This window comes from Corvus moneduloides, chromosome 1, assembly GCF_009650955.1.
Source record: "Corvus moneduloides isolate bCorMon1 chromosome 1, bCorMon1.pri, whole genome shotgun sequence".
NCBI lineage: Eukaryota > Metazoa > Chordata > Aves > Passeriformes > Corvidae > Corvus > Corvus moneduloides.
Genome location: NC_045476.1, coordinates 130,436,859 through 130,508,947, shown reverse-complemented (window position 1 = coordinate 130,508,947; position 72,089 = coordinate 130,436,859). Strand labels below are relative to the sequence as shown.

At 39.4% G+C, this 72,089-nt stretch overlaps 1 long non-coding RNA gene across 1 annotated transcript; it reads left to right on the top strand.

The window, feature by feature from the left end:
• The first annotated feature begins 34,981 nt into the window (after nt 1-34,981).
• LOC116452756 lies at nt 34,982-62,396 on the top strand. Its single transcript, XR_004243593.1, has 3 exons — nt 34,982-35,258; nt 54,939-55,108; nt 56,537-62,396. It is a non-coding gene; the product is annotated as an uncharacterized LOC116452756 (long non-coding RNA).
• The last annotated feature ends 9,693 nt before the right edge of the window (nt 62,397-72,089 follow it).

The following is a 72,089-nucleotide window of genomic DNA, read 5'->3' as shown; positions in this document are numbered from 1 at the left end:
ATAAGGGAGTTTTGTTTATTTTTCCAGAAGAGATAAAAGCATCGTCCACTTATCTGAATAAATACAGCAATGCACCAATTATTCCTGAGGAACTCATAAAACATGTATTAATGACTCTAGAGTGAAAATGGAATCCTAGTTCCAGCATGCATATTTTCTGATGTAAAAGCCTGTTTTTAATGTCTAAAATCCTAACTTACAAAATAGCCTTTAAATAAAGACTGAATAACTGGGAAAGAGCTTACTGTTGAATTTTGAAACAAAGCAATTCTACACATCTAGGCTTGTGGACTTTTTCCTCCTAGACTTTAAGAAAAGTTAAAACCTCTAATAAGAGAGGCTGAAGAAAATAAAAATGAACTTAAGTGAATCACAGAATGGCTGGTGTTGGAAGGTACCTCTGGAGAGGATCCGGCCCAACCCCCCTGCTAAAATAGATTCACCCGGAACAGGTTGCACGCCAGCTTTTTAATATCTCCAGAGAAGGAGACCCCACAACCACTAGATAGCTTGTTCCAGTACTCTGTCACTCTCAGAGGAACAAAGGTTTTCCTCATACTGAGGTAGAACTTCCTACTCTTTAGTTTGGGCCTGTTGCCCCTTGTCCTGGCCCTGGACACCACTGAAGAGTCTGGCCATTAAGAGAAATATTTGTATGCATTGATAAGATCCCCTCTCAGTCCTTTCTCCAGGCTAAACAGGACCAGCTCCCTCAGCCTGTCTTCATGAGAGAGATGTTCCAGCCCCCTAACAATCTTTGTAACTCTGTTGGACCCTCTCCAGTAGTTCCTTGTCTTTCTTGTGCTGGGGAGCCCAGAGCTTGACACAGTACTCCAGGTGCAGCCTGAATGCCACACCAATGTGATCCAACTTGAGCTCTCATCCATCACAGACAACCTGCTCTGAGCCCTGCCCCATGCCTTCCAGGTCCATCTGTTTACCTGCACCCCAAGGGAGTGGGATATGTTGTTGCTCTGCTGTGTTACTCAAATGGAACTGATAGCCTTAGAGTAGTTTACTTCAAATACTCCATTTTTTAGTTATAAGCGGTGTTTTTTGTGGTGAGTGTTCCCTACTTTCCTGCCACCTTTACCCTTCACATTGCCTAGGAATTCAGGAAATACTTGAAGGTCTTTCTGATTGCAGGTGGCAATCCTGGTCCCTGCCATGGGACACACACCAGTACGTGCACCTTAGTTAAGGTATGGCATTCCCAGACTGAAAAAACTTTAGAAGTACTGGAGAAATTCATGTAAACCTTCCACCAAATTATGCCAGATTTCAGAGCATGTGCGGGATGTCTGAATACACCCAGAAGAGAACTACCTCTGACATTTTGCCCTGTGCTACACAATCCCCCATCAAGACTATTCTAATATGAAGAAGCAGCAAACCTGTACTTCTATAAATGCATGAGTAGAATATATGGTCCCTTGCTGCTCAAAATACATCAAGTTGCTGTTCACTGCCACTACCTCCATACTAGCACAGCACTTGCCTCTCGGCTTCTATCAGCAAGATCAGGTCATCCAGTGCAAGCAGAAGTCATGGGGAGGTGAAACACAAGCAGTGCTGCACCGGGCACCCCCCAGACCTCCCATCTCCATTTGTGGGGTGCACTTAACAACCAGCAGCCAGGAAAACCAAACAACAGGTGCTGCAGTGTGAGTTATATATTCCAGGACAAAAATAACCTCCCAAAGCAGAGGTGGCCCAGGTGACCATCCTAATCAATTAGAATCTTCTAATCTTCTGTAGAAACTGAGCTTCTGCTGTTTGGCTTTCGCTGGTTCAGTGGAATGTGCTCTTCCTGTGATGCAGCCTCAGGATGTTTATAAGAATATGTATTACTGTGGTATTGTTATAAAAATAAGAAGATATTTTTCAAGATCACCTTCTATACCAGAACCAGCAAGGCAAGGCACTGACTGGCAAGACATGTGTAGCAGGTGTCACAAGTACTGTAATGTGTGTGGTCTTTCCCAAATTGAAGCCATATGATGTTTCATGAGAGGCTTTCAGGGTTGCAGAGCCTTGTCGATGCCCTTTCTGTGATGTCACATGTTGCCAACACTTGTAGCACAGTTTGCAACCATGGAAGTGAAGGGATGGTGTAGCTGCCTCAAACCCACCAGTGATTCTTCGTTTCCCCACTCATATTTTGCTGTTAGGCTAACTAATAACTGCAGAGAAGTGACAGCATAATAATGACCATGGCAACAAGTGCCACAGATCATTGAAAATGAAGTTCCATTTTTACTTCAGAGAGCTTGAAGTCAGCTTCCAGATGGGGCTCAATGTGGGCAGCAACCTGAAGATGATTCAAGCGCAGTCAATAAAATGGGTCCATTAAAGGAAAGCAAGTCCCAATGGAGAAGGAGACAAGAATAGAAAATACTAGCCTATTCCTCATCATTCCTAAATTAATTCAGTTGTCATTGCAGACTAAGTTTTGCCTTAATTTCTTTCTCTGTTATTCTGACCCTGGCCAAGGATCCAGGTTGTCCAAAGTTTCTCTTGTCCCTGAAAAGAGCAGTGACACCCATCACAGAGCCTTGCTCTGCTCACAGGGAGCTTCAGACACTAATGTTCACCCACAGAAGGTTAAGGCACGGAATCCAATTTACCCTTTGTGCAGGTGCAACAAGGCTGGGTAAAGTAATCAGCTGATCGTGGACTGAGCAGGTAACTGGGTTGTCAGGCCTCTTCCCACACTGCTGCATCAGCCTGTCACATCCTGGAGAGTCCTCACTAACTGTAGAAACTGACCCTTAATAAATGTGTAAATTTATTTTCCCTTTTGTAATTTATCCTGATCACAGATTTGCCTGCTGGAGTTGTGCCTGACCTAGCCAAACACAAGCTGTCTGTAGCCAGATCCCCCCACCCACAACAGCTTGGTGTGGTAATCTCTGGGAGAGGTTAAAACCAATTTAATTATTTCTCCATTGCTGTGGCTGACAACTGTAACCATTTTTTATTTCCTAGCAGTGACAGAATTTGTGTTTGTTATTTTTTTTCCTCTTTTCCATAAAAAAAACTTTGGTCTCTTTATATAAAGATTTCACCAAATGCAATAAAACCCACACATACCACTAACCCTGGGATGCTCTTCTCCCCATCTCAACGTTTGGTAGGAATGTAAATTGGGTATCTGATAGACAAGACAGTAGGATTAGACTCTTATTTCCTGTGTTTTGGTTAATCGGGATACATAGGTTGTATATTTGGCTATAACAAGTGACAATTTAACAGCCTGAACGATGCCTCTCTGTACAGCCTGAGGAAGGTGGCATTGCTCAGTTTGTGCTCCCCTCCTCGAAAAAATGAGTGAAGATCTGAAGATAGGGCACAAGGCCAGCTCTCTGGAGTTCTGTCTTAAGCCTTTGCTGCTCCAGCCAATGTTTTAGCATGATTGTATCAGGAAACCAGATAGAGAAAACTCTTTTGTTCTTCCTGCCAGCTCTCAGTTAACCTCCGAGCCCTTTGGATTAGCAATATAGTGAGGATGTGTGCCTTGTGCATTTTTTGCTGACTTCCAAGTTGCTCTGTAATGCTTCTTTCTGGGAAAGTGAGCAGCAAGGACTGACTTTAGGGGAATCGTGGTTTGATGGATGTGGGAGGTTTACGTGTTTGCAAAGAAATGTCCTAATTTTTTTCTGATTACTTTTTGTATACATGCCCAGAGATGTGGCTATGGGCCTACTTAGAGCTAATGAAAAAAATACATTTGAGGCTTTGGGTGTTTTTAAGGCAAATTTAACCTACTCAAATATCCACTACAGAGTTGTAGCACCATGAGGTTTGCTAGACACACTTTTTATAGCAAAAGCAGCATGGAAGAGCTGGAGTTTTGCCCTCTTCATTACCAGCTCCAAGTCCTGTCCCTGACATTCATGTTAGATTCAGAGGAGAGTGTCAGCACTAGCAAACCAGCTGCCAGGAGCCCATCAGTGGCTCTGCCTGGCATTCCTCTGGGCAACGCTCACGTGCCGCCGGACATCAGCCCTGCTCCCCCCTCTCCCCCTGCCCTGAAGGACACTGTCCTGAGGTGTGACACCCTGCCCTCTTCTGTCTTCATCAGAGAGCCCAGGGAGTGATTAAAATGTTGTTATAAATCATAGTTATTAGCCAAGTGACTCATCTTACAGCACTGAGAAGGAATCTCCAATCTCATGAGTGCTGGGTGTTTGTTACAGAGAGCACTGGGGTGTTGATGAGCCTTTATGGTATCCTTATCTTGCATTTCCAACAGCAAAATCCAACCTGTGTTTAGTCGTGCTGTTTATATATATATCTAATCAAAGTGCATCAGGAAACGTGGAAGACAGCACCAGGGCTGCCTGAGAAACATAATATTTGTCAGAGAGCATTAACTCAGCCTCCCTCTTTCAGGGAATGATAGATGAAGTGTGCCTGAAACTCTGTTTAGATTATGTGAAGTAATGCACTGGTGGTTACATTCATCCTAAGCAAATCATTTTCACTCACTTGAGCTGCCTCACAGAATTTTCCAATAACACTTTAAGCAGCCTTAAACAAAATGAAGTCCTCACGGGTCACTCACATGGGAGTTCCTCCTGGAGCCCACTTGCACACAGACAGGTTCAGAGGGCTCTATACCTAAAATAGAAGTGGGTCCCAGGCTAGAGCCTGCATTAGCATCGGAACCAAAGTTTCAGAGCTGCCAGGTCTGGCGTCCATGTCCACTGCCTAGTATTAATCTGGTTCAAACAACAGAAAGACTGACATAAAGAAACCACAGCAGCTCTTTATGAAAGGATAGGGTGACTTTCATGAAGGCTCTGAAAACTTTCTGAATCCCCATGGTCACCCATGTCAGGGTAGTCACCCTCTCTCTGCTGGGAGCTGTTCCTCCCCTGAGTGGCAACATCCTCAGGTAATGTTCAGTGTGGGGGCATTTCCTGGGCCCCTCTATTCAGTAACCATGTCTTCATGTGGCCCTGCCAGTCTTCCAGCTCCATGAGCTCTTGGGCAAGAGGAACAAGCCAACGTGATGGGCCTTTTCTTCTCCAGGCATGCTCAGCTCAGTAATAGCACAGGCAGCCCATGCCAGGTCACAGCCCAGCAAAACGGGCTCTGTAAGGACTAGAGCCAGCTTCGAGACCCATTCCTGCTGCTCCACTAGAGCAAGTGAAAGGGTTGCTCTAAAACTCAGAGCATCCCTTACTGAAGCCCAGGGAATCTTACTAGAGATAATTATGGCTTGCTCAATTTAATAATTACCCAGGGGTATATTTCATTTGCACTCAGTGCCAGTTCTAAGATGAAGTGAATATATTTGCTAAAGTTTAGTATTTTTTAGGGAGGAGTGCTATAATTTTCAGGGAAGGAATGCAATTAGATGAAGCCTAACAATGTTTCTTCTAGCCTACATATTTTTAAAGTGTTTTGCTTTCATCTTTTTTTAAAAGCAGCCTTTGTCAATATCAGCTCCTGCTTTCATATGTGCTGTGGCCTCTGCAATTAAGAGTTCTGGGGATTAACTAAAAAGTCCCATTTAAGACTTTTCAGAAAATACTTTGAACGAGAGGGGGAAACCACTTAAGTCACCTGCTTCTGTGCATGTCTTTCTGTGCTATGAAATATGACTTCAAAGAACACCCTTCTGTTTCCATTTCAAGGTCTTTTTGTAAAGCAAGAAAGATAGGCAACGAGCTCTGGAATGCTGCCGCTGGGAGATTTTATTGAAAGTCTTGAAGGGCTCAGTAGACTGCAAAGGTAATTTTTGTATCCTACTGCACTCAAGACTGATTTAATTTTGTGTCAGTTCTGGAACTGCAACCAGAATATGAGCTGCGAGTTTATAAATTGCTCCTCCGAGTGCCTGACCTTGCAGGGGAGGAGAATCTAGAAGGAGTTAGAAGATAAAGAGATCTTGCGCAGCCAATCAAACACATTTCACTGGGTTAGTGGACCTCTTGCTTGTTCCTCATTTCGCCCTCAAGCACTCTGGCTTTGACAGAATGCCAATCTCCTTGACAGCATCCATGCTGCAAGGGTTCCACTGTCCGTTGGGGTACATCTGAAATATGGATCAGATTTTTTTGAACAGAGGGCACTTCTACTGCAGCAAACTATGCATATAACAATCATTAATAGGAGTATTTTTTTATCTTGTTACCCTAATATGTATAAATCTTGAGCTGAAGTGGAATTTCAAAGAAAATATTTAAGGGCAGCAAATTTCATTCAAATAGGAGAAGAAAGATATTAATTGGCTGATTAGATTTGGGAATATTGTCTAAAGAAGAATGCCAGAAGTTCCATCATATGAGTACTTTAAAAATATATTAGACAATGATTTTGGGAATGCATTTCAAAAAGCAGTGTTCTTTTGGCCAAAATTAAAGAGAAAATTACCTAATAGTACTGTAGAATTTTTCGCTGTTCAGTTCCAGCTCAAAAATCTATGATTCAAGTTCTGAAAAGTGTAAAATCTATGCAGTCCCATTGGAAGCTAAGTTTCATTTCCAAAGAAAATTTTATTAGAATAAATTGTGCTTTCTTGACATTAAATCATTGCTGTTCATAAGATATGAAGCACAGGGTGATTGCCTTTGAAAATAACTTAAATTACCTGGGATTAATATAAATTCTACACTGTAGTTGCCACAAGTCTTGATTTCTCTACAACTGATCTTCTCTGAAACAAGCAGAGCAGGGTTTAAATAGCACCACACATATCAAAATAACATAGTACTATTGTAGAGGGTGTTACCACCATAACATGGCAGATCCTGCATGTGGTGGATGTTCGACACAGGACAGGGACCATCAGCTGGCAGCCCCTGAGTTGTGGTGGGCAAACTGGCCACATGCTGCTGAATCCTGTTGTGGTTTCCATCTGATATTTTTGCCAAAAGAAAGCTAAATTGTACTTTAAGTGTTGCCTGAATATCAACTTACCATGTAAGCACTCACTGCTGCATCAGGAGTTCTGTGCAATCAGTAATGGAAAGCCAAGTGGTCCATAAACTATGTCAGTGAGATAGGAAAACCGAAATCCCCCTGCTACATATCAAATCAACAAAGCCTTTCTGTATTATATACAGTTCATTTGTAAATGTCAAGTGCGATTAGCAGTGGTGGAGCTGTTAGGGAAATACATTTTCTGCCTTTATATTTGCTACCTTGTCCATTTCAGGGGTCACTTTGCAGTTTTATCTTTTGAAGGAGTTATCTCAAGGCCAGGTGGGAGGCAGGCCATGTATTACCTTCTGATTCCCTCATATCTTGTTCATTCACCACTGTGAACCAGACTGGCACAAAGTTTTCCAGGGAGAAGTGTCTCCAGCATTGAAATATGTCACTGAAATGGGAAATTCCCTCAAGAAGTGACAGAAAATGCAGTACACTCCATATATTCTACATCTTTATGGGATCACCAGACACTTTACATCTGTGACTATAGAAACATCTTAGTCTGCCATCCTCTCCTTCCTCTTTCCATTCTCCATTATTTTGATTTTTACGATCTCTTATAGTTTCATCACTTATTGGATTTTTGGGTGCAGGGAGGGATGGGTTATTCTTTGTAATGATCTATTGCAGCACTAGTGCAAGAGTCTGTCCAGAGCACTGCGAAAGATTCGCAGTGTGCAAGTCCCATGTGAGATAGCCTATCTGATATCATCTTGGAATCCTTTGAATTCATTTACTTTATTCCCACTGGCACTGGGGAGTCCAGGTCAAGCAACATGCTGTAGAAAATGTCTGACACAGTTGACTTCAGCTGTAAGGAGCTGTGGAAATATCAAATGGAAATTATGCATTTTTTTTGCCTCAGATGCAGCTGAGTGCCATGCTTCTCACAGTCATGATGTGATCATACCCTCTGCACTTGATTGTGGTGACATTTTCTAGTTCATATTCAGAAGACTGTGAAAGACACTAGAACTCAAAAGACCACTATTTTTTCCCCTTTAAATTGGAAGCTGATGTTTCAAGTGCTCAGTAAGACTAATTGAACCCCTAACTGAAAAACACACAAAAAACCAAATAGTGCCAACAAGAATCCATAAAGTTTTTGTTATGTGCATGCCTGTGTTTGCTAAACATACCTATTCTAGCTGAGAATGGCAAAGACAGAAGCCACTGAAAACTCTGTAGGGACTAAGTTAAAGGAGATGACACAAAGCCTCAAGCTTTACTGTTACAGTTGAGTTACTGATGCCATTTTGCTTGGCTGGAGACAAGCTGTCTTCCTGACCAAGCTAAACAGAATTAGTCACATCTCCACACAGGACTGAGATCCTGTCCCATCTAGGATCCAGACTTCTGTTTCCATGACAAGTACTTAATTCCAGCTGCTGACTTTGCAGGTGTCTTCTCATTTGAGAGGGTTACGTGCTCATGTTATAAACCAAGAAAATATAATTACAAAAGAAATATCAGAGAAAAAACCATGGCATCACCTGATGCACATTTAGCATTTCCCCCCATACTCCATCCCCTTTTACATCATCTGTAAGAGACCAAGAGATGCAAAGCACCTCTGAAAGTCCATGTCTGTCCAGGCATGTCCATTAGGACCCTTCAGAAGAGAGTTGTAAGACACCTTCAGAGGACACTAGAGGGCCAAACTGTAAGCACACATGATTCTGGTGAGATGGAGCTACTTCTCTAGGACTTAAAGTGTTGATTGTCCTCACTGAGAAACGCCCCCAAAAGAACACTGCTCTATTCCTCTGAGAGAAAGGTGAGGGGCATAGAGGAAAAACAGTACTGTCAAGCTCCATCTCCCACTTAATGGGGTTTATCAAGATATGAGAAAACCAACAACAGGATTTTGAAACTAGCATTGCAACAGCTGCTTTAAGGATATTTTTGTAGATGCTCAGTGGTTGGATACTTCCTTTTGGTGAGATTATTAATGACATGTCCTAAATGAAAGTGTCAGGCATGAATTAAGCTTGGAAAAATGTTGTCTTTGCTAGGTGTGTAGAGCTCTGAACCATTGCAGAAAATTGTCTACAGTTGGCAGCCAAATGAAATCTCCAGGTTGTGTCTGCATTGGCTGTCTGTGCATGACACTGATGTCTCCTTTCTGCCTGCCCATACTCAGGCTTATTCCACAAAAGTGAAATATTTTTCCACTGTCTACCTACAGTGTCCGCTACTGGCACATTGTCAAAGTAGTAGCTGCTGCATACTCAGCTCTGCAAATATGTGTCTCTTTTCAAAAAGGCTGTTGCAATTGCAAAATTAGCTGGACTGTTGACATGAAAGCTGAATTAACACTTCCTGTTAACACTTAGACCTGTCACGCTCAAGAGAACATTCAGAGCTAACATGTTTTTGTGTGCAGCAAAATTAAAAATCATGACATTTAAACTGAGATATAGCTTGATGTTAAGTAAGCGTCATCTCCCATCAAGGTTTTTTGCCTGATTAGAAGCTCAGCAAACAGAAAACTTTCATAGAAGTGGCTCTGATGGGTATCATTAGACATCAGGCACTGATTTTACTCACCTCGCATATGTGCACTTTATTTTCAGATGTGTTTTCAGGAGAAATATGCGTCTTGGGATATTGTGTGTTTGTAATAGGTAGCAGCGTTGAGAAATGCTCTATGCACTTACAGCTCACTGAGGCTTATGCAGAGATAAACATATTGAAAGAAAACTACTTCTGTAGCCACAGATTGGAAGATCTTTTCCATTTTTATTCTTTACTTTTCACAGTATGATTCATGTGTTGTGTCTCTTGCGTGAGCAATTTGCAATATGGAGTTATGCATGCAAAGAAGAAGAAACCTGTCTTACAGCATTTTATAAAACAACCAACTGTCATTTTGTTATTACAGGTATCCCAATTCACCAGCTACTTAATATTTCTCTTTTGTCTCCCCAGTCTAATTTCTCAGGTGTAACCTAGGATGTTTGACAAAAATTATGCTCTGGCAAAAAAAAGGAAAAAAAAAAAGACCCATGTTATTAAGTCCTTGAAAAATCTTTCTTTTGACTCTGTGGTATTACGTTTCAGTTTTCTCATATATTTTTTTTTTTTTCCAATATGAGCAAAAATGTTACATGATATTCTGGTTGGTTTTCCCTCTTGGCAGTCACAAGGAACTTTCACAAGTGGTTCTGATAAGTATTAAGTATTTTTGTTAAAATGAATCATGTCAACTATCTAAAACACAAAAAAGCAAACTTAAATAAATATTTTGGGCAAAGGAGGGGAAAAATTTTGAAAATCCTGCTTGTATTTTCCTGGGATCTGATCTTTTATGATTTGTCAGTGAGCAAGCTGAAAATCTTTTAGTTGTTCCTAGCTGAATCCTATTTTGCTTTACCACTCTTCCTGGCTGTTTATTCAAAACTATAAGTGATCCTTGGATATTTTGCTAAACTGTTATTCAGTCAGAGGATGAAAAGTCTGAGGAATGCCATGGGATTATTATAACAGTATAATTAGCTGCAGACAGCTCTCTTCTCAACAGCTTTGAAAAGCTCTTTTATCCATCTCACTTACCCAAGTAATTAATTAAACACAGCTGCAGACTAGAACAACTGTTGCAAACAAAAAAGAAGTGTTTTCCATTTGCTTTTCCTGCTCACTTCGAGGCAGTAGTAGAAGAGGAAATCATGTAGGAACAGTTACAACAATTAGGTACCGTCTGCTTTGCTCCATCGCCTAAAATCCTGTTAAGGAGCAGAGAGGGGAAAAAAGCATCTGTGGAGCACAGCTGTTGCTGTGGCCAATTCATGCCTGAAGCAGGGGCAAATCTTTTAAAATCATGTGACTATGTCCTGGAAATGACCCAAGGAGGAAAAGCCCTGAGGATCCTTGCCAAAACTCCCATGACATGTCTTTTTTACACAGTGTTAGAAATAAAGTACATAAGTGAGAAAAATGGAATAACTGAAGCAGTCTGAGTTTGGAAGGGAACTGGCAGAAAGCTGGAGCAGGTGATTTTAATACTTTCAAATGTTCCTGGAAGCCAGTGGTGCTAAAAAAAGTAATACTGGAAATGGTGCTGTCTTCTCAACTGCTATGTGTAGCAAGCGCGAAGGTGCAGGGGTCTTACAAGGAATGCTTTTGGCATAACGAAAATATTCCATAGAAGAAAGTGACTTTGGAAAGGTGTATTTTCTGTCCAAGGAGCCACCCATCAGGCCAAACAACTGAACATCGTATGTCAGAGTTATGCAATAGAGGTATCATGAAATGTGAACAGTTAGGCTGTGCTAACAGGCAAGCTGAGCAATACTGGGCAGCCCTATTTTTCTTTCCTTTTAACGGCATCTACCAGCCAAACATAGCAAAGACTGCAAAGAGAATTTAACTGTACCACCGACTGTAGCCAGTGTTACCTGGTTCCTGGAACATGAAGAAGCTATGGATGTAAAGACTTGAAGAGTGAATGACATTGCATCTTTGTGGTTTTTTCATGCATCAGGTGCTTTCCTAATAGAAAATGTAGAGAAGCATAAGAAGCAAGGGTTAGTTTTTCCAATGGCAACTGGGGATGCCCATGTGCTGTCACAGCCTTTGCTGTTTCACAATTACAAATGGCCTCCTACAGCACAAAGTATTTTATGACCTGTTTGATTGCTTTTCCACAAAATGCCAACACTGTCAAGGACTAAGGAAGCCCTGTATCCAGGGTTTAGCTCTTTATTTTTATTTGCAGTGTATTCAGTGGCAGTGATTCTAGTTTAAAATGAAAAAGGGATTTGTCCTAGAAGAGGAAACCATTTATCCTGACAAGGCACAGGTTTTGCAATGTGTGGAATTTCATCATCCGTGTACCATCCAGCTTTCATCACACTCTCCATGATGATGGAGGTCCTGCCTGCTTGCCCTGAATGAGTCAGGGACAATAATGAGGTTTCCAGAGGCATGGCTAGAGCCTACAGCTATTTCCAGACACTTCTGAAGATATTTTAAGGACATTCCAGACACATCTATACTTGTCATGAGTTCCTGTGCAGACTTGAGGATGAGAGATACAATTTAAAAAATCAGTATTTAAAAGTAGATGTGTAGACTTTAAATAAGTACTTGAGAGACTTTTGCAAATTTTTATTTGTGAATCAAAAAATGGGTTGGGTTGGAAGGGACCTTAATGATCATCAGTTCCAACCTTCCTGCCATGGGCATTGGCACCTTTCATTAAACGAGGTTGCTCAAAGCCCCACACAGCCTGTCCTTGTCCACTTCCAGGAATGGAAGAACCACAACTTCTCTGTTTCCTGTGTGAGGTGGTATGCATTGGAGACTTGCCTCTTTTGTCCTAACTGGCAAACAGGACTTTGAGGAACCACAGTGTTTTTCACTGGTGATCTAAAGATACTGTGTCACTGAGATATTTGAGAGGTAATGATGGAAACAAAGCATAGGACTGACTGCCCTACACTTGTATTGCATATTACTAGTGGTACTGAGTAGCATCGTCTTACAGGAGAGGCTCAGAAAACACAAAATTAACTAATAAAGAGGTCAAAATGCAAAACCAGGCTAAAACCTGTCAGAGTCCCTTCCCCCCTGCCATGTGGTCCTGGGAGAGGGGCCCTGGCGGGGAGACACTGGGTTTCCCCAGCCCCTGTCAGCCTCGTTCCCCATTGGTTGGTTTGTGTTCCCCTGCGCGGGCAAGGACCCTTGGTCCCGTGATTGCCTCAGTTCCTCGGCAGAGCCCCGGCCATGTGGCTGGAGAAATAAACATCTCTGAAACATCTATCAAGAATCGGTCCATATATATTTCTTTTCCATGGGCCTCGTTGTTTGATACGTGTGTTGCAGTATCCGCACTGTAACAAATGGTAGAGAATTGCAAGCAGAATGATCTCCAATCCCTAAGGACAGCGACTGATTTGTGAGTAAACTCTGGATTTCTCTTCTTGTTTTTGTTTTGCTGTTCCATCTCTAAACCATGGAGGAACCGTGGAAAGACTCTTGGCTCTCCGAGCTGCATATGGACATTTATCTTAAACTTGAAAAGATTCTTGAACAATGATTTGTAAATTTTAGCTTAATTCAAGCTCAAAAGGAACTGAAACACTTGCTGACATGGTTGTTTAAGAACTTTTTCTACGTTTCTTGGGATTTGATTCTTACCAAAGACTTTTGGAAGACCGTTTGGACACAGTTAATTTCTGAGTCAAAATATATGCCAATGGAAGAATATTTTCGTGACTATTATTTAATTATCGAGACTGTTGAGCAATGTCAGCTGTGTCCTTGCGAAGTTAGAACTGCTTCAGGGACCGTGCGACCCAGGCCACATGGACCGAGCGCTCTCTGAGCAGCAGCGAGGCAGTTCCCGCAGGCGGGTGGAGCGGTGCGAGCTGCAGTGTCAGCAGCGGAGCGAGGCGCAGCGGGAGCCTGCCCGGCCCTGCGCAGCGCATGGTGGAGCGAGCCCCGTGAGAGGAGCGGCGCGTGGGTGGCGGCTGGTGGCGGAGCGGAGCCGTGCCTAGCCAAAATGCGCGCTGGAGCAGGGCACGGGGGGCTTGTACTCGGGGCCCTGGCCGAGATGTGGGCGCGGCCCCAGGCAGCAGCAGTGCAGCTGAGGGCAGAGGCGGCAGCGTGCAGGGAGCTGAGCGGCGCGGCCCGGCCCAGCCCACACAGCCCCGAATGCAACCCCGGGAAGAGCGCGCAGGCACGAGCAGCCCCAATGGCCCCAGCAGCCCTGGCAATTCCAACACGGGAGCGAGCGAAAACGAAAGAGAAAGCAAAAACACAGCGAGACAGAAAACAGCAGCCACTCGGAAAAAGGGAAAAGATCATCGTAGCTAAGGTTTTAGGAATAGTAAAATGGTATAATGTTAAACAAAATTATGGTTTTATAACAAGATGTGACAACCAAGAAGACATATTCGTTCATAGAACTGCTATTAAAAAGAATAACCCTGAAAAATACATCCCAAGCGTAGGAGATGGAGAAGTAGTAGAGTTGAAAATTGTGCAAGGTAGAAAAGGGTTACAAGCAGCAGAGGTCACTGGGCCTGATGGTGTTCCTGTAAAAGGCAGTATATATGCTAAAAATCGTAGTTATGTTAGACAATATCTCCATTATAAGCCCCCTTACAGTCTCCCTTTCCTAATCCCACCTTTCCCTTTTACCTTATATCCTATTACCCCCAGTGTATTCCCAATCTGTTTTTCCACCCATTTCCCTCACAAAACCATGCCTTTGCCAATTGTTTCTCCAAAAATCCCTTTCCAATGCCAAGTGGAGAATGAAGAGGGGGAGGGAAGAAATTAACTATTGTTGTTTAGAGTTCCAACAGGTACAAATGGAAGAAACCCTCTCCTGCCTCAGTTTCCCCACAAAGCATGCCCGGAGAGTCCTGTCTCCCTTCTGTCAGCCTTAAGATGTTCCATGAATCTGTTTGGACATTTAAAGACTCAGGAGGGTGGCTTGTTTTGTTTTGAAACTGTCCTTGTTGTCTCATGTTTATCCAGTTGTTTTCAATGTTAAGTTTTAAATCTCTTTTTGTTAAAAATAAATGGGTGAAATGTTGGGGCCGTCCCCCTGCCATGTAGTCCTGGGAGAAGAGCCCTGGGAGAGGGGCCCTGAGGGGACACACGGGGTTTCCCTGCCCCTGCTCAGCCTCGTTCCCCATTGGTTGGTTTGTGTTCCCCTGTGTGGACAAGGACCCTCGGGTCCCGTGATTGCCTCAGTTCCTCGGCAGAGCCCCGGCCACGCGGCTGGAGAAATAAACATCTCTGAAACATCTATCAAGAAATATATATTTCTTTTCCACGGGCCTTGTTGTCTGATGCACGTGTTGCAGTATCCCCAGTGTAACAAAAACCCAAGTGGCAGTCCTTAGCATGCTTCTTCAGGCATTCTTCAAATAATATATTCTCAATAGGTAGCTGGTATTCAACTCACAAGGTCTGGATTTCACACAGGCAGCAGAAGGGAAGAATGTCCACTGCAGGAAACCATCACCCTTCCCAAGGTCCTGCAGTGGTGTAGCTAGCGGGACCCCAAAGCTCTGCTCTTTCCAGCCCTGGAGCTCTGACAAAAATGGTGGTACAGGAGTTTCCATACTCCTCAGAGCACACATCCTGCTTTTTTTTCAGACCTTTCTTTAGTCAGTGTTGATGGTTTATGCTATTCCTCCTTGCCCTAAGTTAAAAAGCAGCCTATATCTGATCTTCAGTGATTTCCACTGTTACAATGTCATTTATAGGCTCTCTGTACATTTAATGTGCACAGAGACTTCCTTACAGGATGTGGTAATAGAGACTGAGCTATCTTCTTACAGTGTTTCTCTTCAGGCTAGTTAATAAAGTCATGCCCTGGAGGTTTAGGATAGGAACTCCGCTTCTCTTTGTCCACTTCTCTTTGTCCACCATCCCTCATGTTCCTCCTTCATTGGTATTTAACTGCACCATGTTTTAAATGAAGGGCACTATTCCATTTCTTTCCTCAAAGTCTGTGAGTTTGGTTAGTAGCCAGTATTTATTTTCCAGAGTCTAACACATGCTGCTTGGTTGGCAGCGCCTCTGACAGGGACACTTACTGCACCTTTGCGATGCAGCAGCAGGTTGCTGACAGCATCCCTCATTATAATTCTCACCACATGGCAGGGAAAATTTCATTCCCACTGCAGGCTGGGCTACCTTGGTCTCCTGCCCCAATGTTTTGTCCTGGGTCAGGCTGAGTACGATGACAGGCAATTGTCAGTAGTCACAACGCACAGCCATAGTACAAATCCTCAGGAAAACTGCTTTGTCATCTCTTCCTGCTTCAGTCTCTGCTGCCAGGCAGAGAGCAAATGGAAGGTAAATAATCTGTGTGTCACACATTTACAGGTAAAGTGGTGATAAATGTGTCACTGCCAGTGCTCTTCTAGTTCCTTACATAGAAATCAGGTAATCTGATCTGAGAGTCTCTAAAGAGAGGAACCCCAAGGATCGAAATCCAAGTATTTACTTGGCAAATGGATATGCCAGCATCAGTGCAAGGTCTTGTTGGTGAAGATGTTGCTCTGTTTTCCTGAGTAGACCTTTGGAGATCTCTGATTCTGCAGCAGTGACAGTGGGCACGAGCTGGCCTTGAGCTGCCTGCTGAGGCTGGCAGGTAGAACAGAGGTTACAGCAGGTTTTCTAAGCTGAAGGGTGTCTCAGATCATCCACCTGGCCCACACACGCTGAAAAATGTGGGTTGCAAACAGCTCTCAATATAGTTTGATCCTAAAGTCAAAGAAGGGAAAGGGCTTCAAAGTGGAATGAGCATTGCAGGATGACTGTTTTCATTATAAGTACATTCAGAATAGAGTAGTGAATTCTAAAACATTATCCATGAATCAGCTGCAGGAGATTCAGCTCAAGTATACCTCTAAACAACTTTATCTGGCTTAACTCAAATATTTTGAAAAAATAAATAAAGCCAAATATAAATGTATCTCAGTTTCTAGCTATGTACTTTGTGCCACTTTTTACTTGCAATGAAGGGGAAGAGATAAAATCTTGGGGTGGATTCTCACTGTCTTAGTCACCACATGAATCCATTTTTTACTATATACCTGCTAAGTTGCAAATATTTCTTAGATTTTGACATTTGCTCTCTACCAGACTATGAAGAAGCATGTTAAAAATGGGGAGCACATGCTGTTTTTAGAAAGTTTTGATACAAATTTAATACAAATCAGCCTGGGTTGCATTCTTTTAAACATTCCCTTAACAGGTTTTTCCTGTATTAATATACTTATGATTTTATTTGCTCTTCAAGAACACCTTGAGATCTCAAGAGTCTGCATTAACTATGATATAAACATTGTTTGCCAGATAGACCATGGCACAAAACTTTTTAAGTTAACAAGATAGAAAAAGGATAGGTAAGAAATGAAAAAAGATATACTATCCCAAAATGTAAAAATGTGGAACAGAAACAGAGGGAGGTCAGACACCTGTCCAAAACCACCCAGGAAGTGTGACAGAACCAGAAATTAAATCCAGGTCTTCCCCATTCAGATCCAGAAACATGTGAGCAGGCTGACTACCACAGCATATACCATAGAATATAAGGTTTTATATGGGACAACCTCTGCCAATGCTGAACATTGCACATGTCCCAGCTAACACTTTCTGGGAGGTGTGCTCACATGAAAGTGAATTTTGCATCCTTTCTCCACATATTCTAAATTAATTAATTAAGCAGGCTGTATTTCAGTTGTGAGCTTGCTGCTGTTCACGAAACAGCTTAGGCTGTCCTCTCATAATTTATGATGTCAACAGGCCCCTTGATTGAAATACAGCCTTGAAATCCACCTCTTTCTTCCAGACTCCAGTATATATTATTCTTGTAGTTTTTAAAGACAGCTGTGTGAATTAATGAACTGATCTGAGAATCGAGGTTGGCCAAGAGAACCATTTAAAAGTCATGTAGATGACCTCATAAAAACTGCAAAGAATGCTTACAGCTTGCTTGTAAAACAAATCTATTCCTTAATAACTCAAAATGCTCACATAATTCAGTACACATTTTAACCCGAGTGAATGCTTCATAAGAGAAGACGAAAATTTCCCATGAAAAAGACATTTAACCGGTACAGGCAACTATAAACTTTAATTGATATTTCACAGTATGTACAAGTTTGCTCTCCAGGGAGTGTAGAATATCATTTTTGCACCTGCACTCTAACTGCAGTCTTATAGTATTTCAGCCATTAAACATTTTTCATTAGAGCACTTCATATAGAATTAGTATAATCTGATTTTAACAAAAGCATTCTATATATAGGTTTTTCACACCATATTAATGCAGAACTGTTAGAACTGGAGAAGCAGTATTGTGCAGTCAAACCCCAGGTTTCTATACATGGCCATTAGTTAGGGTGGTCTGTATTCGGAGCACCATACTTGTAAAACATATTTATGGTAACGTGTTAGATTGTATCTGAGAAGTAAGGTATTTCTAATAAATTAGGGGTTTCTCCACTTTTTTTTTTTTTTTTTTTTCTGGCTAGATTTCCCCAAAGAAATTGCGAAATCTAGTGAAAAAGCAGTTTATAGTATAGCACAATGGTATTACATTCTTTACAACTTCCATCCTTGGCAGACATAAAACCTAACAGTAGAAAGGGTGTTTGCATATTGGGCAGCGGAGGGAATATTTTTGGATGGCTATAACTTAGCAAATCTGCAGAAATATTTGTCTTATGGCTTGCATTTTATAGCTGTTATCTAGCTGGCAATCAGAGGTGAACAGCTGTGCAGTTTTAGGATGTATGATTTTAAAACAATGAACTGGAGGCCTTGCTAAATGGTTCAAATTAGATGTGGGTAGTAGCTAACATCACAGGACTTTTCACCTTGTGTTCGCGACAGAGACTGAAGTTGAAGTTGTTCTACAAACTCAGTGAAGGCAGCACCTCCTTAGTCATTTTTAAGAGACTCTGGAGAATATCTGCAGGTTTGCACAAGAATACTTTCTGGGATTTTGTGAATCTTTTACATACTACTTCCCTCAGATAGTTCTCACCCCAAAAACTCTTTCCCCTGCAGAAGAGCTAAACTTCATAGGCATAATTCACCATAGAGTTGACAAGGTTTTTAATGTTTGAGCCAATGTCTTAGCTGAAAAATGGAGAAAATAAGGTACAGGGATATACATCTTGGTTTCACAAATGCCAGTAAATTCCAGAGTTTCCATAGTGCACAATGTATGATTTGCACAGGGCTGCAGGGAATCGTGGTTTGCCTACGCCTGTGATGAAAATATGAGACACAGTTTGCGTTTAATGGAGGTACAGGGAAATATAGTTGTTTTGTATAAAAATAAGTCTCTCCATACCCCAGAGACTTACAGAGGAGGTGTATGAAAGTGTGACTGATTGACTTGTGATAACCAGCTTCAGACCGCACACAGGATTGCTTTAGTCAAGGCTTTTTTGGCCTTAAGACAAACATAAAATATGGTTTAGGATTCACAGCAGTCAGCAAACAGTAGGCAAACACTGCAACTAGGAGTTTTGGGAGGATGGTGTAGCACAATTTCCCACATGAACATTTCCACCATCACTTTCTTCAAAGAACACCACTTTGCTTGTAATGGGCAACTGGTCAGAACTGTGCTTACAGAACTAATTATACACAGATAATTTAGGTGTTCTTCCTTCCCCTGTCCCCTGAAGAAGAAGGTTTTAACTTTCACAGCCACAAAGACAATGGGCGAGATTGAATTCTGGTCTGGATTTGGCGTCAGATAAACTGCTTAAAATTTACAACTTTCAGGTGATCTCCCAAAACACTTTGAGACAAAGATCCGTACCACACATAAAAAAAGTACAGAAACAGCCCATGGGGTTGCACAACTGAACGTCGGTTGTGATCTTGTCAGTATTTTGTCCCTGGCCTTGTCCTATGCATGGGAATACTGAGCAGCCTCCTGCTTCGCTGTGAGTCTCCTCCTTGTGCATGAGACAAGGTTTTATGGTATTTATACTTACTCTCACACGATATTTATCCTTCAGGAACATTTATACGGGGTGACTTTACACAGTAAATTTTTAATAATGACTGTCTTTTTTAGTTGAGTTTTTAACCAGTGTGTTAGAAACAGTGATCTTGCTAGGAACATTAATGGTGTCTTTGACATGAGAGACAGGTAGAGCTTAGGAGACTACTCAGCAACCACAGGGCAAGGCTATGCTTCAAAGCGATCCCAGTACTGTACACCACCAGTACAATTCCACACTGATCACTTCACTGTCCAGCAGTTGCTGGGTTCCTCTCCTTGTGTTTGGCAGGCTAAAAGAAATGTATCATGCTTGCGAGATTTTTTTCTCTTATCTTGGACAATTATTTCTCTCTGTGGGACAAGGTGAGGTTAAATATCCAAAGCTATTCTGAGGCTCACCCAAACAGTATCTCTGGGTCTGAAAGGTGATGCACATGCAGGTAATGGCTGGTGGGAGAGGAGAACACAATCTTGGGCGAACATGATCTTGGGCGAACATGGGAGCCTGCTGAGGGCTCAATGGAAAGCTGCTCATGGGCTGCAGCCTGAGCAAGGTGTGAGGGAGCAGCTCACCTCCCCGAGATCCACTTCTCAGCCTGAGCTGAAGTGGTGACATGATTGATTGCAGTTCAGAAGAGGGGATTGCTAAGTGCCTAAGACTGGTTGTTGGGTGACACTTATCCCATAATATAATTGAAGATAATGTACCTCTCAGAGAAGGGTGAGGGGAAATGATGGGAACAGAACCAAGCTGGGGCAAAAAGCGCTTCTGACATTGGTTTGGTGAAAGTGGTTTTTTTTGTTTTAATGCAATAAATCTTACACAGTTAATTTTTTTTCTGGTTTAGGGTCTGATGCAGTGATAAAACAGGCTGGATGGAACTTGGGAAGAAGCACAGCCAGAGGCCCCCACTGCTCTCCGCCGTTTGGTGGTGAAAGTCCCACTCTTCAGATGTGTGATCAGACCTACTCACCCTGGAGTTTGTGGGTGGGGGTTTAAGAGGGTTCTAGTACCTGGGAGCCCAGGCAAACAATCCTTTTATAAATATCACTTGTAAGGAGAGAAAATTACTTTCACTGCTCATAGAATTTTCTAACAACAAAAAATACAAATGTTATCTAGCAGACAAACCATGTGAATTTAAGTAGCAGTACAGCCTGCGGGAGTCTTTGGGAAATATTAAATTTGGCAAATTTTGTTTTGTTTTGTTTTGTCTTCTCTTTAAACCCAACAACTACAGATAAAATTAGTTCCCTAGAACATCACAGAGAAAATAAAATGCACAAGAAAAATTCTGAAGCTCACCACTATTTATTAGCTCTTTTTCAGACAGTATCTACTTCTGGGAACAGCTTAAAGAGTATGTTTTTGTGGAGAAACTCAAATACGGGACAAAACAACACAATAGCAATGTCAGCAAAAAGGGATAGAGGATACATGGCTGTATTGCATGATCTCCAGCAAATCCCAATGCTGCCTCTGTTACTACAATGACCTCGGTGTCCCTTGCCTAGGCAGATGATAATAGATAGAAATTATGGATTTCCAGGGCTGGATGGTCTCTCATAGCAGGTAGAGCACAGAGAGGTTCTGACTTCTGCTGGCACGTCTCGGCACTACTGCCATGTAAATGCTCATTATACATCAGTAAAATTTTATAGAGAGGCTGCTATAGAAAATCTTAATTCACAGAAGTTGAAGGATGATGACTAAACATGCTTGACTTCAATGGAGTCAGGATTTTAAATTTAAAATTTAATTTTTAATTGCATAAAACATTTAAACTCTCTTTTTAACATGGTTTATATCTTAAATCATGCTCCAAAACAGACATTAGTGTATGCAAGTCTCTTGCTGCTGGCATTTATGTCCCAAACCACTATATTATGCTTTTCATGCTTTTTTCAAGACAAGGACTAGCATAGTATTCTCTTACTGTGCTCACAGACTGTCATGAACTTCAGTTGCTGATATTCTTTGGAGCAGCAATGGTATACAGCTAATGTAAGGTGATCTGTTAATATTAGAAGGAAAACAAAAAGTTAAGGAGAAAATAAAGTGTTCATAACAAACTTTTTCTTTTTACTTGTGACACCTTTTTAATTGCATTTCTCATGCATCTAAAACAACTTTATTATTATGCTTGAAACGGAATTGATTATGTACTTATTCCCATATTTCAAACGTTAATTTTTCTTAATTATGTGTGAAATGAGTTTATCTATGGAGTAATCAATCAGTTCTGTCCGTTTGTACAGTTCACATCTGTGATGGTAGCCACTTTTATAAATAAGATACAGTAAATTCCATAATCTGTGAAATAATTTTAGCCCAAATGAGCATTTTGTGCCCTTCTTTCATGGAGATTGTTTAAAACAAGGCACACATGTTTCAATAGTAACTGTACCCTTTCTGAGAGAGACAAGTTTTGCATACTCTCTTAAATCAATCATTCTTGCATATTTGAATAGGGCTGGGTACAGCAAGCTGAGCAGCTAATTTAAGTCTAGCTCTTTCTTTTCTCAGGATCAGGAACTTACATTTTCTCCTTTACCTGACTTTTTTTTTTTCTTTTTTTTTTGCTTTAGTCACAAGTTCCTGTAACATTCCTTACAGAAACGCAGCTGCTATCTATTGAAATATGAGTCATTGTTCATGGATTGCATTTATAATCCACCCTACTGGTGAGATACATAATTGTATTTGCCGTATGTGAAAGCAATTCCAGTACTTTTTACTGAAGAAATGCCTCCAAGTGTCTGCTTGGCTAACCAAGCTTAGCCTGAGCTGTGTATTTGGGAGCAAAACTATATCTTCTTTGATACAGCTGTTGATTCCTACTAATGGGCCAATATTGGGAATTTTAAATGTGTATACAAACAAACAGGCTTTTTACCACGCTCTTTTTTTTGCTACATCCATTTTTTTCCATACCAGGTTTTTGGCTTTCAGCTGACATAGTTCTACTGATTCCAGGAAAGATATATCAATCTATTTCAGCTACAGATCTGAACTTTAATTCTCTGATTATATTTTCCCTTTAAAAAATGAGATTTTTTTTTTCTGTTCTTGACTCAAGTCTTATTTCATTCTAAAAAGGTGAGCTTCCTATTGGTATGATTTTGGTGTAGGCTGCTTGTCAAGCTCTGATCTCATTTTCTCATGGCATTTCTTAGCCTGAAGATTTATTCATAGGCTTTCCTATAAGTAGCTACAGATTTTTAAAATGTCAGGAGAAAACCTTCAAGAAGATCTCTTCCTCTATTAACAGAAATTCTTTGCTCAAGTCCTGTGTCAAATTGACAGGGATTGTAGTACTTGTCATATCTAGTGTAAGTAAGGGTGAGAGTTTTGGTCCTCTACCCTTCCCTGCTTTTTTGGAAACAAATATTCCTTAATAACAGTTCTAGGGATCTTTTGCTCAACGCTGTGTAAATCACCTCAATCTTTTTAATAGGATTTTGATCACATAACTTAATACCAGAGGACAGCTCTCCTATGTTGAATATGAGTAGGTCAAGGCTTTACATTTTAATGAATCCTTTATGCTTATTCTGCTCCTCTGCTGTAATGATTCAGGGCATTAATATATCATGTTGCCACCTAACCAAGTGTACAAGAACAGCTTTGTAGGGTTGATGTTTTGTATTATTCCATGAATCAACTTAGAAGAGGTTGCCACAGACTCTGCCAAAATCCCTTAGGGTGACTTGGAGTTAGATTCTCCAGGGCTTTAATCTGCAGAGTGTTGAGGAGCTTAAACATTCAATTGGAACCCACTGTCCACCAGAAGTTAGCAAAATGACACTTCTAGTTTATTCCTGTGACAGTGATGTATTAGATGTAGTCCGGTGGGGCTTCAGGTTTCTATCTAGTATCTCTTCAGTTTTATATTCAGATTAAACAGTAATGATGTAAACCCCTTCCCTACTGACTACAAAGTATTGCAAGAAAGAAATATTACTTACTTACAATATTAATATATATATATTAGGTATACTCTTGTATGTGAAAGAGGATTAAAGGTACATCAGAAATTTATTGAGTATATTTTTAAGACTTACCCCTAATAAAACTGGGCATTCTTACTTCCTAGCAATCTGTAAGACAAGCATGCATGGTGCTATAGAGAAACTTTGTGTCAGCATACTAAAGAAATCTGTGTTTTCTGAGAGACAAGAAATTCTCTGTTGTTCTTTTCAAAAAACTGTATTTTTTAAAGCAAGCAAATTGCATAACCCTAGATGTGCCCTACAAGGTTACTTAAGGAGGATGAAAATGAGGAGAATGAAAGACAAAATCACAGGACCACAGAATGGGAAAGATTGGAAGGGACCACTAGAAGTCATCTAGGCCAACCCCCCTGCTCAAGCAGCGTCCACTAGAGCAGGTTACTCAGGACTGTGTCCAGACAGCTTTTGAATATCTCCAGAGATAGAGGCTCCTCGCCCTCTCTGGGCTACCTCTTCCAGTACTCAGTCACCTTTACAGTAAATTTCTTCCTCATGTTCAGGTGAAACTTCCTGTGTTTCAGAAGATGAGTTTTCCATATTGTAAAAGATACTTTGTTAAGTAAAATAACATTGAGTCATCATTTCATCAGAAACATTCTTGTCTTTTTCATGACAAACTATTAGATGTGCACCTGCAAAGGCAGTCACATTTCTCCCTAGTTAGTGATGCAGTTTTCCATTTTTTTACCAAAGACTAACATCTATCAGAGATCACCAAAGGCATCAGTGTATTACAGATCTCACTGTTCTGAGGCACAGCACTTAATTTTCCTTTGGATAAACAAAGCAAATAATGGATAAATACTGTAGGATCAAATGTCTTCAAGCTATCAGAATTGTGACTGCGCGCTTTAATTCACATCAGAAGTGGAAAAGAAACGAGAACTAAAAATTGCAGCAAAAGAATTTTATTTGCTGATGAGTTGGCAATGAGAGATTAATAATGCCACTGACAGTGTAGCATCTTAGAAGGGTTTTTTGAGAAGAAACACTGCCACTCAAGAGCTTGGTTTAAAACACTCAGAGTTATTCAAATAAATTATTTAATGAGTGCTTGTGTCATAACTAAATTAGAAGTATTTTCTTACCTACATTGAGGTGAGGTGAGCATAGTACTGCCTTACCCTGACTATAACAATACACTGGATTATTGCTGGACAACAGCTTGCTGCTGTGTTGCAGTTCCAGACAAAGTCTGGCATGCAAATGAACTTGTGACATTGCCTCCATTTTAGTGCACAGTTGCTGCTGTATCTGCAGAGCAGATTCCTTAGGGAAACAAACAGCCTCATTTTATCCTTAAATTTAGGGTCCTGGATTCTTTGGGGATAAATATTCTAAATTAACTCTGAGGAAGCCACATGACTGTTTGCATAACAGTAAATAATTTTTAAGCGGGCAGTACTTTCAAGGCTAGTCAGCCAATTACTGTATAAAAAGGAGGCTTAAAAAAAAGGAAAGCATAATGTTCAGAAATCTATTCTTCTCATCCATTGCAGTCTTGTTTATTGTTTTTAGATGTTGATACAGTAAGAGTGGGAAAAATATGAGGACTTACAGAACAGTTCTTTCAATGTCTGGAGTCTCTAGCAACTTCTTTTAAAAAGACAGAGAATAATAAAAAAACCCCCAAATTAATAGACAAATTAAATATTTATTGTATATTTGGAAAATGCAACTTTTTTCAAGTTTTAAAGAAAGTGATTCATATCTTTCCTTAAGAAAAAAATGTTATTTTAAAGTGAATGCCTTTCTTCAAAATTGTTTTTGTACTGGAACGATTTGCAGTGGTTTGAAAATTAAAAGTTCAGTCTTGGCTGTAGATAGTCCTGTGTGTGTGAGATCTGGGCCGGGTAGAGACAGTTTCTATCCTGATCTTGCCCATTTTTCTGCAGGTAGGCAGTGTCCGGTCTGGCATGTTGGAAAGGGAATTGCCAACAGCCTGGCTGGGACACCCTCACTCTTCTCTTTAGACAGCGAGGACCTTGGAGTACTCTCATTTGCAGCCTCACATCCTCACAGTCTGAGACAAAACCTGCTCTGGTAGAGCTTCTGTTTTCAGAAAAAAACCCAAATTTTTCCACTAACTTCAGTGAGAGCCTGAATACTTTTTAAAATGTGTCCTTTTTGTGGACTCATTTGCTCCATCTAAAACTGTAAAAGGGCTCAGCTGTATGGAGTTCTTCGCATTAAGCAGTCTTTTCCTCCGTGCCTATTAAATGAATAAAGATGTTTTCTTTGGCCAAGAAATTCTTGTTTTTACTTGTGTGCTTTCATATACTTTCAAGGTCAGTTGGGGCCGGCTTGTCTGAGCTCACAAGAAGTTTTTGATTAATTAGCAGAATTCCATTTAAAGAGGTTGCTAATAATTGGTAAGGACAAATTAAATCTTTTTAAAGGAAAAATCACTGCTCAGCTAAAAACAGAGAAACATTTACCTTACTTCACTCAAAGATAAACTATATGCTTCAAAAACGCAAAGGGAAGAACAGTGTTATTTATGTTAACTTACAAATCTAAAAGATCAAAGAATTTACAAATAATTTTAAAAAATCTCTTTAGCAATTTGGTTTTATCTCATATTTATGTTATTTTAGTGTTTTAGACTCTGTAAAATATTACAATAACCATAATTATAGTGAAAATTAAATTTTGAACTGGTTCCTGATTAAAAGAAGGTAAACTTCTTAACTTCCTGTATCAAGGAGGAATTTTGGTTTGATTGTCCAGGTCTATTGATTTCCCACTTCGGTATAAATCCTTAAACTGATGCAGCCATAACTTCTCAAGATCAATTCTTTATGCTTAGTCAAATTTAAACAGCTCTAAACATTTGTTTGTGAAGCTAAAAGATATTTAAGCCATTTAGAAGGAAAAAAAAAAATCATAGAAACTAACTCAGCTAAGACCTTTGGTCCCAGCTCTCTTAAGATCCTTTAAAATACCATATTTTTAAGAGATTTATGTTCTGAGACTCTCTAAAACATAACAGCAGTTTTGAAAACTTGATGGATTTGGTATGTAAAGACAAATAAAAATCACATTGTAAATGTTGATTTTTACCATCTTAGGGAAGCCTGCTTTCCCATTTCTTCCTCTGCCTAATACATCAATAGCAGCAACTCTGTGCTAAATATGAATATGCATGATTATTGATAGAGATACATTTTAATTTATACAAAATCTTCAGACTGCTTCTCAGCATTGCAGTGTGGAGACAGCTTGAAAACATAGTATCTGTGACTCCCTGGGTCTAATGAGATAGTGTACTCAACAGCATTCCTGGAAATATTGCCATCCAAACAGGATGCTTTTGGCATTTCCATGCCAGCCAGGGAGATGAGGATTGGAAGGAATAAGTCCCCAGAAGCATCTTCACTTGCAGCAGTAGGAAACTAATCTTGTGGGATCAACACAGAAACTGTGTGAGTCTCAGAGGCTCTCTTCCTGCCCCTTGGAGAGGGTGAGCAGTCTTCCCAACCTTACTTTTTGCCACCATTACCACGCTCTTGCTGGCCCAAACCAAACTGGACATGCTTACCCATGCTAAGCAGCAATTTACTTCGAGTGGGGTCCTATTTACCCCCATGAGCAATGGTTTTAGGAACCTCGTATCCGTCCTTTAAAAATTATGACCCTAGAGCACCAATAAATCAACACGTCCCATCCTACAGTTTATTTCTAGACATTCTTTTGCAACTGAGGAGGAAAACAGAGATGTCCAAGATAAGCACTTTATGGGAAAACAGCAATTTTATCAATATCTCAAAATATTCCTTACATGTAGATAGACTCAATGATCTAAAGGTATTTTCCAATCTAAATGGTTCTACAATTCTATGAATGCAAGTAAGATTTCTGAAACCCAATTTAGTCTACCCTCACAAAGTTTATATCCAAAATTTCATTTAAATCAGATTTCACCTGCTTGCACATGTGTTTTTAAGGACAGAAATCTTCATTCTCCTAAGGTCTTTGTCCCACTTCACAGAAATTGCTGCAGAAATTTAGAAGAAAGCCATTCCCCCACCCTGCTGCTTTAGTGCCTTATAGGGTTTGATTCAGCTTATAAGGACAGGATGAATTTAGCCCAGATGAACAGGATTATTTATGAAACAATTCATATGCTATAGCACATATTTTTTGGTTGTATGTATAGCATGTGAGGCATTTCTCTTTTACAAGTAGTGCCAATAGCACTCTCAAAGTGGGCTGCCCCCCATTTTCTACTATCAAAGACCAGAGAGAATATACAACATATTGAGAGCACTAAGGAGGTAAGATTATTGCTCTTTTACTATCTTTCACATTATTTGTTCACTCCTTTGGGTGTCATGATTTCCTGGGCAAATACTCTGAAAGTCTCCTTCCCGAAAGCACCGTATTAATCTTGCCAGTGCTGCACTTCTCGCATCTGCCAAAACCAGCTTAATTTCTGGTTAGTATTCCCTTTTTTGCAGCATTCTTTCACTGCTCCAAGCCACACTTGTGTGGGGAGTGAATAAAACTGGCACAGGTTTTGCACATCTTCCCCAGAACTGCTGGCAAGAACACAGCAGTGTTGTTTCCTCTGCCCCTGGTTGATGTTTTATGATAACTGTGACCTATTGCTTCAGTAACTATGGTATAAGCACAGGGTTGCTTGACACATTCCAGGGTTACTTCTCTTTTCACATTATCTTCTTCTGTTATCTTGGGACAGCTTCCTCTTTCACTTGCACTGTTGTAAATTGAGAGTTATTTCTACTTTCTAGTAGTGTAACTGAGTAAAGATTGACGTTTCTCATGCCTGGCTTGACTCCTTCACCAACCTAGTTTAGTCATGCACCTTCTGATTTTGAGGAATCTTTTGAGCCCACATTGGGTCATCCACAGTCATCATTATGGGTTGCATGAGCATGCTTGCAACTTGGCTACCACTGCAAATCTTACCTGTCAGTGGGCAACCTCTGGCCTTTACAGGGGGGAGGGCAGACTCACTTCTGTTCTGGATGCTGTCTTCATCATGCCAGAGCAGGAACAGCTGGGATGGCCTCCAAGTTGGGCAGAGTCGAGGGATCCAGCCCAGCCTCCTCTTCCTGTGCAGCACTGTGTACACAGCAAAGGGACCTTTCCTACTTCACCACTTACATTCCATATTCAGTACCAGTTATAGCCAGTTTCAGCAGTACTTTCAGTGGAGGGCTCTTGTGTGTTGACACTCCATATCAAGAGGCAACCAAGTTCACCTGCTTTGTGTCATTCAGAACTCCCCTGGAAAGATCACAGGATTACACAGAGTCACAGAATATTCTGAGCTGGAAGGGATCCATGAGGATCAGTGAGTTACCCTCTTAAGTGAATGGCTTGTCCAGGGACCAGCAACCTCGGCATCATTAGCACCAACCATGCCCTGACCAACTGAAAAGCATAACAGCTACTCAGCTTCTTCCCACCGATCCCAGGGGCCTCTAATCTCCCTGTGTTTGACTTTTTGTTGTCTGCAGGTATCAGATCCATCTTTGCTCAGTCAGTCCCACTGATTGAAAGGGACTAGTGCTAGCTCTGCTCAGCACAGAATAAAGACTCCGGCCATGCACAGCTGTGCAATTTAGGTCCTTCTCAGTACTTTCCTTACTTATTAAACTTTAACAGCCTTGGTGTGGCAGGAGTTCAAGTCTACTAGCTTTTAGTATCTTTCTGAATATTAATGTCCATTTTCAGCCTTGCTACACAGGAAAATGACCAGTAAAAAATGCGAACGATTTGCAGTTGTAATTTCTAACATACCAGCTTTTCTCGGCAGCTTTTTAGTTTGCTCATTCATTCCCATTTCATTAAGAAAATCTTCAAAATAAATTTCATTGTGTTTTTTATGACAGTCACCTGAGACAAAATTTTGAAAACTTACAAACATCAATTCTGAAGTGTACCCAGGGGTCTCATTTGCCTGCACATAAATGCTACAAATATTCTGTAAAAGCGCAGAAATGTTTGGAGTTGCACGTGTGTCATTTATTGTGAGCCAGCAAATAGGCAGTCTGAGAGAGGGTCACACACAGGCATGGAATCTGTCCCTGCTGCGATTTTGCCCCTAAATAAAACACATGCTGGATTCCATAAATCACTTGCAGGATCTTTGTGTAACAAGTGGTGTATGTTATGACTGAGGCCTGACAGGCAACATGAAGACAAAATAAGCAACACCATGATGAAATTAACAATTAATTATAGAGCAATCTTTTCAGAAGTGTTTCTTGTGCACTTAGTCCTAGTCAGATTAGTAGGTAAAGAAACTCATTAATATGTTTGCTTTTGTGAAAGAACAGGAAGTATGTGATTCAACTGGAATCCACAAAAGCTAAGGAAAATAAAGTTAAATGAGGAGCTCTCTCTGTAAAGCTGGAATCCAGATCTGAGTTTGAACTGCCCTAAACTGAAAGGATTTTGGCCCTCAGGTGATTTTGATGTGATGCATATCCTGAAGGGAAATTTTCTGCCCCATTTACGTACACAGCTGGATTTAAATCTACACTCAGATAAGTAATTCATGGCCATTTTTACTATTAAACCTAATACTCTGTGATCACTTTTCATTTATAGATTACTGTCAGTATCTCTTATGCTGCCTCTACCAGATTCTTTGTTGGGATTGGATCATAGAAATATAGCTGCATACATTATTTATGCATTCTTCTATAGGCACCCAAAATCCAATGTAAAACTAGAGATACGTTAAGCAGTCTTTCTTTTTTTTTTTAGGGATCCATGATAATGTTTTGGATTTCATATTTCAACAGTTATGATAACTTGTATACCAGGTAGATCCAATACAGAAGATATGGCAGTGTAGAGGCCTGCCAAGCATGGTTACCAAGCCAAAAATCTGAATTTTCTACTGAGAATAGCAGATCTAAGTTTGATGATTGTCTATGATGATGAAAGAAAGTCTCTTTCTTTCTGAAAATTGATTGATAATCTCAAATTAAACATTATTTTTATGTCCTTCTGGGTAAAAATTTAACACTGTTCTCATTAAATATTTCATTACAGTTCACTGGACTTTTATTTGATGAATTTAAAAATAATACTAGGAAAAAAAAGACAACAGTAAAAAAAAGTTAGCTTATTCCTAATAGGGTGCAAGCTGAAAGATGACTGTATTTTAATCATGATCCTGATTCTTAATTGCTAAATAAGAAAGCTCTGTTGTGATTTTTTTCATGCAATTCCAGGTGAATACAGGAGTATAAATATAAATTATTGTCTACATTGTACTTCAGAAAAGAATAGCTAGAAGAGAATCTTTTCCTAATAACATATCCCCCATTGAATTCTGTTCAAAGCATTCTATTATTTCATGGAATCTATATGTAGATATTTTAAACATGTGCATGGAAACCAGCAGAGCCAATGAGAAGGTAAGATATGGGATCAGCCTATGTTAGTGTTTGACAGTGTTTTCTCTCTTAATCTAATTTCCCGCCCATTTTAGATCTTCAAGTAAATGCTATGGCTCATACACTAGTAGACTGCCCAACTATTTCTCTGCCTATTTGTGCAGCTCCCAATGATAAATTAACCATGAGCTTTTTTTCTCTAAATTCTAAGCAGTTTGGAGCACCTTCATGCACTGGTGAGAAGTGAAACACGAAGGAGCATCTGGAACTAAACGTGTAGCTGTGGTGTTGATGTACGGCACCATTTTAGCAACAGTGTCACTTTATGATACAATACACTAGTGGAAACTGCAAGAAAGAATGGCTACTGGAGCTCATAGTCTGGGAAATGATCTGGGAGTCCCTTCTGAAATAACCATTCCCTGCCTTTAGTGGTCCCTCTGAGTATTTCTACTGTGAGTGAAGGCAGAACCAGGAAGCCTCCATAAAATTCATTTCTTATTTGATTGTCATTCAGAAATCAAAAGTCAAAAGGTAATGGACTAAAAAACTAGGATTTTGGTTTTTAATGATGCCATGCTATTTGAAATTATATGTATAAATTAATAAATCGAGCAAAATGCTCAGATTCAGGGCATCAGAGTCCCTGATGATTACAACAATAGTCCTCTATTACCGGGCATGTTTAGTTAATTGTTTTAAAACCCATAGGGTTATTTGTAGTTTCAGTCAAATAGCACTAATCCAGATTCAGGTTCATGGGCTAAAGGATGGGAATTGGTCAACTTTCATTTCCAAATCATGTAAATGGTGTTTTGTTTGTTTGTTTGTTTAAATAAATCCAGTTTACCACTGGAAAAAAAAAAAAAAAAAAGAAATTAAATAATTATTAATTTTTTTAACATGCCCTTTAGAAATCCATAAACCTGCTGATGTGACCAGTTTCAACAAACCAAAACAAAGCATATGCCCTCTCAAAATGTTTCTGAGTCACCCAAGTATTGCTGACTTGCTACTTGTTAATGGTTCCAATTGCTAGTGTGGAGTTGGAGGGTGCTCTAATTTAATGGGGCAGAGCCAAAGGTTACATTAGCCTGGTGTGGGCAGACATGGAGTTCTCAGATAGAGTTGCTGGGAGCAGACAGAGCTGAAAGGAGCACCTGGTCTGGACTCCCAGCAGTGCATTAGTTAGAAACAGGAGAGAGAAATAATTGCAACACTAATGAGCCCCAGGTGAAAAGACCATTCAGCTAGACATGGGCCTTTTATTTTTTTTTTTTGAAAATGAGAATGTTTTGATTGATGAGCCAAATTGTTTGGAATTCCTAATTGTTAATTGCAGTAAAACACAGCTTTAGTGTTCATTGCCTTTAAAACTTAGATTGCTCACTATTAAAAACCCATATAATGATTGAGAAGGAAAAAAATTCCAGACACATACTGGAAGTCACTTGGTGAGATAAAGCTCTATATCATATCCCGTGTTTGCTGAGTGTTTATGAGTCAGAGTAGTGCAGTGGGATTCCCTGAGACTTAAAAATGGCTTATTAAGCACTTGCAATACAAATTTTCATATAATTGCTTCTTCTGAGAGTTTGGATTCCTCTTTTTCTTTCAACCAAATTATTTTTTAGTGTGTCATTAAAAAGTGCTTTTGATAGCCACAAATATGTGTATTAAATTACTTATGTGTCAATGTAGACAGCTTTACTCAATCAAATTATCAGTCTACTCCACATGTTTATGTATGGTGAGTCTCTGACTAAAACCAATGGTTGCTACTCTTTGACACCTTTTTATTCTTTTGGTTAATTTTATGTACAATTATTTTAGAATTGCTGGCAATAAAGAAAGGTGGAAAATAAATATTCCAGCAGAGGAGACTATAAGAATGGATTTTCATTCATGAAATAAGAAAATGTCATATTTGTGTATCCTTATTTTTCACCGGAAACACTGTCATGTAGCTTTTGGCTGCTGAGAGGATCCATATTTACTTAGATATGGGAGAGATTTCAATTTTAATCACTGTGGTGGAGAATTGTGTAAATCTCTATTAATGCCTCAGCAGAGTCACAACACGTCACTTCACAGTACGGGAGCTATCCAGGTACATCTCTGGAGCAGAGATCAGGACCTGGCCATGGGTTTGTTTTCCAGTTTCCCCAGGTGAACGATCAAGCCAGGGCTAAAATGGACACTTGCTTTCTGCTTTTGCAAGGGCCTAGCTCTGAATCAATGAAATATTTTCCTGATATTGAAATACGCAGTATTTCCCATTGTCTGCTCTTGCTGACTTAAGGCTAACCATTTGCACCATGTTAAACTATGTTAAGAAAAGTCTCCTTGAAATACAGTGAAAGCATTAAACTTGAAAAAAAGATTTCTCATTAACTTTGGTTCTGAGCCAAATTATGTTTCTTCTAATTCATAGAATAATTTCACTGTCTGTACTTTAGTACAGAAAGAGAGCTTATTTTGATGGTGCAATGAACTAGAACTTATTCAATATGGGGCTCATGTCGTCATTGCACAGTTCCTTAGTGCCATTGAGGTAGGGAGATTTATAAGGGCTGCCTCAAAGCTGGTAGGTGTCACAGTTCTACAATTCTGTTTCTATGATTCAGTTCTTGGCCAATGTTTTTTCAAAGCAGTTGTGAGTGGCAGTGGAATAACCATGGCAGAATTCACACCTGGGCAGTGACACTTCAGTGTCTGCTGGCACGAGGTGTCCCGGTGATAAAATAAATCAGTGGAGCCCATCGTTGCTGTTGCAAATGAGGAAATGGAAACTAAAATCCTTAAAATCAGAAATTAAACCTGCGTGGGACTGGGCAGATAGGAATTAAATATTAAAGAATGCCCACAATGAAATGTCTCCAGTGTGAAATTTAGGTCTTTTGCTAACACCAGATCTAATCAATGGGAATAAACTCGGGGAAATTCACTTTGTATTCAGCGAGGATAATCCATCATGATTCTTATAATAGACTGCATTCATTATGAGTGGTTTGGAAACAGACTGTACCATTTTTAGATAGAAATATTAGGAAATGCACCTGCTGATAAGGCACTTCAATTTAAATATGTCAGGGAGCTTAAACAGGCAAAATCAGAACTATGAACCATCTCTATAATACAAAACAACTTTCTGGTCTTCGCCACAGGAGAATAGTGACCATACCAAGCTTTACTAACTTATCTAGACTATTCAACCAAAAACTCAGCTGCCCGACAGCTGTGAAAGATCAAGCTCATTTTTTTTTCTTGACATTGAATTTGAAGGATGAATCCAAAGGCCTAACAGATCCATTCTGTTGCCAAGGGTTTGGGAGGTTTTTTTTCCAGTTGATATAAGTACACATTGGATCTTCAGAAATTTCTCATTACCATGATGTCAGTCAGCCAAAATATAATCTGCTCGGCAGCAGAACTGTCACACACTTTCTCCATTTCTGCACCAGATGGATGGGTTCACAATAAATTCTCATCTTGGTCCCTGGACTGGAAATCTCACATAAAAAATGACTTTTTAAAGGTTTTTGTTTTTACGAGGTAGTTCATCCCAGTGAGTTTCTAGTTATCTTCCATCCGGAACAGAATTGCTTGTATTCACAGTGTTCTTCCCCTCCCTACCCATGCAAAACAGCAGCTTGCTCCCCACTGCGAGCACTAAGCTATTTTGTAGGCTCTCTACATTCATCTGGCCATTTCAGGAAAAATTTGCTTTTCCCAAGAATATTTGTCTTTACTTACATCCAGGCTCGTTCCCAACTTTTATTGTTTAAATTTTCAGCTTTGACTACATTACAGCTGATGATTTTGTCTTTCTCATGACAACTTTGGATGAAAATCCCAAAAATGAGTCATCTGAACCAGATTTGCCCTTGCTAATTCACTGGCTGCTGCACAGAGCTGGTTGATGAAATCTGACTGATTCAGATGTTAACTAGAGGCAAAGTACAAAGCTAAGGATTTCTGGAAACAGGGATTTTATTTTTACATTGAAGAATCTTCAGACAGATGACCAAAATGTTAGTTAAATTAAATCAGTTCGTCTTATACTACCAGTTAAAAATTCACACTGATAACTGTATCCTGTTAGAAGACTAGTGCTCACATTTAGCTCACAATGATACTCCAGGGAGCCAGCAGCAAACTGCATGCACGCTGCTGTGTCAGGGAATGTGGCACTTGAGCAATGAGATAGGAGATAATGTAAGACTAATATAATTTAATATAAAAAATGATCCTATTAGAAGCATGATGAGATCTCAGCACCCCTGGAAATGAGGATATATATTTACATAGAGTAATGATATGGTCCTGGCTGCTATGTTATACATCTTAATTAGATTACCTATTGCAAGAAGAATATTGAAAATGTTTCACTGAAGGATGACAAAGTGGCTAGCAGCTGGGTAAGTAAGTCCAGGCGCTGATTTACATCAGAGGTGGATTTGAAGTTTTTTTAATCTTTAGCTGCATGCATGAAAGTATGTTGAGCATTTGTAAGATAATTTCAAAATTTCCAGGTTTAGAAATTTGAAGTAAAATTCAGGATAATTTTTTTTTATAAAAAACTGCTTTTACTTTGTTTTCATTTGTCTGTTTATGTATTTTGTGCTTCTGTAGATAGACTATTTTACTTGAAATTCATGAAAGTGTTCTAAGATATAAAATTCATGTGAATGGTTATACAAGTATTGCTGTCTCTGGAGTAAAAGTTGTTTGGTTTGTTTTTTTTTTTTTTGGTCAGAGCAAAAGAAAGTTGATTTCAATTTCAGCAATGATGAAACTTATTTTAACTTTAAATAAATATGCATAAATATGTGTCTAAGTGTATATATGTGTGTGTGTGTGTGTGTATGTGTGTGCCTCTGTGTGTACATCCAGGACAAATTTTCCAAATGTAGGAACCCAAGTGAGTGCTGTGTAGGGGTGTCAGAGTGATGTAACTGTTTTTATCAATCCATCTTTCCCCAGGGGAAGTGCTGTATTTGTCACTGGGCTAATGAACACTGTGGATGTGTATCCCTAACACCACCCACTTCCCCATCAAGCTCCTCAGTGTTCTGCTGTGGAGACATATCTCACACAACTAAAGGATACTATTTTCTCTTAAAATCCTGAAGGAAAAGTAGGCCTAGACAAAACATCTGAGCTTTTTATAACTGTGGAATTTCTATATGGGGGGGAAAGAGCTTTGGCTGTGTACACAGATTAAGTTCACTTATGTCTAAAAGTGTGTTTTCCCCATAATGAAGATAATTAGGCCTCTATCTTTTGTTTAATGCCTATATGAACATTTCAAATATAAACATTTTCAGCAAAACTCTATTATTTAAAATCCAAAATGCAACTGATAGTTAGAAAACAAACTTGAACTAATATAAATTAAGATCATAAAATCAGAAAGGAAGGAGAAAAACGTCATTTTAAAATATAATTTCTCAAATGAAAAAGCCTCACCTTACTCATACTTATTTTAACTGAGCAGTTAAAAACACTGTGATACAACCTTATTAATAAAGGAAAAACAAAGTCATGGGGACTTCATAGATGGGTATTTAACAGTCCTTGTCTCAGACATGTACATGGGAAACCTTCAATATCTGCCATGGACACAACTGTCATTATTTTTCTACTTAACAAGAGTTCGCCTAATCAGGAGCAAGCTGAAAAATGTTTTTTTCCAAGTTGCTGTAAATAGAGGGGTCAGGGAGAAGGGCATAATTTTCCCTAAGCGCCTCCTTCCCTCCTTAACCTTGCCCCAGACTGTTGGGCGGTTTACAGGAGTTCTGGTTCTCCTCACGCTCGACACAAGGAACTGGATGCTCCCACTGCACTTCCTATTATTACTCAGACTCTATTTTGCTGCAGGCACACAGTTATAACCAGAGAGATAAGATGGGAAATTATTGAGAGTGCAACAGCTGCAGCCTCTGCCAGGGTACTCAAATTTCTGGTAACTAAGTCCTAGGGAAGACATTTTTCAGTCACTTAAAGATAACAGCTACAAATGTGATCCTCCCAATTTGTCCATTTGGAAGTCAATTTTTAACTTTTTGCTTGTAAAAGTTCTCTAAAATTAGTGTCTAGGTCTGCTGAAGGGGACAGGAAAGGTGGACCAGTCCGTGAGAGTTAACTCTGGGAGTTAACTAAATGAAGGGCAGGTTTTCCAGGGGATGGATTTAGCTAGGGCCCCAGCCCAAACAGAGAAACCATTAGTGCGTGGGGAAGGAGAATACTTTCAAAGCTCTTAACTGTAATTGTTATACCTAAAGATGAGTTCACTTTTTTGCCATGGGTTTGGTTATGCTGACTCTTGTTAATCTAGATGCAACAGATCTTGTTTGAGGGACTTCTGACTGAAGTCATCTGCCTTTGCTGGGAGAAAGTGAGAGGAACTGGCAAAGGAGGGAAGTCTTGTATTTTCTGAACTCTGCACCTTCAAGTTTGGCCTTTATGAATGGAGTCACAATAAACTTCTCCTTACACTACTTTTACTCCCATTCCTTTAGCACTAGTAAGAGAATTAATAGTTCTAAACTCCAAAGTGAATATTTGGCTCCCATAAACACTCTTTTTAAAGGACGTGATGTTCGTCATTCTGTGTTGCACCCCAGTGATTTCACAGTAAATATCCTTGGAGGCAAGTCTGAAAAACATTTGCTCATTGTAGAAGTCAGGAATTTAACAACATGTCTTTTGCTTCCACAGGGTTATTCTGTGACAGGAAAAAATATAGAGATGTATTAGGAGAAAGTAATATGCTAGTCGGGTCAAAATGTAAAAATCTGTATTTGAAAGGGTTTTTGTACTGATTCTCTGCTCTAAAACCCTGTTCTACTGAGATAATTCCCATCCCAATACATCTAGTAAAGCATATCCTGAAGCGCTGAGCATTTTTAAATATGGACATAAAAATTAATTCAATGTGGAAATCCTGATGTCTGTCTATTTCTTTTAACCAGATTGATATAAAAAATTATCAAACAGCACTGTGACAGAGAAGGTAATCTTACTATGAAAAAACACCATGAAATATTTAGAAGATGTTTAGGCTTCATTTCAACCAAGTATGAACTAATCTTATGAAAATACCCTGACCCTGCTTATACCTTATATCTCAGAAGGAAAACTATTAACCTATTCACACTCCTTTACAGTGTTGGTCATCATTCAAAGTGGTAATTTAATTTTGGATTTATTGGTTAATATTATTATTACTTTTAGGAAAAATAAAGTGAGCTTGGTTCGGCTCGCCCTGAAATTTTATCTAGTTCTAATTTCAACTGTTAAATAAAGCAAAGTAAATATATTTTTATCACTGCATTTGGCAGTGCAAAGAATTCCCAGTTAAAGTTGGAAGGAATCAGGATAAAGAGATCTGTTAGGAATGCAACAGTTTAATCTTAAGAGTATTTATATGGACTGGATGTTTAATATTACATTTTATAGTTAGCTGGTCATATGTGCAGCGCAGTGAAAACCTTTTATGATAGCCCATAGTAGACTATGCACAGGGTGACTCAACAAACATATTCAAATGGTTTTCTTCTTTGTGTTTTGGGGTTTTTTTATGAGCCTGCAAAGTGCTGAACCCTCTTTATTCCAACAAATGCAAACCCTTAACACCCAAGACCTGGGTATTGCTAGAACATTACTTAAATAAATGCACATTGCTAAAAGTCAAATGTCTAATAAAATGATAACTTCTCAGCCACATAAAGGATGTCCAGCTCTAAAGTGAAATGCCAAGACAAAGCTTATAATTTCTTGGCTTTAGTTTGTCAATCCCATGCCAACTACCTATTCAACAGCTGTCCTAGCTCTCTAGGATATATGTAGGATACTTGCATGAACAGCTGGATAGATCAGAAATGTTAGGTATTTTTTTCCAGTTTTTCACAGTAAGGTTTTTTGATCAATACACTAGGAATATGAAGCACATGAAGCAACAGTTTACCTTGATGGTCAGCCACAGACTGCAGAATCTTCTGGAGGACATTGAGGCAGTGCTAAAGATCAGCCTGCCTTGACAGCAAATCAGTGCATTTTTGCAAAATGACTGAAGACATCTGAAACTTTGTTCAGCACTTGTGTTCCTTCCCCCACTCTGAAATGATATCATTTCATTCTTTGCACCTAACAGACAGGGCATGGAATTTAAAAGATCAGTGGAAAAAATATCCTACTACTTAGAATGACCACAAAACAAATCTAAGCTACCTTATACACAAGAAGTTGTAAGGAACATAGGTGTGTGACCTCTGGAGCGCTCTTTTGGGAAGGCCTGCTGTGTTCACTGAGCTTTTGTCTGACTGTGTCCAGGATCTGCTCAAATGAAGCAGGTTACAGCAGAGAGGCTTCACTAGCCCTGTTTGTTCATCAACTGTTAGCACAAAATTTCTGTACCTGGGCTTTTTATTAAATTTAGCACTCACATAGTCTTGTTCTGCTAACACCAGCCTTTCCATGGCATGAGATTACAATGCAGTGCACCAGGGAAGTATAGCTAAGAACAAAATTTCTCAATTTACCTTAATACCTTAACACATATTTTGTCATTCATAAATGACCAGTGCCCTTCTGAACCTGTCATTCCCCAAAACCAAGAACCAGAGGTGTGCATGCAAGTCTCCTCTGCAAAAAGGAGAAGGAAATCATCTACAGAAGGAAAGAAAAGAAGAACAAACCACATCACTTTGCTTACAGTTCTTCAAAGTGTTCAGACTGTATGACTGACATGCAGGTGTGTAACATTCTACCTTCTGGGATATTGGTTCCTTGATTGTTCAGACTGGGACTTTGCTGAAATGCCCTATAATGCCCACACAGTTTGCAGACCACCTCACCTTGAGTCTCATTCCAGTGCACGGATCAGCCCATGGCTTGTATGAAACCAGATTCCCCTGAGACTAAAAGTACTCCCTGATTCTCCACTCCAGGGGCATATATCTGAATGTCTACCTGCCCATCGTTCTCCCAGTTATCTGTGGGCATATTGGAGTGTAACAATAGAGAAGAGATGTCAGCTTCAAACTTGTAGTGCTATCTACAGTAAATCACAGTGCATTTGCAAATATCTGTGTTTATGCATTTATTAGCTCTCATTAGTGCTTATGTGGTAGGGAAGGAAGTACCGTTCCTCAGAAATTCCTAACCATAAACCAAAGGCAGTATTTCCCAGTCTCCTGTCTTGGAACCATTAATCCCCCATGCAGTATTAGATGTAGTGTCAAGCTATAAAAAGCATAGACTATTTGTGTTTATATGCTCTAATATTTAAATCTATGTGCATTTCATGCGGCGGATTGAGGAGCAAGGTATGAATAAACTCTCTTCTGTCAGAAATAGAAAGCAATGTATGTGGTGTCATAAAAAGAGAACAAGTAAGTATGATGGCTGGGAAACAGAAATCAAAGTTAGATTAAATATTAACTGAGTCATTTTATTCATTCCTCTAAAATTATACTGTCAGTCCTGTGTAAGGCTGAGAAGACTTGATTTCTGTCCTAAGGACCTTACCTTGTAACCAACTGGACCAAGGTCAGCATAAAGGCATATATATCAGAGAAAAACTAATCTTAGCAGCTTTTAAACTCCTTTGAGGGTTTTTTTTTTTGCATTTTCCCAGAACAATGGTCTGGTGTTTTGGGGCTACAAGCAACTTTCTGTAGAGGAAATTCAAGGAAGATAGACCCCCTTCTAAGAGAAGAGAAGAGAAGAGAAGAGAAGAGAAGAGAAGAGAAGAGAAGAGAAGAGGAGAAGAAGAGAAGAAGAAGAGAAGAAGAAGAGAAGAAGAAGAGGAGGAGAAGAAGAAGAGAAGAAGAGAAGAAGAGGAGAGAAAAGAGAGAAGAGATCTATTATGTTTGGGCATTAGCCCAGGAATATGTGGAGGAGGACACTCATCCCAGAATACACTTCAGGCACAGCCCCTAAATCTCAGTAAATTGTATCTGGGTTCTTACTTTTCTCTGTTGTAAAATAGGCTTAATTTTAAAGCATGACAAAAGGTCATTCATCATCTGCCAAAAAGCACTTAGTTATTGCATGGCAATAAGAGAGTATGTGCAGAGTTATTGGGATGGATGATTTTATTGGTGTGCATTTTTTGCATTTTGTACAGACATAAACCTTCAGCAGAATCTGGAGCAAGCAAATTTTTCCAATTTAGTCAAGGGAATGGCTATGGTTCATTTCACAGGAGCTTGAGGATCACACAACTGTAAAGGATACTACCATTCTCCAGACTCTTCTCAGTACAGTCTTTCAGTTTAACTTCTCTTCAACACCTGCTGTAACAGCACTCAGAACAAGCCTTGAGGCAGAATATGTGTGTAAGACAATGATTTCCCATGTATATAAATGTGGGAGCAATTCTGATTCATATATTGCTTTCTGTTTACACTTATTAGGCAGAAAAAAATCCTTTGAATTGCTAATTTTATTTCAACAAAGTTCATCACAATGGAAGACTTTAATGTAACACTTTACATGCAAATTCTTTTCAGACCATCTCATGTGGTCCATAGGGCCGCAAATATCACAACGATCCCTTCAGCTTCAAGACTGTTGAATCTCATCTAGCACTCCTAAAACCCAGCAGCTGTTTTGAGACTATTTTCTTAGTCTTTTAGTAATTACTTATCTCTCGGAAACACACAGGACTTCTTGATTACTCTGAACAAATCCAGAGACATTGGTATGTCAGAAGTAAAATCTTCAGTGAAAGCATAAACCAAGCACTTTTACTTCAGGGTGGAATTTTAATTTATTATTCCCTCTTCCTGATATCTTGGCATTCTCTTTGCTCAGAGGCTGTGGAAAAATAGTCAGAAATCCTTCCAAAAATTATCACTTACTAATATCTCACATCAAAATATTACCACAGTACATTCTGGGAATTAGGCCAGCTAACAAAGTCTTTACTTAATTCATCATTTTATTACTCTGCCACTTAAATGCCACTTAAGACTTTAAAATAGTTGTTGAGACTGGTAAGTTTATTGTACATATGCATATCTATTACTCTTAGCTATCAGTACTGGGAGTTTGTCACCTACGATGAACCTGACTGTTGTGGGTGTCACCAATGAGCCAGTTCAGGTTTTCATGCTTTATCTGCCTTCCTCTGTGGCCAGTAGGTAAAAGAAGAAAATTATTCTGATCCCTAGTGATTCAGCTACTTCAGGACTAATTTTTTGGCTCTCATAAAAGGCAACCCTTTTGCAATCTCACCCTCTGCAAGAGATTTTATTTTGCCCATCTGAGTGATATTGTCTGTATGCAAGGGAGTCCCACAGATTTGTCTGAATGAACTTTCCAAAGCAGCCATCAGATAAGAGGCATGAGCAGTGACCATTTTCACTTTCAAAAGGATGTGTGGTCTAGCCCAAGGGGTTTTGTTTTGAATGCCGGGCTGTGAATGCCCTCTTTAGGAGTCCAGCCTTACTACAGCTATGTATTGAGATGGACTGTAAGGACAGGATTATTCTTTCCCAGTGGAGATGTCTACAGATCAGATGCCTTCATCTAAGTTGTGTTCAAGACTCTCATTGTATTCAACATTGAGACACCAGTTAAAAGAAGTGATTGTTGCCCTGTAGTCAGCATTGGTGCGGCCTCAGTATGAGTACTGCCTGCAGCTTTGGACTTGACAACACAAGAAGGATATAAAAATACTATAATGTTTCCAAAGCAGAGCAAAAGGGTGAAAGAACTAGAGGGCTCGAGTTATGAGGAGCATCTGAGGATATTGGGTTTGTTCAGCTTAGAGGAGACTGAGGAGTGGCCTCATTGTTCCTACAAGTTCCTCATGATGGGGAGCAGAGAGGTGTCAGGTGATGGGACTAAAGGGAATTTCTTAAAGCTGCTCCAGGGAAAGTTCAGATTGGATGTTTTTCACTGAGAGGGTGTTTACTTGAAGAGGCTCCCCAGGAAAGTGGTCATGGCCCCAAGTTTGTTAGTGTTTGAACAGCACTCTTTTACCTAAGCTTTAACTTTTAGGTTGCCCTTGTGGAGTCAGGAGCTAGACTGGACAATCCTTGTGAGTCCCTTCCAACTCAGGATGATTTTATAATTCTATGCCTGGCACTTTTAATGTATGGTGAACTTCAGCCTAAAGTAAATGGTTAAAACAGATTGTGCTTCTGCCCAAGAATTGCCTGTTTCTCTGCAATATAGAGCAAAAGGAGAGTACAGTACATGTCTGCATTGCAGAGTTTTCAACTGCAATTGGAAATATATTCATAGAGAGTTATAGCTAGTGCAAGAGATTTGACTTCTTCCTTCAGTTCTCAGACTTTTTTCTTTTTTTTCTGGAAGTCCTCTTCTGCCTACTCCATGGATGTTCACTGCTGCTTGACAGGATTTTCCATTTTTTGTAAAGTACGCTTCAGCAGAATTCCAAGGAGAAGGTTTGTGATCAACTCAAAGTTGGTTCAAATTAGGGACTCACAGGTTAATCTGGACAATGATATATGTATTATAATTAATTTATTATCTTGTGTCTGAATTATCATGAATAAAGACTATCTAGTTTAAAGGAGGGAAATCAAGACTCAAGAACTTAGAGGAGTGTATTTGGAAAAGAGAATATAACCAGTATTGTCTAAAATATATGTAAAGTTACATCTAAAATGAAATTCTAACTTCTTGTTCACCTCTACTCCTGTTCATGTCTGGACTGCTATCTGAAAGACTGGGTTTTGGGTATTCTTAGATTAAAAGACATAAGTTTAGTTTGATTTCTTGTTTGTTTCTTCTTTAAATTCATAGGCTGTAGCATTGATTGTTATGTGAACAAGTTTATATTTTAGAAAAATGAATTCTTCCCATATACTTTTAAACATCCTCAGCCTCTTTCAGAAAATATTTTGTATTTTATGGCAAATACTTATGAGGGTGACAGAGCACAGGTTTCACAGATAGGTTGTGCAGTCTTTTTCTCTGGAGATATTCAAAACCACCTGGATACAATCCTGAGTGACATGTCTAGGCTACTCTGCTTGATGATCTTCAGTGGTCCCTTTCAAATTTTGTGTTTCTATGGTGGAATACAATTCCAAACACAATTTTGGCAGCTCCCATTTTAAGTCACAGCGTAACACCTGCCTGATAGATTATGTTCAATGTTTAGGCATCTTCAATGATTTTGCACTATGTCAATTTTTTAATCAATCTTTTTAATTGTAAGTATTTGACAGAAACTTTTTCATCATGTGTAGTGACTTAAGAAGACAATCTCTTCCTGGCTTAACACATCTTTTTGTTTTCCTTGACAGAGTTTTAGACTTATTTACTCTAAAGACCATTTTGGAAAATGAAGATTGTTAAAGGCAAATATGAAAGCTTGAGGGAACTTGTGGAAAATGTTTATGCTCTTGAAATCTTCCAAGTGCAATATATTTCTATCAGAAGGTGTGGTTATGTCTCTGTGTCACTCCTGTATTCTGCAGTCACAGCACAGATTGTACAGCATCGTGCTCTGGACAGGGAGATACAATTTCCTTCTTACACCTTTTGCCTCTTTCATTGTTTGATTGTAATTAAATTAGAGTTCCCACTTTCAAAATGTACAATTCACCCTTAAAAGATTATTTGGCCTGAAATTTGATAAGCAACATGTTGTCCAGGGAAGAGACATGCTTTGCTCTCTATGAGATATTGGTTTGTGCAAAAGCAAACTAGGTATTTTCATGTTCATATTTTCTGGTTCTCTCTACTAAAAAAACCCAACTGTTTTTTTTTCAGCAGCAGAGTACATGAATGAAAGGGAAATCCTTGTTTAAATGCTGAGGGGTTTGTGCTGGGGACAGAAGTTTAAAAAAATCAGTAAGTTACATGCAAGCTTGATACCCTAGAACTGGTATAAAGAACAGGATTTTAGTGTATATATAGTCTTAATTATGACCCTTTAACAACTGACTGATGCAGTGACTCTGCAATAACTATTTTGCTGCTTATGGAGATTTGAAATGGACACAGCACAACAAGAATTTATGCACTGTTGGATAGTTTCCCTCTTACCCTTTAATGTCTGTTTCAGTATTTAATTGAGAAAACACTGTTATTTTTAAGGCTGTTGCATGATAAAGAAAAATTTAAGAGGGAACCAGTTAAATGAGATACTCAGATATCTGCTCCTCCTTATTTCAGAGATGATTGATCATGTTCACCTCCTTGGGACAATGGTCCTCTTACATGCTTTCAGTTACTTTTCCTACAAAGTCCTCAAGAATTTTCTTATTCCTTTGCTGAATTGGGCCCCTAGTCTGTCCTTATCCCATCATATTCCCAGGCTTGGGAGCATTTAATTCATGCATCAAATACAACATTTTTGCATACAAAACCAGATCTTTGTAGGTACTTTTTTACCTCTGTGAATTTTCTTTGAAACAGGAAAATTATTTCCAGGAGGTTTTTTTCCTTGAGATAATTCTTTCTAATAGCTAGTGGCCTAAAGAATATGTAAGTCATCAATATCATCCACCCTGTTCCCTTACAGTTTCTTTCTGTTACTTGATACCTCTAGCTCTTGCTGAAGGAATCCTTCCTCTGAGTTCCTCTCTTACTGATTCTTCTCCTCTTTGTCTGTGATTCCTTGTTCTGCAACTTCTTTCTTGGGTCTTGGCCAGCTTGCTCCCCTATGATCTTCTACTTTCTCTTTCATCCTCATCCCAGACTGACTCTGACTCTGTGACTGCAGATCCACTGACAGCTATTAAATATACAGCAATGCAAATCAAACCCCATCAGGAAAGCCAGCTAATTATGTACTGACTCCCTTGCTGGTACCAAGATTCAGTTTCTCTCATCAATCATCCCCAGGGCTCTCCTGATTATTAACTCCTGTTGTGTGTAGTGACTCTCCTCCACGCCCTCTTCGCACACTCTTCCTTTAACCTCTTATTAATTTGCTGACATCTTCCTTTTGAACATTGGCAGATTCATGGATCCTCTATTATTTTGAGCCAAGATGCAGAAGTTCAGCTTGATTTACCATCAACCTTCTTTTGCCTGTTTTAAATCGACTGCTGCACTCTGCATTCTCTGTAGTTTCTCACTTTGCTGTTAAATCTTCCAGTCATTTGGAGACTTTCCCTTGTATTCCAGTGTTGTGAACTTTCTTCTGCCTTTCAGGGCGCTTGGTGAGCTTGTTGTTTTGCCACATTTCTTCTGGTTATGGCTAAAATGCTGTTTCATTCTGTTGCTTTGTCTATTTATTTCCATCAGTCCAGGTTCCCCAGGACAGAAGTTGGTTTCTCTTGTCCAGCAAGGGGTCAGACTCACCCAGAGCACAAATGTGAACCAAAAGGACTCAGTCTGTATTAGGCCAAGTCAAAGGCAGCTGCTGATGGGAGCTCTTGGCAATTTTCCCCAAACACAGCAATATCCTAAAGCCGGGATCTGCAGCTCTGTGGCTGTGAGGAGCCTGTCAGTTCTCACCTCGGGCAGATGTGCAGCCCTGGTGACCCACGAAGGCTGTCCCAGGGCTAGTGACACCGGGGTTTCAGAGCCTGTAGATCCAGGGTGGGCACACCCTACTATGTGCAGGTGCTCCACTGCAGAGCTGCTGCAGGAGCACCAAAGAATCCCACAGCCCCATGGCTGAGCTGCTCACCAAAGTGTAACACATGGGCCCTGCATGTGATTTCCCTCAGACCCAAGTTTTGCCTACTCAGCAGTAAAAATAAAATGGACAGTTTCAGTAACGGCATGGCCTGGAATGAATTACCAGGGAATCAAACACCATATTCATTTATTTAAGAATGGCATAGTCTAATTTTTAACTCCCTGGGAAACTGAGAACTTGGGGTTTTTTTCCATCATAAGCAAAATAGTATTATGCAAAACTTGTACAGACAACAGATAACTCACTTTTGCATGACTTTTGATTGTCACTCCAGGTGTCAGTCACTGCATTTCTACTGTGCTTATTACAGTATTGTAGAGTTATTACATTTTCATTCCAAGAGTTACTGAAGAACATTTGTTTTTTTATCTTTTCTTCAATCTTCTTTTTTTATCTTTGCTCAATGCAAGAAGCAGATATTGTGACTTTGATGGACATTTATTGATGGCTGATGAATTCTGCTTGATATTATTATATGGTTGCTAATATACAAATTGTGTTAATGCTGGCACCAGTGTACAGCTTTTGGCAAATTCTTTGTCATACCAAGGGATAAGAATTAGGTAATTAAATCTTGAAAGATAACAACAAAAAAAATTGAAGAAAACAACTCTCCTGCTGAATTTTCTCTCATTAGTCATTAGATACGGCAGGAGTTTGTATAAATGCAGTTGCTACCTTTAAGCTCAGTATTATCAAAGACAACCTCAAAGAAGTTCAGATCTGGGCAGGGAATGGTTTGAGGGTAATTCACACAGCAATGGATGAGCACTTCTGTGGCAGGGACTTCTGTTTAGTTGCACTCAAATTTAGCAGATTTCCAAGAAAACGAACTGCATGCTAGTTCCTAGATCCTAGACAATACAAAAGGCTTCTCGTTCACGTATTTAATGTTATGGAAAAATGAGGGACCTGAGACAGGAAAATTAGGTTCAGAATCTATTATTTTTGCTTAAATCTGTATAAATTGAATGTGTCTGCAGCTGCCAAGCTTGGATTGCAGTGTATCAGCAAGACATATTCAAAGAGTAGAATGAGTATATAAAAATCCAGAACAGGATACAAGAACCACTGAAACGGAATTTGTTAAAAAGGCTTGCCTTTATTTCAACATCACTTTTTCTTATTTTCTGCTTTAGGGTGGAAATAAGAACCATCCAGTGTTGAAAAAGAATTTGACAGCTAGTTTTAATACAGCATATGAAATGTCTATTTTCTTAATACCTAAGTGCATTTCCTGCAAAAAAAAAGTTGTTTTTTCTCACTCACCAAATTCTACTTCTGTATTATATGAGGCCAAGTTACACAATGAGCTTAGTTACACTGACCTTAATCAGTAAAGCACAAATAAAACCACTCTTAAGATTTGCTGCTTACATCACTAAAGTAAGCAAAAAGCACAGAGGAAAAGAAAATGGTGCAATAAGACAAAGGAAAAAGAAGACAAGCATGCAACACATAAGTATCATGCAGAAGCAGAACTAAGAGGAAAATTGAAGAGCCTGTGATTTCTCACTCTCTCTTCCCATCCCTTCATCTACTTTTAAAAGCCAGGAACAAAATAACATGTGTCTTTCCTCCTACCTGGTAGAAAGTCAGTTCTCTTTCTTCTTTTTCCTTGAAAAAATTGAAGAACTAAGGAGAGAAATAAAGGGAAACAACATTTACATCTTTTGTCAAAAGAACAGAAGAAAGCAACAGCATAATTATGTGTATCTAAGAGAAGTATTAAACTTTCTTCATTTACTACACTTCTCAAGCTCTGCAGGAAGTTCTTGGGCCCAATGCTCAGGCTCTTGGGGAACTGAAAACCCAGAGCCATTCTGATTGATAAAAGCCTGCAAACTCCAGCCTTATATGGCTCTGTGTGCTGTTTGAACATTCCCTTCTGAGATTTCTTCTTCATTCTCGTTTCACATATATACATCACAAAAAATAGAAAAAGAGGGTATCATTAGTTTTGGCATCACTGGAAAGAGTTTTATTCGGGCTGCATGGCTTGCAGAAAGCAGCCAAAAACCACAGGGAAGCTTACTAGAGAAACTAACTCATGTTAGATAATTAGCATGGGCCCATGGAAGCCTACAGAGAGACTGCTACTGACTTCAGCTTCAAAAAAATCCAGTTTGGATCAGAGTGGAAATGAATTAATCTGTGTTTTTCTTGGTTCATTTCTCATGCTCAGGCGTAGCCTCCCATTGGTTTAAAAGTTAGCTCTGGAAACTTCCCATCCTACCGTTGTTTTGGAAAGTTTTGGGTTTGCTGTGGAGTATTTAAGAACTTTGTGTCCTTGGCAGTATCTTTTTCAAGTGACAGAGGCATATCACAGAGTTGTGCCTCCTCAAAAGTCACTTGTACACAAAGTGAATCAGAATCATACTTATAATCACACATCTGATCTCCATGAGCTTGGCTCATAGCAATGTACTAGATGAGTGCTTTGAATGTGACCTAGGCTTTTTTTAACTAAAGATTAAAAACCTTATACCAAAATATCTACCAAATAGTTTCTACAATTCCTATATTTATCAGCTTTGATGCAGAATTATTTTTCATTATAACATGAACACATCAGCTGGGTCTTTAAATAGAAAAAAAAAAAAGAAGAAAACCCTACATCAAGGTTATCAAAACAATCCTTTTCAGGCAGTTTGCACACTTTCACTTAGGAAGTGAATAGCTTTTATAGTTTAAAACCATGATCTTCCTAGTACCTTACAAACAGCTAATCTAGGAAGAAAAACCTATCTATGAAAATTCTTGTAGAATTTAGATAACCATTAATAAAATGGTTTTTAAAAAATTTTTCATATGAATGAATTAAGCTTATACATCATAGTAAAGACAAACTGGGAATATACATTTCTGTCAGGAATTATTGAAGCATTCAGTATTCCCCAAAAGAAATCCACTACACTGTTACAGAGACTAAATAACATTTCAAAGTGGTTTTAATTAGATTTTGTACTTAACCTCTTCTGTGACCAGTTCTTTGTAAATCCCTTTTATTTCCTGCTACCATGCTGTGATACTGCTTTCTTATGAATGAGGAACTAAGTAAACAAGCTGTGCTGAATATGTGAGTGATTAGGGAATAGTTTACTATGAATTATGGATTTGTTAAAGGAAAGTGGTCTATACCTGTTCCAGTGTTTGAAACAAGTATTTAAAACCTTTCCTTTAAAGAGGTTCTGCAACTTCACGAATTTTCAGCCTATGGAAAATACATGGTTGATACTAGGATGGGGTACTTTCAAAAACATTCACTTACATAATCTTTGTTCCTGGATTAATGTGTTATTCTAGAAGGCTTATTTAACAGAGATTTGTGCTTATATCTGAATTCTGCCATGTATCTGTTTCATCAAGAAGTTCCTAAATAACTCTGCAGAAATGCAGACATTAATACAGATACAAAGTACTGTATTAGAGAGTTCTGCTTATCTTCTTGCTTAGTTCCATGGTGAAACCTAGATGCACAAAATTTCCTATTTTCTTCACTACTTTCATTTCCATTCAAAGCATGCCCAGCATTCACCCCCCACAACCCACAGCTTTCCCTGTGCTCTGCCAGTTTGGGCAATCAGAAAAACACAATCCTGGATACACCCAGGTAAAGTACTGTTGGAAAAATATATATGTACTATCTACTGGAAAACTTTCAGCAATGTTACTGCTCATGTTTAATCCCCTAAAATTTGCTTCTTCTAGACAAACTTATTGATTCCTACAAGTTTGAGGGCTTTTCTTTTTCATTTATTTATTTATTAGAAGAATTTTTGAATTTAGTCTTTCATATTGGATGCCAGCTCAAAACTCTAGTTCTGAAATTTGGTACAAGCTCAGCATTAAGTTTTTTTTTTAAATTGCCTTAGTCCATGCTCACCTCATCATCTTTCATCTGTGATGGTAATAGAAGGATTCACAATGCATTCAAAGGCTAGCAGAGAAGAATTACTAAAATGGAAGATGCCTCACAGCAAACTCTCCACCAGCAGTTCCCTCCTAAAGACCCTCAGCTTCATGAGCCTACATCATCAGGAGACAAGTGTTTCACTGTCAAGGGAAGAGACTTCAAGATTTCTAAATTAAAATCTGAGTTCCACCAAGATGCTAGAGAGAAGCCAAAGCTGTCAATAGCAGGCGGAGTCTAACAGAGACACAACATCCCTGTTTACCAAATGGACTGCGATATTCCAAACTATTCTGAATACAATGCTGAATTGAGAGTGCCTGGCACCAGCCCAAGCCTGCAGTGAAAACTGAGTGGAGAATCGTGTTAGGGAGAGCAGCAGTCACTTTGGAGCAGGAGCTTGCCAACATTGGATGGAGTTGTGCCATGGCTGCAGTTCATACCTGGGCTTTCTGCAGTACCCTGCCCCAGGCTGTGTTCCTGTGGTGACTACAGTCACTCTGGAGTAGTGCTGACCTACCTTCCTCTCCTGATAATGCTACCTCTGCATTATTTAGATTTTAGTTCTGATTCAGCTTAGCTGACTCTTGCTTAATTCGTCCAAGAAGGAGTAGTTTGCTCTGATACAGTAGGCCCAGTCAGTCAAGCAAGTAAATTCTTTACTGTGGGGATGGTGAGGCACTGGAACACATTGTCCAGAGAAATTGTACATGCCCCACTCCTGGAAGTGTTCAAGGCCAGGCTGGACAGGACTTTGAGCAACCTGGTCTAGCAGGTGTCCCTGCCCATGGCAAGGGGCTTGGAACTAAATGATCTTTAAGGTCCCTTCCAACCCAAATCGTTCTGTGATTGTATGGTGATGGAGATAGAGAGGCAGATGATACAACCAAAATTAATCCACTGCAAACTGACTCTTCTCCAGCCCTCTGGCAGGACCGTGACAAAACCAATTAAAGCAATGGACAAAACGGGTCATTACATAAAAGAGATCCATGAGTCTATATAGCTTGAAATATCTGAAATTATTTTTATTCAGTTGAACATATCAAGACAAAACCTCAACATTCCCTTTTGTCATTACTGACATTGGAAAAGAAGAAAATAACCTGTATATACTTTTGAAAATATACTCACTGGTACAAATCTGTTATGGCTGAAATGGGTGTAAATTCAGTTATTGAACAAGTATCCTCAATCCCAAACTATTTCTTAAGACACAATGTGGCTGAACCATTCAGATTTGTTCAGCTTGGTTGGAAAGAGCCCTTAGGCTATGTCTGTTTTAGTAAATTAAACATTCTAGTGAATTAATAGCTTTAGAAAATCTTCCCAAGAAGTCAAACTCAACAGACGATGTAGTAGAGGGTTACAGGAATGGTTCTGGTCTGGACCAAAGATTATTCCCTCAGACAACTCACTGTCATCACTTGGGAAAATTTGTAGGTCATGGGCACTTGCTGGTAGGCAGCTGCATAAGACTGGCCAGTTTTGAAGGATGAGAGGGTTTAACAGCATGGACACAGGCTACTCTGTGCTAGTTGGCTTCAAAGGAATAACATTTTTGTGTAATTCTCTATGACAAGAAATGTCTTAGAATGTTTTGGTCTCGAAAACATCTGAGTTATTGAAATGCAGATGATCTGATGCAGGGGTCTGGTCTCCAACAGGTCCATACCAAGTGACAGCCCAGATCTCTCCTGTTATCTCTCTCCACCTGTGACAGCAGGAGGGCCAAGCAGAGACTTTTGCACTTCCCCACAGAATATCCAAGCTGTTCCTGGCCTCCTCATTTTATACCCAGGAGTGGATTCCAATTTGAGACAATTCAGAAGCCCATTTTTCCCCTCACAAGCCCATAACTGAAAAGCCTGGTGTGTTAATTTCACGTCTTGTTTAGTGAAAAGATGTTTTCTGCTAGTGCTTGGCAAAGGTTTCAAGGTGTCTGGGTGCCTGAGCTGCCTTCTACCTGCAGTGGGAAGATCCCCAGGAGTCCTTCCTGCAGTTGCTCAGCTGTTCCTGGCTTAGCTCCTGTAGGTCCCGTTTCAAGTCAGCCTTTTCCCAGCTACTGTTTCCTGGGATCCCTGCGGCTGCAGCAGCTGTTCACTTCTCTTGGTCTCCCTTTTCTGGGAGAGGTTTGTCCTTCTCACCAGCTGCCCTCTCCCATTCCCCAAGCTATTCAAGTCCCAGCCCTGCTTCCTTATCTCTTCCCAGTTCCTTCTGCAACCACTTCCCAAGCCCTGCCACTCTCCCTCCACAGCCAGTCAGGAGGGAGCTGGCTCTGCCTTTGTAGCTCACTCCCCACCCTTGGAACACCACCATCTCCCTGCCTGTGCCGAGAAGGATCCCAGTCATAGTCCTAGGTGGTCTTGTCCAATATTACACACTTGTCCAGAGCATTTTGTTTCAGCAGAAAGTCCAACTGAGACAAAGGACAGCTATGAGAGAAATGTTGAAAAATAATTTATCTCTTTTTCATAAAAAATTTAAAATGCAGATTTGCTGGTCTGAAACGTCTTGGGTGAAATATAACTGCTCTAATAAGCAATACACCCTCTATGGCTAGCAGTATTCTGCATACAATCAGAGAGCAGAATTGTGCAATTCAGTTAATTTTTATAATTTTTATAATCGTAGCATAATTAATGCACATTCTGTGAAACTGTTATGTTGCAATAAGATACCTCCTGCAAACTCAGTCAGAAAAATCCAGTGAACTTAGTTTTTGAGTACAGCTACAGAAGCAAAGACATGAAGAACATCTCATAAAGTTGTTTTTAGAAAAACAAAAATATGTTATCCAAGAAGGAATTTATTGCATACAGCTATTTCAGGACAGAGTTATGGTTTTATCTGAAACAACTCTTTTTAATATAACATGCTTAATTCTATTTTACTAACTTTTTTTTTCATTTGAAGAGTTTGTTTATTTCAGACTTTGCTCCATATTAGAATACTTTTTGCTGTAATGATTTGTAGCTTCAATAAATGGATCACATTAATGACCAGTTAACCTTTCTGCAAAGGCACTGTACCAGGTTTCATAATACTGACTTCCAATGTGAGAAAAACCAACTGCATACAGATCTGAAATAAATATTAATTTGTTAAATCATGTTTGCTAAACTCTGGGATAAGAAAAAAAAGGATCTTTAGTCTTTGCAGAATGTATACAATAAGGAACACTTACATTCCTTTCATAGGTAAATTTTTAGAAGATGTACAACTTCCTGCTAAAGGCCATTTATAATTGAAGGATTCCTGAAATTAAACAGTTAGATGCAATAACATTTGTTCAAAGTTGAGAAAGAAATGGCAATTTGCCACATTCTTAAGATCATGTAATTGAGTGAAATTTGGAATTTAATACCTCAGCAGATGACAAGTTCAAGGATGACCCTGTTTTACAAAAGCCCAGTTGGAACGCATAAAGCCATCTGATTTTGAGTTTTCATGTGAAACATTTTAGAGCAGCAGGATTAATGAATGTATGAGAATGTGTCCTTGGATTAGAATGCATTCCTTTAGAATGAGAATAAGAAATATGAGAAATATTAAAAAGAAAACAAATGCGGCATTGTTAATTTCTTGCTATGTGACTGAAACACTTGTAACTAAGTGTCTACAATATGACTTCAGTAGTGGCTCATTTTCTCACAATGCACCTGCATGTCTTGGAAACAGTTGTAAACAGTACATGATTCTGCTAAGAGACAGAGCCCATAAACTGCCATTAAACTCTGCTCAGTCTTCTGTAAGTGCTGGTAGATTCCTCCTCTGGAACTAACAAGATAATAAATATAAATCTTCTCACATTTCTAGTTTAGACCACAGCATTTTCTATCTGAGAACAGACCTTTGTAAGGAGATGAAAAATGTCATTTAAAGGCATGTGGGATAGTCATGAAACCCTACATTTAGGGAACACAATAAATTGGAACTTTGGGTTAAATGAACACTAGCATCACATCTGCCACACAGATCTTTATCTCCACCTTACATTCCTTAGTTAAGTTAATATAAGAATACCTGATAAGAATAGGGGTCAGTGAAAAATATTTTAGATCACTGCTACATTTATTAAAAAAAAGAAAGAAAGAAAGGAAAAGAAAAATCTAAGACAAGGCAAAATTTTCTGAATTGTGAACTTAATTTAAGTTCACAGCTTGCTTCAAAGTGTCCCAGCTGTTCTATTAGATAATTCCTTGGCTAAAGATCACTCTGTTAATAAGAATGAAAATGTTCACACTCTCTAATAACAAAGCATAACTACTGAAGAAAGTGAATTATCGCAAGCATTCAAGATGCCCACAATGCTAACTTTTTCCCATTACTCTATCTGTATCCTGAGCCAGAAAACAAACCCTAACATGCTGCTGGGTTCAGTATTTTAGCAGTTTATGTAAAAAAGAGAGCAGTGACCAAAGTAACAGCAAAAAAACTTCCGCTGATTGCAGAAAATAGATGTTCTTTAAAGAGTGGAGGGCTGGACACTACATTGCTCTAAAACTTGCAGGATGTATTTACTGCCTCTTGTAATTGCCATAGGTCTGACCCTTCTGGAGTTTTTTCACTAAAGCAAAGTTCACTTTACTAAAATACTCTAAAACATCCCGGCTCTCAAAATTCACTTCTTTGGAAAGACACTACAAACACCTACATAGTGGAAAGCACGGGAGGAGTTATGGCATCATTGGCGGTCCATGACAAAAACACAGGTGGGTGTGTTGATAAACATGTTCAAGCCGCAGCTGCTGCTGGTTCTGATGGGAAAAATGTTCTTCTGGGGATTAGGAATATACTGTAATCATGCCAGCCAAAACATGCATGACAGTTGAAAAGGAAAAGAGAGCAGCTATATAAACGGCCATGGTAACCTAAGTGCTTTCTTTTAAATTTGCAAAAGAAATACCTTCTGTAAGCTTTCGTCTCTTTTTCCTACTGCCAAGGTCTTCATAAGAACATGAAGAATAATTATAGTAAATTGCAAATGCTTTTTAGTAACTTGCTGGAAAATTATTTTAGCCCTGCTGGGATTTAATTCATAAAGTAGCCTGAACTCCTGCAGAGCAGAAAACATGTACCCCTTTTTCCATTAGACTACTCAGGGAGTAAGGGGTACTCATCCTGAGAAAGGACACCAGAATCTATTCTGGGGCACTTCGAGATGAAGCATGCACTCGTTATTCTTTTACCACAGAAGACATTTCATACCACATATGATATGCATGGCTGACATAGAGTAATACTATATCTACATTTTTCAAGCAGACAGAGTAGCTGATGTGTCCTTTTCCAGGGCAGATGTTTTCCAGATATGCTATTGTCACTCATTAGGATAGTAAGTAAGACTTGTATGAGTTATGGTATGGTAAATACTATATATGCCAGCTCATCCGTAAAATACTATGGATTTCTTAGATAATTCTCCTTCTGGTCATCTTTAATCATTTCAATATGACTAGTTTCCTTATGAACCCAGCACAACTTTTATATATACCAGTAGCAGTATAAGCACTACATGAGAAACAAACTGACTGGAATTTTTATGGAGTTTTTGAGTAAATGTATTTATTCTGTCCTGTGCCTGATCATACCCCTTCACTTATGTCAGAGGAAATGGAGAAAGCTGCAATATTTTAATACCCTAATTGCATTAGCAGAAGGGATGAAATGGTACAATTACATCCAAGTACATTGTACAGTCTAACACAGTATGCTTTCTTTTGCTGTCTTTGCCACAATAATGACTGCAGAACCATCTTAGTGGCTTCTTTTGTATTATTTGATTTTATTTTGGGAATGTTGATTCTGTTTCTGGATAGATTCTCCAGTTTGTTAAGCTGGTGCAAATATGTTTCTGTTTCATAGAAATGTAAAATTGCTGTTCATTATGATGGCTCTGTTGTCCCAAATGAGTCAAAACTCGAATTTCCAAACCACATCATTGAATTTACAACGTCTGTGCTGCATCTACAGTGCAAAGAGATGAAAGTTGTTATCCCCCCTGGGCCTAAGGGAGTCTTGGGGAGCTCGAACACACAAGCCTTCAGCATAGTTCTGTAGCCTCAGCTCTGAGACTGCACAACAGGATAATGTGTGCATGCTGCTGGTATGAATTTAAACTCTTTTTTGTTTTTTTCCAGCGGGAGGCTAAAGGATTCAGACTGTATCAGGACTGGACAGAATATTAAAGCTGGAAGTGCATAACAACCTCTCACAGATAAAGAAACATGGAATTACGTCCTGTGCCCCAGTTTGAATGCATTTGCCTCCATCAAACCTGGGGAGCTGGTACTTGGGACAATTTCAAGGACTGACTCAAGCCATTCTGCTCCAAATGCCGCCCCTTCTGCAGGACTGTGACTCAGAAGCTGAATTGCCAGCATTCTCCTAGAAAGCTGTGAGGTGTGGCTACAGAATGTCTCCCTCCCTCTTTCCTCCCTCCCTTTCATCCTGTAGGAGGTAACCAGTGGCTCAGGAGACTGCCTGGCTTGGCTTCCCTGTCTTGGTCTTTCCCTCTTGTCAGAGCCAGTCAGTCTTTTTCTGAAATGGCTGTCCCCCTATTGAAGGGAAGGATGATCCTTTGTCTGGCAAGTTTTGTAGCTCTTTCTAGCTTAGATCACATTCAGACAGAGCTTAGTGCACAAAATATGGAGTTATCTCTATCTCTTCTGAAAATGAAATGTCTCTAGTGTAGTTACCTCTGCAGTCACCCACTATATTCACGAAGTCACCACCAGATCTTTCTAGAGTCAATGAAGAGAAGTACAGCCATTAATGTGTCAGTCAGTTTAACTACTTTAGCTGCATGTTTTAGGAGGAAATTATTAATCTAAATGCAAGGCAAGGTTTATTATGCCCCAGAAAAAGCTGAAAGCACCATAAACTATCTTCTAATTCACTGTTCCTCCCTCAAATTACTTCTGTTCTTCAGAAGTCTTCATTTTGTTCCTTCTTCCAATGGTTTTTGCTCTTCCTTTTCTGCTTCCTGAGCTTCTGCCCACACCTGATATTATCAGTCTTCCTAAAAATTGTCCTTGAGCCCTCCTACTTTAGAGCAACTGCTCCCAACCACCCACCTATTCACTATTTCTCTCTCCTCTCCCCATGTCCCAGAGCTCTGTTTCTTCACCAGCTGCATTTGAACACACTTTCAGATGGTCCTGGTACCCCTGCAGTGTCAGTGGTTAAAAAAATAAAATCTCCTCCTCAGCATTTGTGAGATTGGGCTCTTTATAATGACATTAAGTATACCAAAGTCTTCAAATAGTTTCTGGAAATCCTCCTCCACTGAAGACTGGGTTTCTTGATTCAGGTTTAGGCACATTTTTGTCCTTTTTCGTGCTAAAATGAATATTCCTGACATGATCGTGAACTGTCCACACACCTAAAACACCTCTGCTAATCCAGTTTGAAACACGTCTTGCTTTTCCAGTTTTGTCTTGCCCTTGCTGGATACCTTTTCTTTGACAAACAGAAAGAAAAAATTGTCAAAGTAGTCAAGAACCATTTACTAAGCATTACTAATTATTAGATTCATGTTCCCTTGCTAGCCATGTCTTTAAGCTAATTAGGCAACTTAGGCTTCATTTCATATTTAGTGTATTGCTCACTCCATTAGAGGGAACAGCATCTTGCCCCAGAGCTTCCAGGCAGCAGAGGCTCACCCTCCCTAAATCCTGACAGGGAATGAAATATGTTAGTGCCTTTTTGTGGGTGTTTTGTTGTTGCTTTTGTTGTTGTTGGTTGGTTGATTGTTTTTGTCAGAAGAAATTAGCCATTTTTCTCCTCATTCAAAGATTTTGGGAAGTCTTTACCTTGCTGTGCATTAGTAAAATGGGAAGTTTTGTACATTGTCATTCTGATATTACACTCTTCTCTAGAAATACATTTTCATACACTGTCACGGAAGAAATACTGAGCTAGAGCATCTTGCTCCAGTTACTGGGTTGAGTCCAGGAGAGTACTTGTATGGTCTGGCTGTATGCAAGTCTTCAAGCAGTATCAAAGGAAAAATATGAAAAACCAGCTGATTGGAGTTGTTGCTATAATATTTGTGTCCTCCTGGACACAAACATGGTTTTGAAGCCCTTGATAATTTGATGTTCTTCAGGGAGATCACTAGATTGGCCTGTGAGGAGAAGCTCAGTTTGTTAGCAAACCACACCAGATCTTTGTGAGAAACCACCTTTGTGACTCATAGGCATTCCTATGCTCTCTCTCAGTCATGAGCAGATGAATCCCCACACAAAATGTGCTATACAGGTAGGGCTTCAAAATCTGCAGCACAAATTATTTTGAAGTTTCTATTTAGAAAATCACTTTCTAATGCAACAGCTCAGAGTGAGGTGTCCTGGCCAGCTGGAGTCCATGAAGTCTTCATAGAACATTTTTCATGTGGTTGTCTTGTACTGTACTGTGAGTGAATTTTGTTATGTGGCCATTCCCACTACTGAGATCTCACTTCATGAATGACTTTATGGAATCTCTGCTCTAACTTTTACTGCACAGGGGCTTCAATAATAAAGGTTTCTGCATGACATATGTTCAAACAGATTGCAGCTCTTTTAATGCTCAAATATATGTGTTAGGGATGCTGTACATAACAGATGAAAACATGTTTGTTTTCAGATGTATGTATTTGCAAGTGCATTAATCAAGAAGCAAAGCTAAGAAAAGTTTGATGAAAAGAAGTTGGGTTTATGAAGAATCAAAACCATGCACTCACTGTAATTTACATTTTCAAGTCTGAAAATAAAATCCAAAGCTTAGTTATCACAGCAGTCTTCCCTCCTCACCCTTGTTGCCATAACACACATCTGGCAGACAGGTGTATGTTCTCAAAATCTGAACTTTCTCAACATGTCTCAGATCAATCTCTCAGGATTTTTAATCACTGTCAGGGTAGTCAGGCTCCATATCATTCTCAATAAAAAATGTTAAGCTTATTATCTGGCATTTATTTTTCAGATCAGCTTTGAAGAACATTCAATACACTGAACTTAGGCAGTGCCTCTGCTTCCTGCTGCATCAATAACATATCTTCAGAGTAAACACTAGATGGTGGAAAAGTCAAGAGCAGATTAGGAAGAATTACAGATGCCCAAGCACATTAGCTTTCCTCTACTCTTTTTTTTTTTTTTTTTTTTTTTGACAAATTAAATTGTCATGATACTAGATTTTGAATGGAAAATTATCACTTGACTCCTCTGGTTTCTCCCACAAACTCTTGCTGCTACTTTCACGTACAGTGTTAGGCATGATACCGAGTGAAGTTTTATTACTGATTTTCATAATCAGGACAAAACATCTAGGTTGTACACAATTCTGGCAGACACAAGTGGCTCTAGAAGGAATAGCTCCTTCTGTAGAAAACCATATTCTGCCAAATTTTCTTCTGGCAGAAAAAAATTACTGGAATTCAAATTACTGGAATTTTCATAGGATAAATGTAGCAGGGTGAAAAAGTAGGTCCATAATTATAATTACAGAAAGCAGGTGCATTGCAGAAAAAAACGAAATGTAGGACTTTTTACTCATTTCTATTATTCTAGCTTCTTCTAAAGAGGCTGCTCAAAATACAGGAAAGTTTTTACCCATGTAATCATTGGATACCCTCTTTGCATGTGACTTATGCATGTGACAACATTGAAAACTGCAAGTATAGTAATTTGCTTGTAGGAGGAGATATCAGTGTACAGAAGATTTTAATGAAGTGGGTTTGTGTGGAAATCCAACACATATGGAGGCTCTGTGAGAATCATGTGTAGTTTGAAGTTTAATTGAGCTTATTAATACTCTTTAGTAATGTTCAGCACTTCCAGCTGCTTACAGTGCACAGCTCAGGTGTATCGAAGAGCTAAGCATCAACTAAACAATCAAGTGTTACTGGAGTGAAATCATCTTTCACTAGTGAAACCTGGAAGCTGATGGTACTAAAGAGACAGGTCACACATAGTCAGGCTTTGTACCACACAGCATCAGTGATAAAACTTACATCATACCTATTGATATTATGCCTATAGTAATTTAATCATTAATGTACAAGAATTTCCCATGTAAGAATTAAGAAACTGTACTAACCTTTAAAGATCTCCATATGGTTGGTCAATCTTTTATCATTATTTTTTTCTACTTATGAACATAGGAGCTACACCTGGAGCAAGTCTGAGATAAAGCTGCCTGTAAAATTCTCTCTTAAAAAAAAAAAAATTATTTCACTACAACAGGATAACCTACTGTATTCCTTTCCCAATTTAGCATTCTCCAAGCTGCTAGTATCAATTTTTAATCAACTGATGCAGGGGTGTAACTTCACAGATTCCTCTGACTGAGAGATCCTGGATCTACCTTAAACTTTTGTTTTTCATTGTCCCATAAATTATTGATACTCCAGACTATTCCTACTGTATGTACAACTACTATGTCACATGCTCTATAGCATTTATGGACTCTCCTTTTTAATCTTTTCCCAAGCTTAGATCTCATGAGATACAATTAATAATTTTTCATTAATGGTAACACAAACAGAAAAGCTCTTGGCCATCTTCCAAGCTTTTCCCTGCTGTGCTAAGGTAATATCTGCTTTTATGTCCTTTCCCATTTCTACACAATGGCAGCCTTGTTTTCTAGCTTCATTAGAACATTACACAGAGAAGAGATCAAGCCTTTTAAGATGGTCTTTCCACTCTTTTGAGTTTCTGTCCTTCTTGCATAAGGCTAGGCATTATAAATTGGAAGTATAGTCCAAACTGGTGTATTAGTAAGTCCCATGAGTGCTTTGATGCATCATTACAGAATAATTTGCTAACAACTGAATGTTCTTTTTTTTCCCTGAGTGCTGAATTTGATAAATTTACAAAAAAATTTTGATTATTTTTCATGAGCGTAAGCAAGGAAGTAGAGGACCTACGAGTTCTAGGTAAAAAATTTCACTGCAGGAGCTGAAACACCTGCTACAGCTGCCGTATTTCACCACTGTAAGAAATAAAAAGGGAGAAAAGTCTGATGTTTGCCTACAGCAGCACTGCTGGCCTGTACCAACCTCAGTCCAACACTCTCAGTGCAGGGCAGTCAGCAGCAGCCACTGTAATGAAAGCTATTCTGTTCTGACGTTACCAGCGTGATTTTAAGAAAAGGAAGATGAGAAAGTGTGTTTAAAGCACTGACATCATACTATAAAAGGCAAGATTAAAGCAATAGCAGACTGTAATGAACTGTGCAACAAAACAGTCTGCAGTGCCTCTCAGCAGTACTTCCTAAGACACTGATGAGCAAACACTACCACTGTTGAACAAACAAAACTGACATCTGAAACATAAGCAGAGATGAGGGTGATCCCTTTGCTGAGAAAACAGTTGTATCTGTTTAAGAAATAGTTGCTGCTCACACCAAAAAATCTAGAAATTGTCACAGAGGTTGGAGGAATCATTGCAAACCATTTTGAATTTTATTGAAATATCAAGCCAAGAGAACATTGGTTCAATGCCATGTGAGGTTGATCACAGATTCCAAAATCCGTATGCAATTAAATTAATAATAAAATAGAGAATAAAAAAAGAATAAGATAAAAATTAAGAATAAAATAGAAAGGTAAGAATAAAATAGAGAATTTTCATACTGGTGTGAAACTAACTTGGCAAAAGCATCTCTGAAAGAAGGCAAAAACCTTTTGTTTATACCTGCACTAATCATATAAAATAGTTTGCACAAACAATAAAGCTCTGTCTTCTGTGACTTATTAATAGACATTCAAGTATACATAATCTTAACTCCATAATCCTAATTTAAGATGACTCCTGAAATCTGAAAAATAAAGGATATTTCCAAGTCAAAGATCTTAAGGACTCCATTTTTATTATATTAATGTTATGATTCATGTGATCCATGCATTTAAAACTCCCTATCATCCTCTGTTGCTGTCTTTTGCCCCTGAGGAAAAGTCACACAGTGGTTGCATGGTGATTATTGCTAACACAATGTATATGAGTTTGAGATTGGCCATGTTGCAGTAGATGTATGTGCAGTCCTGACAGCAACATAAGACACCATAAACAATAAAAAGGCTTCTTGTCAAAAATATAATGAAACAAAAGACCAGCATACAATGTGGGCAACACAATCTCTGTTAGAAACTGAGTGAATTTGTATAGAAATCCTTGAGAAACAGAGACAATGAGAGGGACAATAAAGTGTCCTATCAGGAAGGATGCTTTTTACCATAGCATTTAATGAACTTTTAACACACCCGGCTACTGCATTAGCTGTCAATCAGCTCAGCCACACATCCTAAGTGAATTTCCTTCATCTCCTTGATAAATAGTTTACTGCAATTTTGAATATGGTGCCATTCCTCTACCAAACACAACTCCCATCAGAGTTCCACAGGTGCTTAGTGATGCTCGCTCATGAGCTTTTCTTAAGTTACTTGTGAAAATACACAAAATCTTAAGTATGTCCTGAGGATGAAATGCTGAAAAATTCAGTTACCTGTGGAAGACCAAGTCTGTAGATAGTGCATTTACACACTAGTAATCAGTAGTTCATTGTGCTTGTCTTTTGTGGAAATAGCAGTACATGCAGAGGAGTTTGACATCACATTGAGTAACTGTTAGTAATAGTAAAGTCACCATTATGGTTGATGAAAATCAATGAATGAGAACAGTCTGTGTGTGTCCCAGACAGGATGAGAGAAAGAACGATGAAAGCAGAAGGCATGCAACAGACTGAAAACACAAGGCTGACAAAAATTACATCCATTTCTTGTCACCTTTTTGTTAAGTTACTCTCTAGAAAGCCAGCAATATCTCTATAACCAACAATTTGAAATTCACTAGCCATTTTTTTAGTGCAGGAATGAAAATGAATGGTCTTTCCAAAAATCCACCTGTTGTCATGGAATCCATCTGGCTAACTTGGAGAGATATAAATTATCTCCAGATGAGAACCAGGGAAAGTACAATATAAAATGCAGAAATACAACCATTGTAAAAGTATGAACATATATGGATGTAAGACAGACAGCACCAGGGACTCTTGAAAGGTACAGACAACACTGAGGGACTGACCTTCAATGCGGGTCATTGAGGTTCCAGAAAATTCAAGTTCAAGTATTTGTCCAAATTGGGAAAAGAAATGTGTCTTCTGGTAGCAGAGAAGAAAATATAAGCATTAAAAAGCAGAGATACCAGGCCATAAAAACCATGTCTGCCCCACTCTGAGGGAGGAGACCCAAGAGCAAAGGGAAGACGGGTGTGCTCCCAGATGTGCCGTGTGTTTACACGGCTGCCATGCAGACAACCTGCACACTGACTAAAGGCAGGCAATGAGGAAGGCCGTGCAAGCAGACAGGCCAGAGTGTAAAGGATACTTAAGGTGCTTTCAGCTACATTTGAGACTGTGGCTCTGGATTGGTTGGCTGAGCAGATAATGTGGTCCTTACAGAAGTGTCAGGATGCTCACCATTATGCAGCAATTTCATTGAACTGAACTAAGCTGAGTTAGCTTAGGACAGTTTAAACAGACATGTTAGAATTTATGTGAATGGATGGATAATCAAAAATCACAACTTGTTACCAGAACTGCTTAGGAAATGTAATGCATGTCCGACAACACATGTATCCTTTCTGACAACCAGCCACAAAGACTTTATGGATGATATTTCTACAACCACAAAACATGTCCTGTTTGAATTTGGATGTGAGACACCACTTGAGAAAACAAGCTGAATGTCAGAATTTTTTATTCTTTCAACAGTCAGACAATGCAATCCAGGATAGTTTTGTGAAGCCAGAAAAGAGACGAGGGTTTATTTAACTGTGAAAATTAAAACAGGACAGGCTTTCTAAGCTTTGGCTTGACATTTTAATTCAGCACTCTATACTATTTTATTTTGACTTAGAGATGATTTCGTGTGTTGAAAAGGGTTTCATGTGTCATCACAAATCTTTGTTGATGACAAAATATTTTGAAGAATAAGACTACTGTTGGGATCCAAACCAGCTTATGAAACCACACTGACAAACAGATGTGCATATGTCAAAGATTTATATTAGGAACAGTGGTTTAGAAATCTTTCTTCTCAGCCAAGCTCAGTGCAAAAGTATATTACAAAAAAAGTAAACCCATCTCCAGGAGAAAAGATGCATCCAGTTCAGAGACATTACTCATTCTGAGGATCCATTGGAGTCCTGTATAAATGCAATAGCTACTGCTTGGATTTCCTCAAGAGCTGTTTTTGATGTCTGTACTGGCTGGACCTGACACAGGAAATTGATTTTTGGCAAGACACTTGTTTTAAACACAGCAATTCACCCAAGCCAAGCCAAATGTTAATTTTTCAAATCCAACAAACCATTTTTTAATTTTGAAATAACAGAAGGAAAATTCATCTTATGAAACTGACAGAGGTGAGGAGAAATATTGACTCTTGATTTCCTCATTTGTTTAGACCACACAAATACAAATGTATTCTACAGCTGTTTAATCATGGCTCTGTATTTCATAGTTCAGTTTTAATATAATCTATTTCATAAAATTATATCTAATTAAATTTATTAATTTCATCCAAAATAGAAATTGTAGATCTTAATGGATAGATCACTGTTAGTAGCCCACAAATCATGTTAGTTTTGGGCCTTCAGTAAAGATGTTGACCATCAAGAGAAAAGAGGCAAAGTGGGTGGAGATAGAGGACAACACTGTTCAGGTCCTCTCTGTAGCTGAAATTCTGAGGAGAGTATGCCATTAATTTTTATCCTGGGAAGTAACAGAAATGTTCTTATGCAAGTCATCTCACAAATGTGGTCCTTCTTTCAAGAAGACTGCAAAATTTAATATTGATGCTTTTACCATTTAATGATAGTAATAATTTTTTTTTTTTTTTGCTTCTTATAAATTATCCCTATTAAAAAATCCTCTATCAATTAAAAGGGGTGAAATTAAAAGCACTTTGCACCACTTACTGAGTAGCACTTTGAAGTGGTGACTTCTAAAATCTGATTTTTTACTCTGAATGAGGCTTTTTAGGACTTCATGGAAGATGACTATAAAACATAAGTTCAGACATAGGATGTGACCAGTGATGGCAGGGAAGGTTCCTCAACACTTTTTCTTCCTTTTTCACTCCTCCCCTGACTTTCCATGGAAATCTCCTTCACTCTTTTAAGAAAGATTTTTGAGAGGTCTGTAGAGGTCTGCAAACTTACTACTGCCACCCAGAAGGCTTTTTCTCAAGAATTAATTGATATTTTTGAAGCTTTAAAATTTTCCCTTGGATCAACTAAAATGTTCTTGCAAACATCTTCAGTGAAGATCTGACTGCAGTAGAGCAAGTTTCAAGAAGAGCATCTACTTTCTGGCTTGTTCATTTTTTCATTGTTTGTTTGGTTTTTTCCCTTTGTTCCATGTGGTCATCCTCCAGATTTGGGTACCAGCAGTTTTACACTAGATGAGAGAATTATCTATGCTTCCAGGTCCAGAATATCCCATTAAAGGGAGCAATGACAAATCAGTGGGCTTCATCTTGAACACGTCAGGGACTTTTCTGGGTCTTGAAATATAAAGCAATTAGAAAATACCAGTTCTTTGCTTCCAAAAATAAAGTGTTTTCACTTTATAGGCAGAACAGAAATAGCTGCAAAACAAAACCAGTCATGTCAGTGATTCTCCATGCACACTAAACCATTTCAATCTTCACGTGTGATCCCCTGGATTGCAAAGCTCAGACAGTGACAGGAAAGTTCCTCCTGCCTGCAGGGACTGACATGCTGGTGGCAACACTGAATGAAGAGAAAGCCAAGCAGCCTGGGCCTCTGATTAAGTGCTGTGGCTTGCCAAACTCAGAGTGACTGAAGGTGCTCAGAAAAAACTTACACACAGAATGAAGGATAGTTAAGTACTTGCATTGTTTCTAGATAAGTCTGGAGAAGTGTGCTCATTGCCAGCTTACTTGTATACTAGAAGAGCACCTTTGCAAGTGGGTAGCTGGAAGATTTTTTGGTTCTGACATCCCTTGTTGCCCTGTGCAAGTCATACACTATTTATAGAATACTAGTGGTGACAGCTTTGTACAAGAAAATTATATCAGCGGGGTGAATGAGTGTTTGTGTGTAAGGAACTAATAGCTTTGCAACTGTTTTTCTGCAAAGCTAGAATGCTTACATGCTTTGGAGTCAAGACTTTGGGTTGTCTGGTGCAGGGCCAGTAGTTGGTCGATGATCCTCTGGGTCCCTTCCAATGAGGATATTCTATGACTCTATAGTTCTATATCATAAAAGATCAGTAACAAGAAACTCAGATGTGCCCTTGTATAGAAAAGTACTTGTTTCAAAAGTGGACTTTTTTTCCTGACCTTCTCTGTAAACCCACAAGCTACCCAGACAAGAGAGCAAGAGTGTTTATATTTCCTCTTGATTTAAATAACCCTTTCTTATAACAAGAAAAGCACCCAAAACATTCCAGTGTTTACTGATAATTAATAACACTAAAGTCTCTGTGAAGAATTTTCAATTATAGGTGTCTTCAAGGGGAGAAAACTGATACATGAAATCCTTGAAATCTGTTATCTAGAAACACGTGGTTAGTCAACAGCAACAAAACTATTAAAATAAGAGATTTTCATTAAATTTAAAGAAATAGATTCCCTGAAGACTGCAGTCCTGTTTGCAACAGTAAAAAAGAAGGTGAGTAAACATTCAGTGATGGAGGGTAGAATCTTCAGTGTATACAGAAAATTCTTGGCTGATACTAGTTAAAATGGTGAAAGGGATTATGCAAACCAGCATGGGATCTTTACATGTTTTCAGAGTCAAGACATGAATGGTGTTTAGGGAAAATAATTTTTTTTAACACAGTTCATGGAGTAAGTTCCCATAATAAAGATATTACAGGAAAATTATCCAAACTGTTGGTCATCTTGAAATTCTGTTCCAGGTCATTCCCTTTGACTGTAGTGCCTTTCTGGAATTTGCTTGCAATGCATTGTGCCTTCCTTGAAAAAGTGGGGAAATCCAGAGGTGGAGGTAATTATAATGCCAAGTGCTGTTTTCTCCTGCTTTTCAGGTGGCAAAAAATGTATGCTGCAAGCTTGATGTTAATGCTAAGGGATTCGAACACAGACAACCAGGTGATCAGACTCAGCCAGCATGGGTGTATGAAAGGCAGGTCCTGCTTTACCAACCTGATCTCTCTCTATGACAAAGTGACCCACTTAGTGAATGAGAAGAAGACTGTGGACATCTTTTATCTGGACTTCAGTGAAGTCTTTGACACCATTTCCCACTGCATTCTCCTGGAGAAGGGGGCAGCCCTTGGATGTCTTGGATGAGTGCACTTGTTCACTGGGTGAAAAACTGGCTGGATGGACAGGCCAGAGAGAGGTGGGGAATGGAATTGCATCCAGCTGGTCACCATGGTTCCCCAGGGCTCAGTATCAGGGCCAGGCCTGTTTAATATCTTTATCAACGTTCCAAGGGCACCCTCAGACAGTTTGCAGATGAGTTTTCACATGCTTGCACCCAAGTTGGACGGCAGTGTTGGTCTGCTGGAGGGCAGGAAGGCTCTACAGAGGGGTCTGGATGGATCGATGGACCAAGGCCTGTTGCATGAGGTTGGCAAGGCCAAGTGCCAGTTCCAGCCCCTGGGTCACAAGAACCCCCTGCAGAGCTAGAGGCTTGAGGCAGAGTTCCTGGAAACCTGCCCAGCAGAAAAGGACCTGGGAGTGCTGGTTGACAGCGAGCTGAACACGAGCCAGCATGTGCCCAGGTGGCCAAGAAGGCTAACGGCATCCTGGCCTGTATCAGCAATGGTGTGGCCAGCAGGGCCAGGGCAGTGATCGTCCCGCTGTACTCAGCTCTGGTGAAGCCACACCTCAGATCCTGTGTGCAGTTTGGGGTCTCTCACTATGCGACGGACACGGAGGCACTGGGGTGTGTCCAGAAGCTGGTGAAGGGTCTGGAGCACAGGTCCTGTGAGGAGCAACTGAGGTAACTAGGGTTGTTCAGCATGGAGAATAGAATGCTCAGGTGAGACATTTTCTACCAGAAAGGAGGTTGTAGTAAGATGGGGCTTAGTCTCTTTTTCCAAGTAACAAGTGATGAAACAAGAGGAAATGCCCTCAAGTTGCACCAGAGGAGGTTTAGATTGGATATTAGGAAACATTTCTTCATTTAAAGGTTTAGCAAGCATTGGAACAGGCTGCCCAGGGAAGTGGTTGAGTCACCAATCCTGAAGGTATTTAAAAGAAGTGTAGACGTGACACTTAGTGGTAGACTTGGCAGTGCTAAGTTAATAGCTGAGCTCAATGGACTTAAAGGTATTTTCCAAACTAAATGATCCTATGACTTCTGTCTCAGATCAGAGTTTGGATGAGGACTCAACAACCAGCTCTCAGTTTGTCTTCTGTCTGGGGCTGGATGCAACAAGTCCACTGCCCCAATCCCAACCCAATGTTCATAGAAAATATGGCACACAGAATTTACTATGTACACTCAGCACAGAAAACACAGTCTGCACAAATGGTTTAGTGTGTTCTGCAGTAGTCTGAGTCTATGAGCTTCTTAATCCACCCTTACTCTGCTCTTAAGTTAATAAATGTGAATTGTCACCCCATGTATTTAATTAGGGTTTGCTGCAGTATACTGGGATAGTAAAAGTGTACATGGATTCCAAAGTCAGCTCATGGAAGAAAAATCTATCAGGGTACATTATATTTAAAAAATAAACTTTTCACTTAGAAAATTATTGAAACTCAAATTATTGGCTGTGGAGAGAGTTTTCTGAGGAATATGACCCTGTTCTTGCTCTTTAAATACACTCTTACAGATATTTGATTTTAGCAACTGAGACAGAACTGGATTGAATTGACCCTAGGAATCAATATAATTTTTGTCCTAATTAATTGTCTTTTTAATTAAAAATTATCTTAATTTTTGATGTGCATAAAAGGCAAGATGGGGTGGAATATGTTATCCTATTCCTAAACATTTATTCTTCCTGAATTTACCTTTAAAAGGGTATCATGAATGAAAATGAGCATCATGGCTGCTTGGAAAGAGCAGACAACATCACCTTGGTCAGATAAAATTATTCAGCATAGCAAGGATGGGGAGAGGAACCAAAAGAAAAACAAAAGTAATGGTTTTTTATTACATACCATGCTCTACTCCAGTTTTGCTGATCATGATAGCACCACAGAGACACAACAGACAGGTCACAAAGCCTAAACACTTGCTATCCTTTGTCTCTGCTAAAAGGCAAAGTTCTCCTAAGAAAAGTCTTTCTAATCACATTTCCTTCCACTTCAGGCATGACCTCTGTTTCTGCCTGAAACTGCCCAAGCACTGATGTCTTGTTCATCTAAAGAACACAGAGAAAGAAATGGATGCCAGTGCAGTATTTCATTAGGCTGCCTTAAGAATGCCTCCCACATTTTGACATTTCATGTAACAAATGTAACAGGTGACATTTTTGACCTACAAACTGTAACTCTTGCCACTCATTCCTAACTATCTGAGTTGTGATACCAAACTTGAAGGTGGCTGAAATCAGTTGAGATTAACTGCGCCCTAAACAAGGTTTATGTTAATTTATCTACATCTCAAATGCTACACATAACTAAGTACAAAGACACTAGGTATGTATCTTGAATAAGTGATAATTTTAAGGTAAAGAATGGCAGAACATGCCCCCTTCAATCTTTCTATCACCCTTAAACCACAGTGATTTACATAAAATCATGTAAAGGATTAGCCTTAGGTATCTTGGATATGACCTTATTCTGCTCACTTTTGTTGGATTTGCTCCAGACAGATGGAAACTATATTTTTTTTCTTTTAATGTAGGATTAAACTAAAAAGTAAGTTATTTACATATTCTTGAAATGAAACATCCCTTTGAATAGTTCTGTACTTCTTCACTGGAAATCATCCATCATTACCACAAGTGACTACTTCTAATTGCAGGGAATTGCAGCCATTATCTATCTTCACCTACATCTTAGTTTGACACCAGATGAATCTTAACTTGTTAAATATTTCAGATGTTTTTGATAAAAACAATCTGTTGTTTCACTAAAGGCATCATAAGTTGTGTTTGGACCAACATTTATACTTATGCAGAGGATGCAGGCTTTGTTCCACAGTATAGTACAACAGATATATTTGTTCCAAACTAATAAATTATCCATCCAGGTCCTTCCCTCTCTGTTATTATATAAACTTAATAATAAAAATAGATTTTAAAACACAAATAACAATCTTTTGAGACTACATAAATCTCTGCAGCATTCGCTTTGTAAGTCCAGTCTCTATTCAGGATGAGTCCTTCACAGTATACCACTGTGAAGCTTTTATTTTTGAAGTTGTATGAGAAATCCTACCTGTATCCTTCCTACTGCCTCCTGGAATGCTCTTTTAGATAAGCAAGTTGAGCACTTAATTTGTCTTTCCATGATATAATGAATAACAGCCTTGAATATAATGGTTATACCTTCAAAGGTCTGTTAGTTGGTCTGTTTGTTCCTTTCCGCTCATCTGGAATGCAAGAGCCTGATTTTTTACCATAAAGTGATGTCACAAGTTTTTTTAAAAGCATCTTTTTCACTCACAGAAGTGTTCAATGTTTGAAGAACTGATTATAGGCATCTGCTTGGGGGGGAGGTTTATGCACATTCTACTACAATTCTGGGAATTGGATGAACTCACTGAACCTGGTGATCATTCCCCCAAGTACATATCTGCTGTATCCATGCCCCACCAGTTCCTCACAGACCTGGAGTCACTCATTTTTCACCTTAATCTTTCATTTTTTGCCAATAGCAGCCAAATAGTGCAGCCTTTATTTCATATTGGGTCTGTGTGTCAAGTGCCCCCAGAAGCAGAATGCACATCTGTTAAGATCAGGATCGAGATCACATTCTAGAAGAACCATGTCTGTTATATCTAAAAATCACTGTCAGAACCTGTAGGTCCACCAATTTAAATAGCTGGAAAATTGAATATTATACCCAGATACACAGTATTCTGCGAGGGGGAACAAAGCACAGACAAAGGGATGCTGTCTCTTAAAAGAGAAAAAGCTTCCATCCCAACATGGCCTGCACTTGGAGCCTGAGTGCTGGTGAGGTAAGGTGTGGCAGCAGTCCTGCCTGGTGTTCAGGAGGCTGACTAAGTGCCTTCCATAGAAAATTTGTTCCCTAGAGAAAATAAGGAATAGTTTCACCAACAAGTGAACTGCTGTGACTGCAGTCTGCATGCATTGTGTGCCGTTCACAGCCTTTCCTCAATTTTGTTAATGACGTGATGCCGGAGTGCCGGAGTTTTCTTTGACTCAGGATAATTCTGGGCAGCGATTTTCCTCCTGCTGCCCAAAAAGCTGCCTCACCGGCTGTGTGCTCCCGGCCGAGAGCCCCCACTGCCTTCACCAGCGGTTCCTAGGGCAGCCACACTCCTCCGTCTGCTCTGCTGCAGCCCAGCCAAAGCAGCGACCGTGCTGGAGCGTTCGAGTACAATGAAGTGCTGTAGTGGTGTTATCTCTCCCCATCTCTTCCGTCTTGCTCTGGTGGGCTTCCCTCTCAGAGTGAAACACAAGGAGGAGACTAACACAGTGTTTCCTCTTGCCTGATGTTTGCTTGTTATTCCAGCTAATTTGCTCCAAGAGAAGAAATAAACTGTGCTTGAAACAGCACCGTTAATTCTG